This window comes from Schistocerca nitens, chromosome 8, assembly GCF_023898315.1.
Source record: "Schistocerca nitens isolate TAMUIC-IGC-003100 chromosome 8, iqSchNite1.1, whole genome shotgun sequence".
In the NCBI taxonomy this organism is placed as follows: Eukaryota; Metazoa; Arthropoda; class Insecta; order Orthoptera; family Acrididae; genus Schistocerca; species Schistocerca nitens.
Genome location: NC_064621.1, coordinates 185,985,517 through 186,057,605, shown reverse-complemented (window position 1 = coordinate 186,057,605; position 72,089 = coordinate 185,985,517).

The window sequence follows — 72,089 nt, the reverse complement described above, 5'->3', positions numbered from 1 at the left end:
TCTCTCGATTACGTGGTGGCACACGTTGAAAGCCCATTGACAAATGACGATTTGCAGCAACAGAATTGTAGTTTATAACATCAGTTTGAGAAGCTGTAAATGTTTTCCTGTGAGCTGACTGAATGACAGTATTACTTTCTTAATTCTCGTATTGCATGCAGTAATATTTTTGTTGTGTTTTTGTTTCTCAAATGTCAATATCTTCCATGTTTCATACGCACTGTGACAATAATATTTGTTTATATTCTTGTGTATTGTAATTATTAATGTATTTCCTACTGCATGCTCTGATATTAAATGTAGTTATAATAATTTTCATTGTTTTCTTATAATTTGCATTTTCATTTGGTTGTTTGTTCGATTGATGTTTTTCTTGTTAACTGACAGGACTCGTTTTAGAGCGGTAGGGTGTTGAGATCTGTAACCCATTTGGGCTGTCCTAGTGCCCTCTTGTGGTATGTAACAAAGTGGAGTGGTCCAGTATAATCTGCTTGCTTTCGGGAAATGTTGTAGCTTTGGGCGCACATAACAAGATCTCCAGACCCTTCGTACACTGCAGGCAGGAATAGCTCACATAGAGTGGACGCAGCTTTACCTTGGGCAATCAGATCCTTTGACATTCTGCTGCGAGCAGATGTGTGTCTCACCGACGCTAGCCCCATAGTGAGCGTTATGTATTGCACCTTGGTAAGCGTTAAAGTTTGCCTGTGGACCCCGTAGCGAACGGATGCGTTCTCAGACAACCTAGCGCTGCTGTGAGCAGACTGTAACACTCTGTAAAACCTTACGTGAATATGTGTATTGTTCAAATAACAAGTAGCGTTATACCTCATCATTAGAGTGGAAATGTAGTTGCGGCTGTAAGTCCTCTCTTACTGTACACTGAAAACTCAAACGTATCATTGTAACACGGAGACCTGCAAGTGAGCGCATGTACAGTGTGGAAAGATATGGGATGTAATAAATTGAGATCCTACAGTACTATTTCTCCTTTCATGGAGAAAACATCTGCACTTCAAGCACTTCAGTAGGATGGGGTCTGAAGTCCAACCCTAAAACATATTTTCGTTTATTTCCTGAGACAGAATCTGTGCTTTAGGAATTGTGCCGTTCAGTGGTAATCAAAAAATCCTGAGTCGGGGGTTCAAAACCAACAACTATTAAAATTGTTTAAAACATGTCATCAGATATGGTGACAGAAGACTTTCTGTATGAAGAGTCACCCTGGATCTGCCAGCGCACCCGTGAAAGAGAATGGAAGGAGTCAGAGTGTCAGGGCAACGGCTTGCCTTTCGGGTGGTAATCAGCCCTAAAAGGGGATCCAGTATTACAGTCAAAGTTTGACAGAGCTCTAGAAGACATATGACTAAACAAGGGAGCAACGAAATGGCGCCCGAACGACTGTTCATGTTGGTGTGTAGTATATGAGACAGGAAGCATAGCAACAAACCTTCGGGAAAAATTAGAAATAGACCTCTAAGATAGAAAAGCTGGTAAGTCTGAAAAATATCGCCCAATCAAGTTTATGCATCCAAACTCTTATTAAGAACAACGTAGGGAAGAATGGAAAAACATTGAGAATGTGTTAGATGATCACTTTGGCTTTCGGAACGGTAAAGGCACAAGAGATGCAGTCATCTTGTTGTACTTGGTAATGGAAACAATAAATAAGAAAAATCAAGGCACTTCCATACAATTTTCCAACCTCTAAAATCGTTAGACATTTTAAACTGGTGCAAGTTATTATAAATACTGAGGATAACAGGAATAAATTTCTGAGAATGTACATAGGGAACACAGCATTGTTGGGAGCGAATAAGGGATGATGGAAAACTGGAAAACAAGAAAATCGAAGCGTTTGAGATGTGGTGCTGCAGAAGGAGACGGAAAATTGGGTAGACTGATAAAATGAAGAATGAGGATGTTCTCAACCTATTCTGTGAAGAAAATAACATCAGGAAAACAGTGCCAAGAAGAAGAGACTGGACGTAAGGATAGCTGTTAAACGTCAGGAAATAATTCGCATGGCAGTAGAGGAAGATTTGTAGGATACAATTTGTAGGTGAAGACCGAGATTGGAATACATCCTACAAATAACTAAGGATGTGGGATGAGAGTGCTATTCTGAAATAAGGAAGTTATCACAGGAGAGGAAATCCTGGAGATCGTGACGTTTTATGAGTGAAAACCAAATTTATTTGTCAATTATGTGTACCATGACGCGTTGCTATGCCCTTACTTGAGTCAAAAGAGTTGCGCATCTCGTATTATTTCAAGTTTCCCCAGTTTTTCCGGTGTCCAAATATGCACCTCCCTCGATGTGTTTGCTTCAGCTAAATGGGCGCTTCTTTGAAGTTGTTTCACTTGTTTTAAGAATTCACCACCACCTCTGAGCCCTTATGGATGTATGGAAGTGGGAGGGGGGACGTATAGTTTTGATAGCGCTCCATCCATCCTTTTGTATTGATAAGGAAAACATTTTTCGCTCAAGAGTTAAGTCCAATTACTATTTTTATTCACACCATCTGGAGGACTAGTCTTTCTCAGTTTCTTGTAATTGGTCTGAGATAATCCGTACAGGTCGTCTGTTTACGACTGGTGTGAAATCCATCGTCAGCTGACCTATATATAGTGAGAAATTGATACACGGAGTCTCTCTTAACTCGGTAAGTGTTATCGAACTGGAGTGCTGCTGGTGTCTCAGAGTTTGACCGCTGACATATGTTAGGCCTCGACAACTATTCAACAGACAAGGTGTTTCCTTCAAAGTTCCCACTCATCCACCCCATTCGAAACACAGTTGTGGACTGTGCTGTCCCACCGTGACCAATAAAGCTCTCTCAGAAGGTCGTGCGAAGCCCACCTGGAGAGAGCTTCCTCATGTCGTCACCATCTGTGACGACGCAGGATCAGTGGGCGTCTTCTGAGGTACCACAGATATGGAGAACATTTCCCACTAAACTATCAGACAAACTGATGAAATCCATTTTATGTCAATATTCTCCTCGGGTGTGCAGCCGGATCACAACATCACGTTGACACAATATTTCAGAGGTCCAACTGGCCGCCATCTTCAGGTGAGAGTGCTGGTACACGATCTCCCCGGCGAGATCGTGTACCAGCACTCTCACCTGAAGATGGCGGCCAGTTGGACCTCTGAAATACTGTGTCAAGATGACATTATGATCCGGCTGCACAGCCGAGAAGAATATTATCAATTATCACGCCGGGAAAGCCTTCGTAATCACATTTTATGCTATCTGATACATTACCCTTTGACAGACAAATTTTACGAAAGAAAAGAATCAAAGGCGTAAGCGTCTGCCGTGTCAAAGAAGTGAAGAAAGGAACAAGATACTAAAATTGTTAAATCGAAACTTAAGTACAATGCAAGTCATTTCTCTGAGACGCTGAAGGGATAATTTTCCTGAAAACGAATAATTTCCAGGATGCAGAACTGTGAAACAACCACCACCCCTCGTGCTACATTTCTTGACTTACAACACGAAGAAAATTAATGTACGGGATTGATGATATCAGTGATACGTAAAAAATACCCTTTAGAAGATAGAATACTAGTTCATGTTAAAAAAAAGCCATACACAACGAAACTTTCAACTTTACCTAGCAATCAGAAGAATCTAACAAAGAGAATGGTAGAAAAGTAGGGTGTAACATGAATGTACGACACAAATCGCACGACGTATTCTTCAAAAATAGAAGAAGATATTATTTTGTAGAAATGTGGATCTAGAAATGCTTTGTTCCCATGTTACAAGATATTTTATCCAACTCATTAATCATGGGATATACACACGAAGAGAATGCACCAGCATTCAAAATGAAGCTGTTTCTCACAGAAGGTGTTCAATACGCCCTCTGTGAGTATTGAACCATGCATCAACTCGCCCTCGTAGTGAATTTCGCATGCGCTGATGTACCCCTGGAGTACTGCGTATGGCTTCTCAACCTTCCACAATACGGGCAAGGAGATTTTGATCGCCTTATCATGGGGTTCGGTACACAAGAGCTTTCAGACGCCCCTCCAATTAAGACTCCACTGAAACAACGTCTAGACAAATTAGTTACGCAATAAAAGGAATTAATAGTCTCACCTACAGTACTTGTTGAACATTATAAAAAGTAATATATGGTATCGTTTACATACAACTGCGATGCTTAGTTGCACACTGTAAATAACTGTACATTATTTATATGGCGAGGAACTACTGGTGGGCGATACATTTAGATAGTGGAGTGGTAAGTGCGGAATAATTTACTTTTGTTTGTGTTATGCTGCGATAAGAATGTATAAAAAACGCAAAACTGCTGCAGCTGTTTTCTTCGCATGCTTTTCATTCAAAGTGTCTTTTTCTATACTAAAATACGAGAACATAAAAAGGCGTTGTAGGAGACTACAGACGTGTTATGCTGGCTCGTGTGCGCTGTGTTCCACGTGTATTTTGTTGTATTCTGGTATCTGGTCAAAAGCAAGCATTCAACATAAGGGCCCCGCGCTATCGCGGAACGCGGATTACTGGGTCGATGGCTTCACCTCCATTATCTCCTCTCGTGCACCAGGCTGAGCTGCCACTGACGGGTAGCCACGCTAGATAATGCTCGCGTCAACAATATACCGGACACTTCCCCCTGGTAACCTCTTCCAGCGGCGGCGTCGAAGCGTTATCAATGCGCTTGGCATCTATATTACTAAGAGACTGTACAGGAACACGGAACCCATTTTCAGTTGCACGCTGCGTATCTAATGGTTTCCAGGGCAACAGAAACTTGAGTTTCTTTGTTTCAGGTAATGATTGACCTTATTTAAAAAAATAGATGCTATCATATATACTCATTAACATATCTAACACCTTATTAGAAGTTTAACATAATAGACTATTGAAGTTAGAAAGCGTGTTCTGCTCTTCAGAAAGTACGCCTGTCTGCGTGAAAATACCTGGACTTTGTTCATCCATTATCTCAGAATCAGAGCACTTACCAACGTCCAACAAACATTACACATAATTCTAGACGTGTAAGAAACATTTTCTCGCTGACTCAAATTGATAAAAGGAAAAATACCTCGTCGCCTACTACATTGTCGTTGTTCATGCAGTAAAACTTGAGCAGGAAAGCTGAAGTTTTAATTTATTGCTTCTTTACTACTACTCCCATACGCAACTCATTTTGCAGATAATATTCAAATATGTCACTGAACCTGCCTGCATAATTATATTATTGTACAACAGAGAGTACAGGAGATATGCGTGAGAAACTACCTTCTGCTAACATCAGGTAACATAATTTAATTTATTGCTTCTTTACTACCAACTCTCTTCACAATACACGTTGTAGACGGAACCTCCATATATCACTGTGTGTATTTCCAGAATTGTGTCATTCTACGACACAGTTCAGGAGACATTAAATTGTAATCATTAAGATGAGTGAAACTCGCTTCTGCTTAAAAGAAGCACCCTGTGTTTCATAATGAGAGCATTTAGAGACTTGCAACAAACATTAAGGACAGTTTCAAACATTTTGAGCACCTTTTACGCTTACATGTTTAACGTCAAATATTTAACACATTAAGTCTTTTATAAAATAATAATCAGACGTTTGAAGCTGTTTTATACGTGTGAGTTCAGTTCTTTAAAGAATGGAAGTTTTACTTGTGTATACTAATAACTAATAAGTAGGCATATTTGTTGTAGTATACCGGTAGCAAGGGAATCAGGTGCTGATTGGTGTGAGCATTACCGAACAATCAGTTTAATAAGTCGTGTTTGCAAAAGACTCACTACAGTTCTATACACAAGGATGGAACGACCGATAGAACCCGACGTGAACGAAGATCATTTTTGGTTCCTTAGAACTGTACGAACAGATGATACACTTCGACCACATTTCTTATGTTAGAAGGCGAGATGAAAACATGCAAACATACATCTAAAAGGTATGTATAGTCATAAAAAGCTTTTCAAATTATTGAGTGGGCTACACTTTATGGAATTTTAACAGATTATGAGACAAACGGTAGAAAAAGAGATGTTATGAACAACAGTGCTTTCATGATACAGGAAGAACACAAAAGGAAAGAAATGTGTGATACAGTGTTGCATCCTGCCCACTATGCTGATCAATCTGAGCATAGAGCACACAGTGCAGTAAATCAGGCAAAATTTGAGAGGCGAATTATTGTTCAGGGAGAAAAAATAGCAGACTTTGAGGTCTACAAGTGACGTTGTATTCTCATAGAATTAGTGTTCAGGGAGAAGAAATAATAAACTTTCAGATCTACAGTTGACATTGTATTCTCACAGGGGCGGTAAGAGACTAGGATGATCATTTGAACAGAACGGATGGAAACTCGAAATGTGACTGCACGATTAACATCAACAAAGCTACATCGAGGGTAATTCAGTGAAGTCGAATTAAATCAGTTGATGCTGACTCCTTCGTGTCAGGAAAACAAACGCTACATGTATGAGACGTGTTTTACTGTCTGGGTGCAGAGTAAATGCCAAAGGGAAAGATAAAAATAACATAAATTTCAGACTGGTAATGGATGGAAAACGTTTCTGACAGATAGGAAAGTATTAATATTTATCGCTTATTCAGGCGCTAGGAAGTCGTTTCTTACAGTATTACTTTGTAATAAATTTTTAAGTGGAATTGAAACGTGGACGATAAATAAACAACATAAGAAGAGAACAGAAGTTTTTAGATGAGGTACGGTGAAGATTAGACGAGTACATCGTACTTCAAAGGGAGAGCTGATGAATGGAGTCAGAAAGTAAAGAAATTTATGGCATAGCTTCATTTAAAAGGCAGAGTTACACGACACATTTTGTGACATTTTGTGCCTTTGATTGTGGCACCATACACAATCATTAACCTGGTTCCAGGGAGGTAGGGTCCCCTTCCCTATCCCTCCACTGGGGTAATTGCTGTCTGGCGCGTCCATGTCGCGGGGGTGGGCATCCTGCACTTCAGTAGGCCGGAGTGCTAGGATGGCTGAGTTCAGGCAGGGACCCAATCCCGTGGGGTATAACACGGAACCCATGCCCAGGGTTGCGGGTGAAGACCTTAATGGCAGCGACGGCGGAGAAGGAAGACTTCGGAACGGCGTAGCTGGTAGATGAGGCAACCCTCCTTTCTGGGGATTAAATAAGAAGGGAAACACTGCCTTGTGGTGGAGGAGAAACTCCAAAGGCTAAGGGAGACAACCCCAACAGAAAATCCTTCCTTGCGTTAGGCCTAGCAAGCCAGTAGGAAAGTCTTCATATATTGCTTTCAAAACACAGACGAGCCTCGGAACGAACCACTCAGGATTTGACCCCACTGCTTCTTCAAGTACTGGTACAAATGATGGGAGACCTAATGATATTCATCCGTACAAGAAGATGAAACCAACTGGACTAAAAAATAACCTAAATATTGGCACCCTTAATATATTAACCCCCAATGAAAAAATGGAAGAAATGACAGATGTACTAACAGAGAGGAAGTTAGATATATTGGGATTAAGCGAAACAAAGTGGAAGGGAAAAGGTGAGAAGAATTTGAGAGGAAGAGGAAAACTGTACTGGAGTGGGAATAACAGGTCTGGTAGAAATGGTGCGGCAGTGATGGTGAATAAGAATGTACAAAGCTGTATTGAAAATGTGAGATATATATCAGACAGAATCATAATCTTAAACCTGAGATTCCAAAAAGAAACACTAAAAGTAATCCAGATCTATGCACCTCAAGTGGGATGTAGCGAAGAAGAGAAGATCGACTATGAAATTGTGTTAGAAAACCATATCGAGAATGCTAATATAGTGATGGGTGATTTTAATGCACAGGTAGGCAAAGACAGAAAGGGATTTGAGCAAGTATTGGGATGTTTTGGATATGGAGGCAGAAATGAAGAAGGGGAAAGACTCCTGGATTTGTGCCAGAGGAATGGAATGAAAATAGCAAACAGCTGGTTTATGAAGAGAGAAAGTCATGTTATCACCAGATACAGTTGGGATGGAAGAACGAAGAGTGTAATTGATTATATTCTAGTAGATAGTAAATGGGGAGAGACAGTAACAAATGTGAAGGTAATTCCAAGTGTGAGTGCAGATGGAGACCATAGATTACTGGTGGGACAATGGAAAATGAATCAGTGTGTGAAAAATAGAAAACAGAAGAAAGTTATGAGGATACGGGATTGGAAATTGAAGGAGAGTGAATGTGCCGAGAATTACAGAGAATTAATAACACAAAAATTTCCAAAAGAAGTTTTCTGCGATGTAGAAAAAGAATGGAGTTTATTCAAAAACACTTTAGTCGAAGCAGCACCAAAAGTATGTGGCAGAACATCTGTAAAGGAAAAAATAAGGCAGAGAAGTTGGTGGGATGATACAACAATCCAAGCACTTAGAAGAAAAAATGGAGCATGGAGAAAATGGTGGAAAACTAAAAATGACGAAGACCATAAAAGATATATAGAGGAAAAGAAGAAGTGCAAAGAAATAGTGGAAACAGCAGAGGAAAAGGCATGGGACGAGTTTACAAAAAAACTTGAAGAAGATGTGAAGAGCAATAAGAAAATGTTCTATAAAATGATGAAAAATAAAAGGAAGGCTTCTGTAGTACCAGTTAAGATGGAAACAGAGGACGGTACCATTATTGAAGATCCCGGGAATATAAAAGATCTCTGGAAAGAACATTTTAAGAAGCTGTTAAATGCTGAGGAGCAGGTACATGAGGAAACAACAAATAATGGAGAAATTGAGAGAAGCTGGAAGCAGAATTAGGACAAATTACACGGGAAGAAATGGAAAAAGCTGTGAAGAAGATGAATGGGGGGGAAGCCCCAGGACCTGATGAAGTATCAGTGGACATGATAAGAGCAGCAGGTCCAGTGGGAATGCAGTGGCTATATAGAGTACTATCAAGCATGTGGAGATATAGTAAAATACCTGACGACTGGAGAACAGGACACATTGTTCCCATCTTCAAGAAAGGCAATAAAAGACTTTGTAAAAACTACAGATGAATAACCCTCATGAGTCATACAGCCAAGATTTTTGAAAGAATTTTACTAAATCGAATAAGTGAAAAGATAGAAAAGGAGCTGAGTGAAGAACAGCATGGATTTAGGAAAGGAAGGAGCACGATCGACCTGATATTCTCTATCCGTCAACTGATGGAAAAAAGTTGGGAGTATAACAAAAGGGTGATAATGGTTTTTATAGAGATAGAACAGGTATATCACTCAGATGACAGGGAAATACTCTGGGACGAACTGAAGAAGATAGATATACAAGATGGATACATTCATGTTATAAAGACAATGTACTTGGCCACAATTGTAGAATCAGAACACCATTGGGGAACTCTGAATACTTCGAAATAAGACAAGGACTTAAGCAAGGAAGTATTCTATCTCCTGCGCTTTTTAATGTTGTGATGGAGGGAATGAATAGCGCAGTTAAAGATATACTAAAAGAAAAAGACAAAAAGATGATTTTTGCAGATGATATGGTATTATGGGGTGATAAAGAGGTATATGTACAGTTACAGCTTGATGCGTGGAAGGAAATAATGAAAAGGTATGAATTAAAAATAAATAAAGATAAGAGTGAAGTAATGGTATTTGGAAGAGAGAATGGAATCAACGGAAATATTACCTTGAATGGAGAACCCCTCAAAGAGGTAGAAAGTTTCACTTATTTAGGGAGTGAAATATCTAGGGATGGAAAAATAACTAACGAAATAAATAGGAGGTTACAGAAGGGAGGCAATTTCTACCAAATAATAAAACATCTGATTTGGAATAATGAAGTTTCAGAAAGAGCAAAACTCCTTATGTATAAGAATTATTACATCCCTATTGTCACCTATGGTGGAGAAACATGGACAATGACAGAAAGGGACTGGAGCAGACTGCAAGCAGGCGAAATGAAATTTCTCAGAGCAGTTAAGGGAAAAACAAGAATGGACAGAGGAAGGAATGTAGAGATTAGAAAGACCTCAAACAAGAAAGAAGAAATTGAAAGAAAGAGATTAAGATGGTATGGGCATGTTAAGAGGATGCATGGGCAGAGACTCCCCAAAATTATGGAAGAACTAAAGATGGATGGGAAAAGACCTAGAGGGCGCCCAAGAACACGGTGGAAAATGGGAGAGAGAATATCTGTTGAAAGGAGAGGTGTGACCTGGCAGCAAGTGGAGGAAGAAAAGTGGTGGGAGGACCGAGCCAAATGGAGAGGACTCGCCAGCACCCAGATCCGGCAGTAGCTGGAGCGGGATTCGGATGTAGATAGACATATAGATAGGAGGATAGCTGATCTGATAATGAAGGGAAGTGCGAAGGGTGAAGACTGTAGAGGGAGCTAGAAGCCCGGCTACAGTAACCACGTTCAAGTGGTTGTAGGTTGCATTGGCTGCCCACGGAAGAGACCTGAACAGATCGGACTTGTGTCCAGAGCTGCATCAAATCAGTACAGTCTGCAATACTGGAAACCTCTGTTTTTCCAAAAAACTCACACCTTTTCACTTAGTTATAGGTCACAAATGTTACCAAAGCTTTCAGACATCAAGTTATGCTGCCTGTCAGAAAACAGTAATAAAATAGTAAATTAATGTACATATAGTTTCGTTCCCTGTTTCTGTGGTTTTTCATTGGGAATCACGATTTCTGAAGTGGCTGGTTTGTATTACAAGTATTTTTTATGCAGATACCGAAAGTGTAAAGTCATGTGTTTGTATTATAATTATTATTAGTATTTATTTATTATAATATTTTGTATTCAGTCCATTGTTGTAAGCATAATTTTCTACCCATCATGCCATGTTGTATAGCGGAAGCATCGTCGGCCAATATGGAACAGGAACAGGAAGAGGAACAAGTATCATCTATCAGGAGGCCTGCAATGCCTTAAGACAGTAACCCAGAACTCAAAACGAAATGTAGTATCACGCTGTTAAACGTTTCCACAGCTGTTTATTGAGCATTTGCCCACTCAGTCACTAATCGTACAGGACAATTTTGTATTGGTCTTCGAGGAAGTAGTAGACACATTCAGAGAATACGAAAATGTTATCAATGAAATACTCTTAACTTTTTATATACATCCCAAATATTACAAATTGAAACACACGAAGATAACGGACCCAAATGCAAAAGTCTTTATCCGAATTGAAGGAACTCCAAAACTCGTCCATCTATGTACGCTAACGTTCAACATTAAAAAATAAATTCAAATTGTTGCTAACCGATCCGGTGAAATCCCCACACTAAAGTATTAGAGAATGACAGACACATCTGGAGGTCTTGCTAAGAGAGTATTGCCGCTACTTTTTATCAACCAGGTACGTACGTGTGTTGAACAGAACTTAATTAAATATTATATGAATGTGTAATATCTGTTTTGTTGTGTCTAGGAATTCTGCCTACTCGGATCGCTAGACAAACAGTTAAACAACACGTATTAGTGAGTTTTATTACAACAAAACAATACAATACTTTTGATGTCTGTGTCGCTAGCAAGGGGCGACATACAAAATAGTCAGTCATCTTCAGAATTGACAAATAGACGTCTGTCCTACATAGAGATTCCTTATGAAGTGACTATCGTTGATGCTGCAATTGAAGTAGGGCGCGTCGCTGATGTCCTCTTCACCGAGGGGCCGCTGCTGTCGCGTTGTCGTCTTGGAAGGGAAGTCGATCAGCGTGTGATTGGCTGACCTCTTCTCACAGCCTTATCTTCTCTGGTGTTCCTGACTGGCTTGCCTTCGCTGACTGTACGCCGTCACATTTCTTTGAGACATTTGAGAAAGACGAGACTACATGGATTCATATAACTGATTCACGTAGATGAGCAATGGATCCACCTTATTTAGTGCAGACGCAGAAGTACGTTCGAACGCCTGTGGGAATCAAAGAATAGCGAGCACGGAAGAAATGCACAGGGACTGCTGATAGGTGGCGCTTGGTGGGAATGTGAGTCGCCCGTGAGGAGTTCCGAGATATTTCGCGCAGTTGCGGTAACAATTTGTGCCGGATGGTACAGCGGTTAACGCACTTGCGTAGCAAGCTGAGGATCCCGGCTTCGAATACCGGTCCGGTGCCCATGGTCATTCGTCACCCCGATTACGTGCAATGTTCCGATGGTGCTGACATCAGGAATCTCTTTCCTGCCTCCGCATTCATTTTAGATACAATTTGTTAAATATATTTTGAATTAACCGCAGAAAATGTATAACCATCAGCTTCCTTTCTGTTATTCTCACATTCGCGAAGGGTTATAGGTAGATTGCCGCCATAGACTGTTCTGTTGGAAAACCAGACACACAATGCCCTTAAGAATTTCCATTAGACGTCACTGCTGACACCTTTCGAAGCACAATTTCTCTATCCTCCTTCGAACTTCTGTTCGAGCCCGTGTCTGTAAGAAAATTAACGACTTCGACTCTGAATAGGAGGAAATGGGTTCGACTTGCAGCTGACAATGGGACACAGAGCCTTGGGTTGAGTGGATGCAAACAGTACGATTCACGCCTATTATCAATGTAGCAACTGATAAGATAAATGTCCACACCATTATTTTCATCCGGCTTTCTATTCCGTCAATATGAATGTACAGAAATGTGCAGTAACCTGCATTATAATATCTGTAGTGTGATGATATTAATTCCTATGTGGTCTAGTAGTGACAATCTTCTTTTTTTAGATGTATCCTGATAGTAACATCATAATGGATGAATGAGCTCAGGGGTAAACACGAAGCCTCAAATAAAACTCTTTCTAGCGTGCATTTCCTATGCTTGTGCAATAATAACTTCCGTCGCAGCTCTTTTAACATTGTGGTGAATCACATCGTATTATGATTATCGTTTGTTCCTTCGATGTCACAAGTCGTAATGGTCCCGCAACACAAGTTTTATCTATTTCGCGCTAAAATACACACTGTTGATTAGTGATGCGAAAAAGCCGACCAGTGGGAAAAGCGTTTTATTAATACTTTTGGAATAAAATTTTTTCACGATCACGCACAAGGCTGGTTGCAATTATAACTAATACTTTTGAAGACTACTGATAAGTTCAACACAATGAAGCGCAGTGCCTATAAACATATTTGAAAAACTTGCATTGTATCTTTAATTCAGAAGAACAGGTTAATTTTAAGTAGTGAACCGAAATGAAAGTATTCTCGACTGCAAAAATATTTTTTTGAGCCCAACCTACATATGTAGGAATGATCATTAAAATAAAATAAGAGAAATCAGAGTTCGAAAAGATGGGTTTAGGTGTTCGTTTTTCCCGCGCGCTGTTCGGGAGTGGAGTGGTAAGGAGATGGTATGATTGTGGTTCGATGAACCCTCTGCCAAGCACTTAAATGTGAATTGCAGAGTAATCATGTAGATGTAGATGTAGATGTAGATTTTTTGAATAATTTTGCGCACTATGCAGTTTTCTTCCGATTGCTGCATGAAGATGTGACGAACATTTAGTTTTCATTTACCACTCGGTATTCTGTTGTTTCGTGGGAGGGACTTGTGGGGGCGGAGCTTCTTTAATGAAGTCCGCTGAGAATTATTAGGCCACATTTATGATTTTTGTGATGGAAAATTAGTATGCACTGGGGATTTTTTCATTTAGGCTCCTAACGGTGGTGGTCCGCACGAGTGAAATTATGAACTCCAGCGCTCGGGAGTGGAGACATCTTTAATGACATTTAATTAAATTCAAAACCTCTATTTAAGGAAGTAACCCTTCATAATGGTTAAATATGATCATGAAACGAAAGCATTTATTCCGAAACGTGATTTTTGAATATTTACAGAACTAGTTAATTCATGACTAGACTTGCGTACGAGTACAAAGGTCTATATATAAGGAGGTAATCAGTTTTCTTGGCACCCCTGTACTTGAGTGATCCGTATTCTTTGGCTATCAGAAATTATATTATTGAGTAGAGCTCGGAAGAGCAACGGAGTCGTTTACCGTGAATGACAGAGTGCTGTGTCGTCGGTGACTGAGGAACTTTGATGGTGGACATACCGCATAGAGAACAAGTATCGTCTGAGATTCTTCCTGACTGATGAAAGAGAATGACTCTGAGATGACTTCATAGAGAGACGATATATTTGGAAAAAGGCAACTCGAAAATCTGTTTTAATTACTAGAAGCCTTTACTGTGACGTATTATAACCACAGCATAATGTTGAATAACATCTACTTTTTAATATCCAGAGAACATTATCGACCATGTACTCAGAATTCTAATTGTCTTCACCCTCGACTTTCAGTTACAAGTATTTCATTAGAAAGAGGAGAGTAAATATTCCGTAATATTGTTTGTATAATTTTCATACTTTATGAAAATTCAAAGTATGGTTATAGTTTTTCTTAGAACGAATCCCTTCTGTTTCCTTAAAAGGATTTAATTTGAATGCAAAATACCCACTTTATTTGTTGAAAAATATTTTACCGAAGCTAATCCTCACTGCTAAATGCAGAGCAAATCTCTTAAAATTGCAGTATCATCACATCACTGTTGCGAAGACAGTGAACTGCATTTTTGAAAGATAGTTAAAGTCGAATTTACACATTACAAAATAAGGCAAGGAAAGGCAGTTTGCTGTTCAGTGATTTATTTCAGGTATATGCAGTTGAATACTTCATAGTTTTGCATTGTTCGGACACTATAGAGCCGAATTACCCACTGCAAAGGTAAAAATCTATTATAGGGCCTAAGCCATCTCTTCGAGACAAAATCAGAAACGGTGTTCATGTCTAAATTTTTAGACAGATTTAGTAGACGTGTTTTTCTGACACGGCATATTTTAGATTGGTAACGGTTAGACACTGAGTGTGATTGTTTCATGACAAAACCTTTCTGAGTGCTATTCATAAACTTTCCTAATATTCAATCTCATTTACAGAGAGTCACATGCAGTTTAGATTAATTGCTAACATACAAATTACAAGTAATTTACACAGTCAATGTTCTTATTCAAAAGAGTGGTTAAGGTGGTTCCGGATCAGGATACTAGGTGATAGCGTAATCTGAATTTAAAGCACACGTTTTCAGATTCTTAGCGAGAGGTTTTGTGACACACTGCTTGCAATTAATAAGCAAAAGGTTACTAAAGGTTTCAAATTTTAGAAATCGCCGGGTGGCATCAAAAACACAGCATGAGTCATTATCGTATACAAGAACGGAACACACAGTGAAGAAACTGGTTTTCCCTAGGTGTCAGCGCTCATAAATGTGAGTTAATATGTGCACTACGAGCAAGTTATGACTTCTTAGATTGAACAGAGACAGGAATCGTAGATAATGAATGATTACTTCTTTCAAAAATTATCACCCATTCAAAGTGATCTGGATGCACAAATAATTTCTTCTCCATTATCTAGGTTTCCATGGTAATTACAATTAATTATAATTATCAGACTATAAAACAGTAGCGATTAGCTAAATAATTTATAATGTTCGATGCCTTAGGCCTTACATGGACTGACGTTAATTATTAAACAGATATTATTCCATTAAATATGAGTTTATATCAGGACGACCATTCGAGGTAGGGAACATAGGCTTGTCACGTGCTAGCTGTTAATGAAACACCAACGATGTGTTCCACCGAAAACTTGAGTTTTTACCCAAACTCATATTCCACCGCCACGCCATTGAATTACTGAAATGCTTTTGAGTTCTTTTGTCCCATATCTATCATTAATCAGACGCCATTCTTCTTAGCGGATATTCACTAATCAGCACAACGCTGGGTTTCGGGTGCGAAATACTCTCGCGACCACCGCCAGAAACAAGGCACTCTTGACACAGTGTTGTGTGGGTGACAGGTTACGCCACATATTGCTTCGCAGGCCCTCGCCAAACCCTTTGTTGGCCGAGCCGGATAAATTCTATGCAGCATTGCTCACATACTACGGAACTACGTAATGGTCGCAAATCCAGCACTGAATTGCAACACAGGGCTAAAACAGTCACATCATCTATATCACGATTAAATGCATGTAGCAGTTTGTCCCAGAAGACCCCCATATGTGACCACTATATGGAAAACAACAGCTGTAGTCACGAAATCATCTGCAACTAGTATGTAGTTACTGTTTCAGAAACAAGGCATGATAACAGTCTAAAGCTAAACATAGGACGCAAACACAGAAACACCACTGGAGCAAATGGAACTTGTTCTGTTCTAAAGTCCTTAAGAAAAGTGTCATAAAAATCTCAGAGTAAGAGAATATGAAACCAAATTTGTACATGATGTTCTTTTATGGATGACAAATGAAGGTACATTACGAGAGGTGATAGACGTTTCCCCTGCCACCCTCTACCCTGCCTACACCTGTGCACATAACTCTGCACAGCACAGTATGTTCATGAATTGCTGCCAGACTATACGGTGTGATGGTCTGGATTTCACGGCCGACGTAACTCATTAATGGTGCGTGGTCTATTGATGTAGACATTATTCCTGTACGCAATATCATTGAGGTAATCCCATAAAAAAATGTCAGGGGGTCGAGTCATGTGACCTTGGGCGCAGTAACCCTTCGGAAATCACTCTGTCTGGGGAAAGTGCTTCCATCTCAGCTATACTTGTTTCAGACATGTGGTACGTTGCTGGTAGTCATCTAGCTGGCTCACAAATTAATGAAACAATAGATGGTAGACTTTAGTGATAGCAGTAACGATACGCCACTGTGATAATGCACAAACACGGCCACCTTCCGTGAATTATTGGGTTCCTCATCGGCTTCGTTATGGTTGCACTATTCCATAATCATGCTTTTTGTGAGGCCACGTATTCTGAGAAGTGAAACCGCGATTCTTCAATGCACCAATTGTTCTGCAACATTAAAGGCATTACGTTGCACGTTAATCAAGATCAGTCTGTGTCAACTCACGACTAACCGTAAACTTGTAGGGCTACAGTCTTCCTTACTAAGCAGCTCGGTAATACCTGCTATGCAGTAGTCCTGCCTCTTGAGATAAATGAGAAAGAGACTTTGTAGGTGACGCCAGCAATAATGTCTTCAACTCACCCACATTTTCTTCTCCCTTTCTCTGCAGCTTCATCAGCAAGGCTTGTATGCAGTGTTTAGATGGTTTGCGCTGACCACCAGTATATTATAAAAATTGTCTGTGCAATGTCTTAAACCATTGGTTCCCAACCTATCTGAGACCATTAGACGTGAGTGCAATCAGACATTAAGTAATACCGCTCACCCTCTTCAATCCCAGTCATCAGGATTACTTACATTTTCAATATGACGAAAGGTACGTGATAGTTTCTGAAGGCGTTTTATGAACCAACGAACTAATTAGTCAGTGACACAAGTGGTACAGAGTACTTCTAGCAACAATTTTTTATAGAATGATAAAGCGATTCCCAGTGAATTGTGAGTGGTACGTATATATTTCCATCTCAGAAAAGTAACCACATTGAAGGTAGACACTCGTTACAAGACATGATTCCTCCACAACATTTCTCTCCCTAATGACACTTGTTTCACACAGATTCTGACCCCATTTAAAATCAACCAAATATGCTGAGTATTTGTAAATCAACCGGCTGCTGGGCTGCCTATTCTGAAATGGTAGAAACTGAAATACTTCAAACATGCAGTGCCTTGTTGCTGACTGTTGCCACTAATAATAATCTCATAAAAACAACAATAATAATAGTACGTAGAACCAACGGCAGCGTAGTTACCGTTATATAGTTAGTAATGGGTTGAACGGTCGGTTACTTTATTTATTGATGCGAAGTTAATAACGAAGCAGTTTTATTTCTACTGCTGGAATATTCCATGAGATACTGAAGTATATGTGAGGTACGTGTCACAATTCAGTATCATAGGTACAAGGTACGGAGTGCCAAGTATGTGTGCATAACCTCTGGGAGGAAGATGATCGTCTTGACACCGATGTCGCTAGTAATTCCCAAAACAACCTCACTAAATTACTGTATCATGCCGACCATTCGACCAATCAGCTTCCACGGCAGAATGCAGGCACATTAAGCGGCCGGTTCTTGCCAACATTCATATTCCACTACGTGTTAAGAAATACTGACAATTCTGTAAAAATTAGTCTCTCTTGGAAAACAGCACTTTCGGTCCGGACCACTAGCCGATCATCCTGCCCATTATATCCACGCTGAAAATCAGCCCCCATCCCTGAAAACCTGAAAAACGGCTCTGGTATTCGCAATAACGACCAGAACTAGCCGAGTGTTATGATACTTCATAAATATTGAGTAATGTGTGTGTCAGGAGAAGTGGCAGTAGTTTTTGAAAACTTTATCACAGAGAGTTCTGATCCTGAACAAATGTCTGGAGGAGATCGCTTTGGCAACCAGGCCTCATGTTTCCAGAATGAAATTGTCACTCTGTAGCAGAGTGTGCTCTGATGATGAAACTACCTGGCAGACAAAAACACAGTGCGGGACCGAGATTCGAACATAGGATCCCTGGAATTTACGTGTAAGTGCTCCGTTAAGTGAGCTATCAAAGAATGACTCACGACTCATTCTCACAGCTTTACTTCCCGCAGTACCACGTCCCCTTCCTTCCAGGAGAACTTCTGTGAGATTTGGACACATCCGAAAGAACAGGCGCCATATTTATAATTAAAGCGAGACCAGCCTATGATCTGATGCACGCCAGGCTCGAACTCTTACTGAATATGCTGCGAGTCTTAAGGATAATGGGCCGCGGGCACGGCATTAATAGCGTGGGGCTAAGTTGAGAATTTGGGCTTCACGAGACGCGTGCTAGGGTAACCAGTGCAGCCACAAGGACCACAGTGTCCACATGGAGCAGGAGACAGACCTACGTTCGATTCTCTGACAAACACATGTTTTAAATATTCCCCAGTGATTTAAATCAGTGCCCACTAGCAACCATTAACTGTAATCCCTTTGTGTCTTAATTCATAGAGGCAGCTGGATCTAAAATCTGTCTCTTCCTTTTTGGATAATGTTCTGAAGGAACTCATCTTTAAGAAAGAGAGTCTTCCTTGCTCGAAAACGATCTACAAGGATAATATGAGGTGCTCACCCACGATCATGTTGTAGACATCTGTTTCAGGAGTTGGGCCTTCTGACTATTGTTTCACAGTACGTTTATTCCCTAATGATGTTTGTTGTTGACAATCTACAGCAGTTCAAAATGAACCATCATGTACATCATTACAAATCCAGAAGATAAAATTACATTCATTACCCAACCTTAATGTTCTCTTTAGCACAAAAAGCGGTATACAGTGAACAAACTAAAAATTTTTGTGACATCCAGTGACACGCAATGTCTGACAGGTAGCAAAGAAAAATTTTAAAAAACACTAAGGAAGTTTCTCCTTACCTTCTCGTCAAATATCTGTTATTGCAATGTGTAAGATGATGTGAATAAAATTACTGACTCAAATCTGTCAATATTAAAAAGAACTTTATAAAAGTTCAATATGTAGTCGTATTCACAAAACAATTTTCGATAAGAATGTACAATGACTTGTTCCACATCATTACGATTTATAGTGCAAATCATTCACGGTACATGAAACTAGCTAACTAGCTAACAGGCAGTAGGTCACACCTCCCATGATACCGGAATTTAGAATATTGATGTTAGATAATTATGTTTAATTCCATGTTCATAGAGTTGCTCAGACACATTCTTTGTTAGGAGGTTAGCACGGTGGTTACGCAAGAAAATTACCCAGTAAAGCATGAAAGTTATAGATTAGAATTTCGAGCATAATAATTGCAACTGACTGAAGAACATATAAATATTCATGTGCGTTACTGTATTGACAATAATACTGCAGTATAAATCACTGCCTATAGCACCTTTCACAAGATTGATTGATGATCCTATGGTTATTGGAATATGGAGTTGATGATGTTCATAATTGTTCAAAATGCAGTGAGTGAAACAGGCAAACGAGAAACAGGCAGACGAGAAACGCAAGGATGTAGAATAGTAGCATTCACATCTACGGAAAAACAGATGTTGCTTGTAGGAAATAGAAATAGGCCTTCGGCGGCAACAAAAGCTACAGTATCAGTATTAAGACCTCAGAAAACAGTCCAGTACTAAACAGAAAATGCAAAACAAAAATGTAGAAAGAATAAATTGTTTGGATATACAAGAGAAATGTGTTTAATAGCAATATTACACAAAGGGAAGGAGACGTAGGTGAAGATAATTTGGGAAATAAGGTACTATAGTGGAAAAGAGTTTTACAGAGCATTGATAACCTAAGCCAAGAAAGAGACATGGAATAAAAGATATTCACTCAGACTTATTGCGTTCTTTGTGATAGTCTGCCATGAAAAAACTAGTTCACCTGATTTGCAAGATATATGAGACAGACGAAATACTCTCAGAGATCAAGAAGATCGTAATAAATAAAGATGGCAGGTGCTGACAGGTGTAAACCTAAACAAGATATCACTTCAATAAATTACGCTTGGAAAATATTTACACGGATTATGTACAAAAGAATGAAAAAAGTAGTAAAAGCCAAACTCTTGAAAGAAGAGTTCGGCTTTACGGACAAATGTAGCAAAGCGAGAGGCCTCTATGACTTATCTTGGAGGACAAGTTAAAGAATGACAAACCTACGTCAATAGCATTTGCAAATTTTAAGAAAACTTTGAACGGTGTTGACTGCACAACAAAGTTTGAAATTGAAAATCAAACATAGATAAAACACAGGAAACGGAAGGTAGCAAAATACGATATTGACATTCGCCCATATTCTCGTTACTCGAGTGCGTGATTGTAAGAAAGAATTGTTCAGTTATAGGCTCTGTCGTGCCAGGGACTGCTGCTATACGTATTCAGTGTCTTCATTGACTTTAGTTTAGGAAAGCCACTTCAATTCTAAAGTTCTCAATAAAAAAATTAAAGTGCAGTTCACTTGTTCTTCTTTCTCATTAATCTGACTGTCAGTTTATAATTTACAAGCCCAATATTCACTATGATAGATAACATCACGCTCTAATCACACGTTTGGGACAAGAAGTGACGAATAGTGGAAGGATCATTTTATGTCTGAATTACCAAACATATTTGCCAAAAACGGACTGTTTTTATTATCCTGCATGAATAATGGTAACGTGCAGATATCATTTCGGCTAACAGCCTGAATAGCTGCAATATATATGCGGTCTCAAATACGGAAGCCAGTGAAATAGCGTCGAAGTCATTCACGAATTTGTCAACGGTAACATAAGGTTGCTACAACGATACACCATAGACAACAGCAAAAATAAGTGACCTTTTAGAAGGACGAATCTGTTTGATGAAGGAAAAAGACATTAACTGAATAAACTGTGTAGAAGTGCGTATGGATGGAGGCCGTTGTGTGTCTTGTTTTTACGCCAGACTGCAAGCTCTGATCCATTAAGAGGCTCCTCATGCAATACAGAGAAACTGTTTTATTCACCGAGAGATCCTGGCTTCACAAAGAATGAGCCCTGTCTTTCATGAGGATCTTCAATCAGCGATATGATGGTTAAACTTCATTAAAAGTGGGCTAATTCAATTGAAACGTTTTCAGCAGGTCGACATTGATATGGAAGTTGAGCACATGTCCCCAATTTATTACAGTTGCACTCGCTGGCTTTGACGTGGAAATGTCTCGATAAGGGCATGAACTCGGAAATGAACTTTACTCTTACCCTGTTCAACACTACCGTTTGACTTCAAAGTAGTTTGTAGACAGTGACTTTTTTTAAACTGGAGTAACTTCCTGGCATCTTTGAAAAAATATTCCCTCAATGAAGTGCGACCCACATTCTGTCGGTATCTAACAAAACTTCAATCTTCAGAATGATATTACTATTCTATGGGAATAATTTGGGGTGATAAACATATAAAAACCGTTTTCCTTGCTCTTCACAGTTTTGGCTTTTAGTTGAGAGAAGAATTTAAGTCTGTGTTTCGGGATCATGCACCACCACTAATTGATTGTGTCCTGAAGTACTTTTCCAGAAGAAGATGATCAATGTAACTAGATCAAAGATCCTTTCAGTACAGAACTTCTCTCAACAATTACCACTAAAAAATGTGAGCGGCTTATTGATGTTTCTTCAGACTGCATATAAATCGAAGTACTAGTTCACAGGTCTCTAAAGATTTTGTTACCTTCTGTGGAAACCCCCTGATCTGAGAGCAGATTTTTAGCATTGGCAGTCATGAAAACGAAGTATAGTTTGCGAATGAATGTAGAGAAAGAAATGTGAGTAGTAGTTTCTAATCTTGTGTCCACATTTGAAGAACAGATGAAGAAGATGCAGGCTAACATTCCTGTCAGTTTCGTTGCAAGAATAAGATGTGTTATGTCAAGAATTAATAAGGAAATAAATATTCTTCTTAATTTTATCGAAATTTATCTGTATTTAAATCCTATTTCAGGTCGAATATGTGTGAAAGGAATTGCGAGTGTTTATGTTCACCTCAAGGGAGCTGTGGAGCGAAGAAATCTGAAAACCCCTGAAGTAGACTACTGACAATCTATAAGAAATGTGCGAACTGAGATCAGAAAAATGATTTTAATTTAAAATTGCTATTAAGAAATCTTGTTCTTAGAAGATGTTTGAAAATTGTTTTATCACCATCTTAGAGCTACTACAGTGTGTGACAGTCAGTATACAGATGTTCTCAAAAGTGACGGACCATCTGTTATCGAAAACACTTGCTTGCAGTTAGAGAATCCTTCAATATTTTATAATACAGCTGGAGTATGCAGTTAGGTTTCAAAAACGAATCTGAAACGTTAACACACCAATTTCAAGATTTCACAAATGGACATTACTTTTGATAGAATGTCGATTAAAAATATCAGTATTTTTGTTTCATTACACACACCTGATACAAGTTCTCAACAGTAAGTCACAGGACAGTGACAATAAGCAGATGAACCATAAATTTAATTTCAACATGTTCAATAACATTTATGAAAAATTGATTTGCTTTTTCCGGAGGCGCTTTGCTTTTCATTGTTACCAGCACTTAAATAATGAAAATTTGTCTTGCAAATGGAATACAAACACAAACATTAAAAAAGGAAGAGAAGGACTTACGTGAATGGTGCGATAACAAATATCTTGGAACGTAAAAACAGGTTTTACTCTAATTATCCTGTTACCTTGTTTATGTTAATAACACTGACCAAGTATTCAAAACGCACTGCCGAAACTACTAGGACAAAATAATTAAGACATTACAATGTCCTCAAAATTCCTGTTTCATGTGTATGGGAAAGATGTTTGGCCTCGATTGTCATGAAAATCAACAAGTGCCCCGGTTACCCAATGTTCTTGTTTACAAAATAGGTGACATAGAGGTAATTACAACTTTAGAAAGCTTCCTTCCTCAAGATGTCGTTTCCTGTGCGACATTATGTTAGCCAGGATTGTGTGGTCATATTCTGCCTCAGCCAGTGCATTCTTTGCTATTCAATGTATCGGATCACGAAAGCAGCATGGTAGAACTGTTGGCTGCTAAACTCTCACATAGTAATACTCGTGACATGTAGAAGTCCCTTACTATGCTTCCAGTCGAATCACTGTCCTCTAGGCACTGAAAGACGGTAACAGCTCCACCTGGTCGTGTTGTCAACATAGTGGGCATGCCACTGACCATTGGTGATATCAGGGTGGACAGCACTGCAGCATATCCACTAGTCGAGACTTTTGTTCTTGGCTCTGTCAAAACTGCCTCGTTCCACTCCATGCAGGCACCGATCGCCATTCCATCATAGCATCACTTCCAGCTCGTGTAACAGCCGGAAAAAGACTCTGACTACACTGCCCGTCTCCAAGTGCAGCCTGAGCCACCAAAATCTTAAGCTGTCTTCAGGTCTCCAGAACTACTGCTTAATGCTTTCAGACCACGGTGCCTCCACTTTTAAATTTACATTACAAAGTGTTTATGGAAATCTGTGTTAGAGCGCTCGCTGAATTAAAAGTATGGTGATGTCAATTGAACCTGTAATCACAGATCAGCTTATTATTACTTCAACAAATTAACGCGAATGCGAGAAATATAATTCCCACAGTAGTTATGGTACCTTTGATGATGAAAAGCGGTGGAGCAAAGGGAGAACGAGTGCACATTTCATATCAAATTTACACTAAATTAATTAATTAATTAAATTCATCAATGTATTTCCCAATCCCACTCTGGGATTTCTCCAGCCTAGTAGGTGGTCCCTCCCCATCATCCTCTGGGATCTCCCCCCACTTCTCCTGGAAGAACTGGTGGCAAAAATCGATTAGTCTGTGTTGGGCTGCTGGAATGAATGGAAGAAACTCATGACACAAAATTGAAATCAATCTCCATTATGCTGCAGAAGATATTTTATTTATTTGTAAAATTCTATTTGACCACTCTCTCTTTAATCCGTTTGAGGAAGACAGGGTTTGTAACTCTTTATTTGGTAGCAAAAGGTAGGAAAATTCAAAATTAGCAAGAAATTCAAATTTTCATTGTAAATTAGAATGCTAATTGCATTTCATGGCAGACGACATGATAACAATAACAATAACATTAATATACTCATTATTTACAAAAATCCAGTTTGCTTACATCACAGGTGTGGAAGGATGTTAGGTAGTCTCCTTATTTTATTATCTTTGGAACACTGGTGCAATATAACTATGTCATCACAATCCTAGACAGCGAGCCCAAAATACTAGAGCAGTTGAACTCCTGTCCACCTACTGTCAGAAAATTTATAAATTGAGGAGATTTCAGAAATCATGGGGAAAATTGAACTGTTTTTCTCTGGCTGTGAAGCATATGAGCTCTCAAGGGGTAGCTTCCCTTGATAGAGTTACTCTAGCGAGTTGCGACAGTAATTTTTGTATGTAGAGAGTATATTTTCGCTTTTAGTCTACCACTAGAGAGGTATTCCAGCCAATCTACCCAATAGCCATATGTGGGAAAGATGGGTAATAACAAAATGAAATGAGGTCCCATACTTCTTTACAGAGCGTAGGGGAACGATGCGGGAGACCCGCACCGCCTTACTAGGCAAGGTCCTAATGGAGGTGGTTTGCCGTTGCCTTCCTCCGACCGTAATGGGGATGAATGATCATGATGAAGACGACACAACAACACCCAGTCATCTCGAGGCAGGAAAAATCCGTGACCCCGCCGGGAATCGAACCCGGGACCCTGTGCTCGGGAAGCGAGAACGCTACCGCGAGACCACGAGGGGCGGACGGGTAATAATAATGGGACACCAAATTGTCACTGTACTGCATGGAAGTAGCCTCCTCCTGATCTACAAGTGAATAGTTGCTGGGAAGGACATAATAGTGCATGAAAATATCACAGCACACTATCGCTGAAGTACTGGTGTAGCCTTTTACCAATTTACAAATGAACAACTGCTGCAAGAGACATGAGAGGCGAAATAACATTACGACAGCGACCCAGATCCGGTACTGATCGCTATTCCAATATACATGTGTCATGTAGCAACAAAACTTGGGAATGACACATACTTACCTCAATTTACAAGTCGCAAGCCACTTCCCAACCAAAAGAAGCTAGGGAAGTACATCATACGATACTTTTTACGAAAGTAGTGGGTAGTATCTGACTTAATAATCGGACTTCTCAATGAAATCCGTATGCGCTACCTTGGTACGACCGCTAGCGCATCTAGTAGTCATCGCGCGAATAACTGCTTCAAACAAGTGCATCATGCGCCCCCACATACGTACAGTGTAGCCTCGACTGATGGAATTGTCGACAGTAGCGTGTTTCGTGACTTTGTGTCTTCGCGAACGCATTGTCTCTCGTCCGTTGCGCCTAGCGCTTCCGGATCATGTCACAGCCACCGCATCGGCCCACACGCTACTCTGACGTCTCAGTAATATCTAACGCAAGTGTTTAGTTGAGTTTATCCGTCCGATTTCGAGTCGCAGACAACATTTCTGAGATCAGTGGTCAGTCAGTTGTAGGATTTTGTACAATGACTCCAAGGTAGCACTGTGTTTTAAGTGACTTCCCACATAGGACCATGTGACCATAACAGAGTTGTTCTGAGAACTGTGGATACACTTCATTTTGAATCTAACTCTGTCTCCAGATATAGCATTACAATTTTAACTGAACAAAAGTAGTAAAATGCATGGTCACTTTCGATCTCTTTTGTTGTGTGTTGTACGTAATCTGGCCTGTGATGTGTGTAGAGTGTGTGGTGATTGGGTGTTTACATTGGCAAAAGCTGGAAGTGATTCCCTGATCACCTGGATGAGAAGTGCTTCCTGTGAACAATAGAACCCCATCCCGAATATGTTAGAGCCATCACAACTGCGCCATATGCATGAAAAGCGTCCCTTCCCTAAACACCTAGTCGCTACGACAAAACGTACTGAATTTGAACATGACCACACATGCAGAAGCATTCATGCAAAATGCAGATCTGCAGTTTAAGCATTGGTATTGGTTTCAACCAAAAATAATCCAGGTTGGTTGCAAACTTCCTATCGGTTCGAGCAAAATTAATCGCTTCAGGGTCATCGCTATTGGTTCCCGCCAAATTAGAGTGTGGATGCTGACCTGGGGAACAATACTGCACCATCCTAAACTTTGCAGGGGATTTGCTTTGTGTGTGAGACACAGACGATAAATTAGATTTGGATATGGGAGGAGGAGAATTGCAGTTTAAGATGGAGTGTAACAGTGTTCAATTCGTGTATACTGTCCCACACTTGAAATACTTGGACAGGGTCTATGACATCAAAATCGAAGTTTTGCGATACTGGCATTTTACAGGAAAATGTGCTATGACAGCTCTTATGGTTACAAAAATGAAGGGCAGTGAAGATATCTTCACCACAGATACCCAGTCTTTCCATAGCAATCCATGTATCACAGTACAGGTCACACGCGTTCGCCACAACTGAATACTTTAAGTACTCGTCTGAGGCATACATTGCTTCTTCTGTTGCTTCATATTCCAATAGAATAGAAAAAGGTATCAACTAGCAGTGATACGAATTACTTCGAAGTTATAGGGAAAACAGAGTATGTCCAGTGAGGTTCAAAGGCAAAGTTCATTGATATGGAGTGGGATCATCTATGCAACAAACTGAATTACATCGAAGATTGCATGACAGCTGAGAACAACCCAGTCCCTTGAGGCAGTGATACTTTCGGCAGCTAATGTGTACCCACTGTCATTTTTATTTATTTATTTTTTTTGTGTGTGGGGCTATATGATGAATTAACATCTCGACACCGACGCAGTGTGTATAAATACAGCGCCCAAGTGTCACAACCTGTGTGGTCTGTACAGTCCCGTATCGTTCATCATGGAGAGACACAATCTATGGTGAAGGTCTGTTAAATTACTATTTGGTGATATTGTCAAATATCTGTTGGAACATGAAGCTCAAAATGAAGAGGATGCATAAATATGTGCGTAGATGTGTATATGTGTTCTGTACCTAAGTCTGCTAGTATTACTCTTATAAAAAGAAATTCCAATATATGCGTAGTTTACAGGTGGCACTACTAATTCTATTACAGTACCACTTGGATTGTGTCAAATGCGTGCTGAATTTACAGCACATAAAAACAGTTATTTGGAAAATACTGCAGAGCGATGAATACAGCTGATGCAGAAAAAAGACAGTTATTTATCTTCCTCAGATCAAAAAATACCAAATGTGTATTGACAATGTGTAAAAGCTATAGACAGTAGATAGTATTTGGCTACAAGTTCCAATCCAGCATACATGTTTGCCATGAGACTAAACAGTTCAGATGATGGTGAAAGAGAACCTTAGTAGTTCATATATTATCAATATCACTGGGTGGCTTTGGAGAGCAGTTGCTGCTATGTCCAAGAGAAATAGCACATTTTACATGAGGTGTAATTTATTACTTCAGCTGTTGCAGAGGCTGACAGAATTACCAATTTTTGTAGTTTTCTATTCACTTTCGACATTCCAACCATTTATATGAAAGCCACTATTTCTGGCGTGTATCAGCACCTATACCGCTACCCCTGAAAGGTATAAGAGTTATATTTTCTGGTACAGATTCTCTGAGTTTTTTCCAACATATGACCAATACCAGTTATCATCCTATCGCATTCCTACAGAAGTGAGAAGAGTCTGTGACACAGTCACTGCCAGGAAAGTAGATTTCTGATGTGGTCGTGAACAGATGTTTGAATTCTAAGAAAATAAGCATAGGCTTATTTTAAAAACTGGCAGTTACCGCAATATCACAGGCAGCTACCCTATCTTAAAAGCAACTTTTAGAGTCAGCCATTTTCGGTGTATATGGCCTAATCATAGGTCTTCCTCCTTGTTTTTACCTAGTATTCACATTGCCATCACATTGTCATTCCCATATAGGTGACGTTGCAGATCAGCCATTACAGAGATGAATGTGAGAAATTTTATCACGTACATACCTGGTAAAGCCACGACAAACATTTGAAAGGGTTCATCTGTTGAACTTCCCCTTCTACCAAGAAGCTGAAGTCTGCTGGATAGTTTAGAACAGAATAACTAGACAAGATGAATCGCAGACATGCATATGTACTGAGCAAGTGAACCACACACACACACATATATATATATATATATATATATATATATATATATATATATATATATATATATATATATATAGGGTGAATCACCTAACGTTACCGCTGGATATATTTCGTAAACCACATCAAATACTGACAAAACGATTCCACACACCGAACGTGAGGAGACGGGCTAGTGTAATTGGTTAATACAAACAATAAAAAAATGTACGGAAGTATGTTTTTTAACACAAACCTACGTTTTTTTAAATGGAACCCCGTTAGTTTTGTTAGCACGACTGAACATATAAACAAATACGTAATCAGTTCCGTTTGTTGCATTGTAAAATGTTAATTACATCCGGAGATATGGTAACCTAAAGTTGACGCTTGAGTACCACTCCTCCGCTGTTTGATCGTGTGCATCGGAGAGCACCGAATTACGTAGGGATCCGAAGGGAACGGTGATGGACCTTAGGTACAGAAGAGACTGGAACAGCACATTACGTCCACATGCTAACACCTTTTTATTGGTCTTTTTCCCTGACGCACATGTACATTACCATGAGGGGTGAGGTACACGTACATACGTGGTTTCCGTTTTCAATTACGGAGTGGAATAGAGTGTGTCCCGACCTTTCAGGCCAATAGATGTTCATTGTGGTGGCCATCATTTGCTGCACACAATTGCAATCTCTGGCGTAATGAATGTCGTACACGCCGCAGTACATCAGGTGTAATGTCGCCGCAGGCTGCCACAATACGTTGTTTCATATCGTCTGGGGTTGTAGGCACATCACGGTACACATTCTCCTTTAACGTACCCCACAGAAAGAAGTCCAGAGGTGTAAGATCAGGAGAACGGGATGCCCAATTTATGCGTCCTCCACGTCCTATGAAACGCCTGTCGAACGTGTATCTCACCCCTCATGGTAATGTACATGTGCGTCAGTGGGAAAGACCAATAAAAAGGTGTTAGCATGTGGACGTAATGTGCTGTTCCAGCCACTTCTGTACCTAAGGTCCATCACCGTTCCCTTTGGATCCCTACGTAATTTGGTGCTCTCCGAGACACACGATCAAACAGCGGAGGAGTGGTACTCAAGCGTCAACTTTAGGTTGCAATATCTCCGGATGTAATTAACATTTTACAATGAAACAAACGGCACTGATTACGTATTTGTTTATATGTTCAGATGTGCTAACAAAACTAACGGGGTTCCATTTAAAAAAACGTAGGTTTGTGTTAAAAAACATACTTCCGTGCATTTTTTTATGGTTTGTATTAACCAATTACACTAGCCCCTCTCCTCACGTTCGGTCTGTGGAATCGATTCGTCAGTATTTGATGTGGTTAACGAAATATATCCAGCGGTAACGTTAGGTGACTCACCCTATATATATATATATATATATATATATATATATATATATATATGTGTGTGTGTGTGTGTGTGTGTGTGTGTGTGTGTGTGTGTGTGTGTGTGTGTGTGTGTGTGTGTGTGGTGTCTATGGTGTCTACATACATCACAACAAAAATATGTGGTTTCAGATTCATTTATTCAGTTCTATTAGACAGAGATGTGTATAAATGACAGATACATTTCAGGTCATTAAAAAAGAATTCACAATAAAATCCACTGGATCATTTTTCACATCAAGACAGTATTTGGGAAATAAGCATTGTATGCATTAAATTCTGCTTGTATTTCCCTCAGGCTGATAGTTGCACTCTATTATAAAATCTCTGAATTTCGTGTTTATGGATTCCATACCTATTGGAGCAATATTAGCCAACTTTGGCATTGTATGGTACATGAACTGAAGCAGTGTTTTAAACTGTTCATATGTATGCTATGCACATGAAAATGATTCACATTGCCACTGTATACAGCTTCAGTACATGGTAGCCAGCGACACAGTCTCTCTAACGCTAGAGCAAGTGCCAATTCATAACAGTACAGTATTGTTAATAAACGAACAGGTCTCTAGATTTCACCGTGAGTGCTACATCACCCATCATAGATTGTGTGATCAATAGCGTCAGATTGGCATTGTAAATGTCCGGGGGAGAATGAGATGGGTTATACTCGACATTGATGTATTGCGTAGCGTGGCATACGTCGTCCCAGTCCATCTCAGTAAACTGCACTCTTTCATCCTTCACCACATTCTCAGTCACTATCCCAGCAAGCCAGTCACTGTCTGCTGCTTCTATTCCTATATGAAATGCTTTGACCCAGCAGCAGTTAAAATATACACGAAAGTGATCAGGAGGAGCGCAGTGGGAGGAAATGGTACCTCCACATCCACTACATCTACAATTTATCCTTTTACTACCATTGGAATGATCCACAGTTCAGTTGATAATGTGTATGATGGAGTCTAGTAGTAACCTGCGTGTTTGAGAGCCCCCAGAGCACTTATATGAGTTGAGGACAGGCTGGGTCCTTCATCAATAATCAATAGACTCAAAAGGAGCTCTTTGTCCTGCTCCAACACGCCGACTTGTTCTGCTACAGGATCGAACATGCCTGAGGTCGCTGCCACTGTTGCAGGTCCCAGAAAACTGGAAGTAATTGCTGCATGTTCCGACAGATACAGCTGTTGTGCTGCTCCTGTACGAAAAGAAAGAGGAACAATTACGTGTTATTATGGTAATAATTATCAAAAAATAATAATAGTTATAACAATAGCAATATGGGCACATATAAATAAAGAAACTTACTCTTCCACTTTCTCCTATTCTGCTGAGGTACACTGTATGATCTCAGCCACCACTGCTGTTGATGATTCATGCTCTTCCGCTGACTGCAGCTGGGACCAGTAAAATATTGCACCCATATAATATCCCTGGGTTGACAGACAGCAAAATGTATCCTCGCACAGGAATCCGTCGGTCTGGAGATGCTGATAAGGACATATAGTGGCAAACCCATCTGTTTGACTGCAGGAGGAACCACTAGGACCTCAGCAAAAAAAAAAAAAATGGCTCTGAGCACTATGGGACTCAACATCTGAGGTCATTAGTCCCCTAGAACTTAGAACTAGTTAAACCTAACTAACCTAAGGACATCACAAACATCCATGCCCGAGGCAGGATTCGAACCTGCGACCGTAGCGGTCTTGCGGTTCCAGACTGCAGCGCCTTTAACCGCACGGCCACTTCGGCCGGACCTCAGCATATAAAGAAGAAGGTTGTAGTCCAATCACTAGAAACCACCTACATCATTTTCGAAATGTATCTTCAAGCTGTCCTGCTGCATCATAATTATATGGTGAGAAGTATTCTTTTTATGCTCCTCCATTAACATTTCTTCCAGCACTCAAGTAGATAGCTATAGATACAAGAGTCAGCAGGATGCTTACAGGTAACACAGTTATTAAACTCCTCTCTGTTTGACACAGATGTCTTATCAATTGAACACACTGTGCACACCAACTGCTTCCATACCAGCTGCTCAGCACAGACTGAGTTTCTCCTAACAATATCGTGGTAAAAATGGGTGGGGATTTGTGGTTGGGGCAAGTGGTGGGGAGGGCTAGGTATTTCCTCAATCTGGAGACTGGTGACAAATTTAGCAGGAACCTTTAGGAACATTACTGCAGGGGCAGAACCCAGGTCTGTAGGTTCAGACATGTCTGGTATTGTTCACATCCTTCAGCACCATGCAAATGTGAATGCAGGAATCATATTCCTATGCAGCTAGTCCTTCCAGGAATATCTTTGCTTCCCTCGATACAACCAGATGCCCCTTTTTAAAGCAAGCTACCAGTTGCCCAAACGCCCTAGAATGTTTCTGATGGGGTAGTATTGTTCCCAAGGTCATAATCAGATTGGGGCGTGCCAATACGGATGGTCCTCCAGACAGTAATTTTTTTGGAAAGCATTTGGAAGCTTCCAGCATGGGTTTCTATTTTTGGCAGAAATCAATAGGACAGCTTAAAACTGCAGATTTGCGTTTGGCTGGAACGTTGCTGTAGGTTGAGATATGTTCAACTCAAAGAGTTTTTGTTTAACTACCAGGTGTTTAGCGAAGGAATGTTTTTCAGGTATACACCAAAGTTCTACAGGTCCCTACATGTGTAGGATGGGGTGCTATTGTTCACAGGCAGCTCTTTCCATGTGGCTGTTCTGGGAATCTATTCCTGCTTTTGTGGGTGTAAATCCACATCACTACACACTACACACAACACAAACAAGAGCCACATACACAGCACACAGCACAGGACAAGTGCCTGATCACACATTAAATACAATTTTCCATGGAAGAGATTCAAAGTGTTGAAGCATTTGATTACCTTTGTGATGCTAAAGGCGTAAGACTGACTACATTTGGAGAGTGTCAGATACAAAGTAAATTGCCATCAGTAGTTTCAAGACATACCCACAGTTCTCAGAGCATTGCTGTTACGGTCGCATTACCATACGTGAGGATGCACTTAAAATTCAGAGCTAGCTTGTAGTTGTAAGAAATGGTACAAAATCCTACAACTTACTGCCCACAAATCACAGAAATGTAGCCTGTGACGTAGAAATGAACATGATAAATTCAACTAAAGACTTGTGTTATATCCTGTAGAGAGACAGATGAGTGTGTGGTCAGCTGTAGATCGCGCCCATGTGTGGCCACACAATATGCTAGCACGATGCAGTGGTTCGTGCGTTGACCCCTAGGTTCGCCAGCTACTGCTTCGAGTTATGACATACAGTTTTTCGTCTTTAAGTTACGTTATTAAATCAGACACCTCCCACCATTTTCATAAAAAATATTGTATCATATATTTCCCACATTTCTTTTGCCTAGGAAGAGGCTTGCGACTTGTAAATTGTTATAAGTATTTATCATTCCCCAGTGCTGTTGCTACATGACTCCTGTATATTGGGGCATGGATTTATTACAGCTCTGGGATACTGGTTCGTTGTCCTAATATTGTTACCCATCTGTTTGTCTATTACAGTAGCTATTCCTTTGTAGATATGCTGGAGCCTTCTTCGTTGTACTTCAGTGATACTCTGGTGTCTTATTATCACGTACCCTTACGTCTATCCCAGCAGCTATTCACCTGTGTATCAGCAGGAGGCTACCCCCTTGCACTTTAGTGATAGTTTGCTATCCTACTATTATTATCCCTCCTTCGCACAGTGGGCTATTGGCTAGAGTGGCTGGAATAAATCTCTAGTGCTAGATTAATAACGAAAATATCCTCTCTACGTCCGACAGCTATTGATGGAACTGACTAGAGCTACTCACTGACACTCAGTCAATGGCAACTACCTCGCCCCAACTCCAATGCTTCACAGTTAGAGGAAAACATTTTAATTTTCATATGATTTTAGGATTTCCTGACAATAGGAGGTGGGGAGTTCGGCTGCACCAGTAATATGACTCGAATACTTCCGATTGTGATTTGTGATGTCATAGTTAGACTGCACCAATTTTCCAATGATGATGAAATGAAGAGAGTACCCTACATCGTTCCATACGAGCGATAAGCAAATTGAAAATCTAAAAATAATAAATATATTATTATTATCATTATTATTATTTTTATGTCCTCTCCAATGTAATGTATTTGCATTTGACTTTACTACGAAAATTGGAATTTCATTTCCTGCGGATTTTGCATTTCCTGCGCTTTACCCAGTAAATAAAGAGATTCACAGCCCTGTCTCCTATAAAAGTCATTGAGTGTTGCATATGGAAATTGCATCTTATAAGTAAACAATATATCATATCCCACATAATTGACATTGATTTCAATTTTGTGTGATGAGTTCCTTCCTGTCTAACAGCCCAGAAAAGAGTGAGTGGATATTCCTGGCAATTTTTTTCTGGGAGGGAGAGGTGGAGGGGACCCAGAAAGGGGCGTGGAATTTCCAGAAGGGAAGGGGGTGAATATTGACCATCTTAAGTAATTAACTGATTAATCTGCTACGAAAATGCGCTCATTCTCTCTGTGCTCCACTAATATGAACACGCGACTGTTCGCGTTTTTGTAGGCTACGCCTCAAACAGCCCGAAATGAAGCCTCACACATGGCTCATAGCCTACCACCGTCCTCGATGTCGAAACAGGCAGTTATAGATATTACACTATTCTTACGAATTGTTGTATCAAGAAGCTGTCCTCACCTGTAATTTTGCATTCTCTATAAGCAGGTATAAGTGATTATTGTGGATAGTATCGGCACCCAATTTTGATCAAGTCCGTGTGCAGAACTGATCGTCGTATTCCACCATATTTCCCAAGCCGGAGTGGGAGCCATTATCGACCTCTGAACTCATGGTTCCAGCCACATTTTTCCCTCACGTTAGTGCCATTGTGTCACTTAGTACAAAACTTCAACGGTCCCCGCCATCTGGAGGTCGGATGCGGTCTTGCGCAGCGCACTTTCGCTAGTTGCAAAAATTTACCAGCTTAGTGCCTATTCGGATCCGACGAGGGCCTCACCACATCGCACCTGTCGTCCTCCAGACTGGGTTGTGGCTCGTGCAAGGAGCCAGTCACGCTGGAAATTTTAGTAGCTCTATTGGCAGCAGATATTACGTGTGTAGCTGATACGTCAGGAAGACTGCTTGATGACAGCTGATAAGCTACGTATCGATTCCACTTCAGTCGTCAGTGGCCAACCGATAATGAGACTGCCTTCTCCCACCAAAGAGGCTCTATGTATAAAGGTGTTATTACTAAAGAAAAAGTCTGTGAAAATTACAAGTACGAAAAGTCAAACATGTAGCTCATCTCAATTCCACCACTATTGTGGTAGCCATTGTCATGTGTCAGGAATACAGACCAACTGTCCGAGCTTGTGAAAACAGTTTATTGCGTAATTATCAGCTCCGCGACAGTTACGTACATGTCCACTTCATTGAATCCTAGTCAGGACCTTTAAAGACATGTTTATCTAAACGGAGCTCTTTAAAGTATAAGAAGGAATCTAAAACATTTCTTATGTACAGTATATTCTGTGTGAGAAAATACGAGGGGGAGTGCCAAGATCAGAACGCCAGATCATTAGACAGAGTGGCCATGGAAGAATGTTGTTTTTTACGTATGGTCAAAGTCCGTAGGAGGGAAATCCGAAACAATCGGGAGAGAGAGAGACAGGAGGTGATGGACGTCTTGTCGAGCTGCAGACTATAACTACGCCCTAGGTCAGACAGACGCCTGGCTTCCTCCTGCCCTCAACACGTGACCTCTCTCCCACGCTCCTCATTTGTCATTCAGAAGCGGCGCGTAGGAACTTGTCGGTCTGCGCAATTACTGGGACGTCTTGCCTCTGCTGATACGACACTCTTACTCGCCATGTGGGCGCCAAGGATTTGTTCTTGAACAATACAGACGAAATTGAAGTGGAAAATAATTCTGCAATAACTGAAATTCGTGACACCAACTAGACTGGTTAGGACGATCGCATAGTTGTTGGCACCGCTAACAATAGGTTTGTAGATATCGTTGGATTTAATCTTGTGGTTAATGAGTGGTTGCTTTCCTTCTACATCGATACTCGCTTCGGACGATTATTTATTACATGGGGTCGTAGTCGAAACTTTGACACAAACCTCTGTGACACATCCAGCTGCTGTTTCTGATTTTCGTGTGTGACTTACTTCATCGTGCCACATGATAATACTTGAAACATACAGCTAATGGGGCTAAACTAAGATGAAGAAATCAAATGTCAGGGGAAGTTATACGAGAACAATAGAGGTGGAAAAAAGTAAGTAAACTGTTTATTATTTCAACAGTAATCGCCGTAGCCGTTAATCCATTTATGCCACTGGGGGACACGACGGTCAGTGCCTCCATGGAAAAATTTTTATGCTTGTTAGCAAAACCGTTATTGTATCTAGACGTGCACCTCTTACTCCTAAGCAAAGCGACAGGCAGGAATATCTTACCTCGGTGCTCCAAAAATACGGAAATCACGTGGAGAGAGATCGGAATTGTATAGGTTGGGAGAGGGCGCCCACACATTGTCGAATTTTCTTCTACTTCGCTGCAGAAATTTCGCCCCAAACACTCACGATCATACTCCATATTTGAAGAATCCTGACGAAAGACATTCGGATGAAGAGGTGCATGACTAATTTTTTTATGAAGGCACTAAACCGTCTTGTCTCACAGTGGGATAAATGTATTAAGAGTTACGACAATCACTTTTGAAACAATAACCAGTTTATCTACTTTTTACCATTTGTCTCATTTTCATTTGACTGCCCATTACAGCCTACAAATAAGGAACAATTCAAACGTGGAAGAGATGTTTCCTGTCTTTGAATTAAGTGCAAAACCCAAATGGAGAGCATAATGAGATATCAATCACAGGCTGGGCGACAATCTCAGCGGCTCGATACATTGGAAAGCGCTTTAAATGTTTTTCTTTTCCACGCTATGCGCTAACATAGATTACAAGTTATCTACTATTTGAGGCACATACTGCTGCTGGAACACACAGAAGAGAAATCATATTTTACTGATCAATATTCTCCGTTATTTAGAGTCGTGTTTTCAACAGTGCCACCAGTAGCTGTGTGTAGGTGTATAGCAAATGAGTTGGTTAGTGAGAAAAGCGGTGTGATTGATTGTAAATTCACCTTGTTGATACAATAACTATTTTACTTACTTAATTTATGGTAGTATGTCCCCCAGAGTGCCACCATATGGCACAAGTGAGTGACATGTAAAGCTAACCATCTCCGTGTGCAAGGAATAGCATTTACGTTTACTCCGTTGAATGTGATGTGAGAACAGACTTACTTCATACTATATTCTAATGAATGATACGAGAAAGAATGATTAGAGTGAGGTGATATAAATTTCATTAAACTTCTATAATATTTGCAACAGATTGCTAGTTAGATGTGCCGATGCTTTGTTGTACACTGATGAGGACATTCAGGGTCTGTGAGTGCCGTGGTCCAAATCGGATGTGTGGTTAAATGGACCGTGAACTGCGGTGTGACGAGATGTTCAGAACCGTTTTATCCTTTTTCATAGAGGAAATTGCTTTGGTCTAGATAGATTGGGCGGTTCGAGTATTGACTTAAGTAGAGTCACTGCGTTTTCAACCAAATGCAGGTAGACTTGCTAGTGAGCCAGGGGGAGGCAAAACTGCGAAAATTGGGGATCGGTTTTCGGAACTGCTCTGTGGATGTTAGATTGTATATAATTCTGAAGAGATATGTCCAGGACAGGAAATGAAAGACTAATATACGCGAAAGTGAATTTCTGTTCGAGTAGGTATAATCGTAGGCTTGAAACTTCCTGACAGATTAAAACTGTGTGCCGACCGAGACTCGAACATAGGACCTTTGCCTTCCGCGGGCAAGTGCTCTACCAACTGAGCTACCCAAACACGACTCACGACCCCTCTTCGTCCAGTACTTCGTCTCCTGCTTTTCAAACATCACAGAAGTTCTCCTGCGAAACTTGAAGGACTAGCACTACTGGAAGAAACGATATTGTGGAGACACGGTTTAGATACAGCCTGGAGGATGCTTCCAGAATGAAATTTTCACTCTGCAGCGGAGTGTGCGCTCTGGTGTTCCATAGCAAACGTCATTGTTAACATCCAGGACGCATTGACGTGTTACGACTACAGTGTGCATCACTTCATACCACCAGCTCTGACCCTTGATGTAGCTAGAAAGAATAAAAATTATGTGATATTGACAACTTTTTTCAAAAAATGATTCATTCCTGTTTCAATCCATAACTTTATATATAAAGGGAGAATGTCCAATGTTTGCCATGATAAGAAAAATATTGCTACAGGATGAAATATTATGAATGACCTCGTTCCAGACATACAGCTAAAATATTGTTAGTAAATAAATCATAATTTTCATCAAAGATGGCTAAAAGAGATCGTAGTTGTCATTCAAGTGAATTGCAGTGCACTTAGTTGAAATATCTGTGATTAGCGTGTGAGAACATAAATTCCGAATGTCATGAATAAATTTAAAAGATATTCTACAAAGGAATTAATAAGAATTTCGAGTAGATAGTATTGTGTTTATTTCTAAATTACAACTGTTGTTGTTGTTGTGGTCTTCAGTCCAGAGACTGGTTTGATGCAGCTCTCCATGCTACTTTATCCTGTGCAAGCTTCTTCATCTCCCAGTACCTACACCAACCTACATACTTCTGAATCTGTTTAGTGTATTAATCTCTTGGTCTCCCTCTACGATTTTTACCCTCCACGCTGCCCTCCAATGCTAAATTGGTGACCCCTTGATGCCTCAGAATATGTCCTACCAACCGATCCCTTCTTCTACTCAAGTTGTGTCACAAATTTCTCTTCTCCCCAATTCTATTCAATACCTCCTCATTAGGTATGTGATCTATCTATCTAATCTTTGCGTTCTTCAGTAGCACCGCATCTCGAAAGCTTCTATTCTCTTTTTTTCTAAACTATTTATCGTCCACGTTCACTTTCATACATGGCTACACTCCATTTGCAACTGTACGGCAACAAAAATTCCATTTAAAGGTCACGATTTTAATACCACATAACTTTCAATCCGAAGGTCGCCACAGTAATCTGTTAGCACAACACGTACCCCAAAGTACTTCATTATCACTTTCACTACAAATTTTAAATATTTCAATTTTTGTGTATGCTTGATGTAGTGGGCATGTGTGGGATTGAAGCTACATAACACTACATTAATGTGTTATGAAATGTATTCTTAATATGTGCAGTGGTGACAGGCCTCAATGCAAGTCTCTGATCAGATCTCCTTTGCACTCGATAATATAATATTTACTAATTTCAATTCTTTCTCTTCGTACACAACATGGTAAACCACACTAAACATACAAGGTGAGTTCATATTTTGACACTTGTAACATAGCACTGAGTGTCTGATTTACCTGCAGTCAACGAACCATACTAGGAATATTATTTATATAATAAAACAGAACTGCCATATTACTGTTTGCAGTTACAAAAGCTGATTATGACTATTAATTTGCTTTACGAAGGCCACTACAGACTTACATTATTGGGGTGCAGTACCTATACTATTGGCCATTAACATTGCTACACCACGAAGATGATGTGCTACAGACGCGAAATTTAACCGACAGGAAGAAGATGCTGTGATATGCAAATGATTAGCTTCTCAGAGCATTCACACAAGGTTGGCGCCGATGGCAACACCTACAACGTGCTGACATGAGGAAAGTTTGCAACTGATTTCTCATAAACAAACAGCAGTTGATCGGCGTTGCCTGGTGAAACGTTGTTGTGATGCCTCGTGTAAGGAGGAGAAATGCGTACCATCACGTATCCGACTTTGATAAAAGTCGGATTGTAGCCTATCGCTATTGCGGTTTATCGTATCGCGACATTGCTGCTCGCGTTGGTCGAGATCCAATGACTTTAGCAGAATCGGTGGGTTCAGGAAGTGTAATACGGAACGCCGTGCTGGATCCCAACGGCCTCGTATCACTAGCAGTCGAGATGACAGGCATCTTATCCGAATGGCTGAACGGATCGTGCAGCCACGTCTCGATCCGTGAGTCAACAGATGGGGACGTTTGCAAGACAACAACAATTTGCACGAACAGTTCGACGACGTTTGCAGCAGCATGGACTATCAGCTCGGAGACCATGACTGCGGTTACCCTTGACGCTGCATCACAGAGAGGAGCGCCTGCGTTTGTGTACTCAACGACGAACCTGGGTGTAAAGGTAACGTCAGTTTTCGGATGAATCCAGGTTCTGTTTACAGCATCATGATGGTCGCATCCGTGTTTGGCGACATCGCGGTGAACGCACATTGAAAGCTTGTATTCGTAATCGCCATACTGGCGTATCACCCGGAGTGATGGTGTGGGGTGCCATTGGATACACGTCTCGGTCACCTCTTGTTCGCATTGACGGCAAATTGAACAGTGGACATTACATTTCAGATGTGTTAGGACCCGTGGCTCTACCCTTCATTCGATCCCTGCGAAGCCCTACATTTCAGCAAGATAATGCACGACCACATGTTGCAGGTCCTGTACGTGCCTTTGTGGATACAGAAAATGTTCGACTGCTGCCTGGCCAGCACATTCTCCAGATCTCTCACCAATTGAAAACGTCTGGCCAATGGTGGCTGAGGAACTGGCTCGTCACAATACGCCAGTCACTCTTCTTAATGAACTGTGGTATCGTGTTGAAGCTACATGGGCAGCTATACCTGTAGACGCCATCCAAGCTCTGTTTGACACAATGCCCAGGCATAACAAGGCCGTTGTTACGGCCAGAGGTGGTAGTTTGGGTACTGATTTCTCAGGATCTATGCACCCAAATTGCGTGAAAAAGTAATCACATGTCAGTTCTAGTATAATATATTTGTCCAATGAATATCCGTTTATCATCTGCATTTCTTCTTGATGTTGCAATTCTAATGGCTAGTAGTGTATTAATCCGATTGATACGGTATATTCATACCTGTGAAACCACTTCTGAAACTTTTTGTGAACCGAACATAAAGAACAATTCATGGTTGTATTGCAGAAATTGTATATTAATGTGAAAGAATTATGGAAACCTGTAACTAGAGAAGGCTACATTTGCTTATCAATCAGCAAACACAGACAGTGAATCAGGAAAGAACTGCTAATAAGAGTCAAAGTATACATCAGAAACTGAGGAAATATTAAAATTATAATGCCGAAACATTATCAGTCGTTGAGTTATGTAGAGACCCATGGTTTAGATTGTAATAAACCGTTATGAATGTAGTCTAATTAATGAATTTGAGGTTGATGATACAAAAAGAACAATGACAACCCTAACAATGGGAAATATTCTTATTAGAGACTGGTGTGTGAAAAGGAAAGACCAGGCCGACGTATGAAAAAGACGAGAAAAATACATGAAGGGGAAGTCAGAGATCTAAATTGTCATTAGGACTGCCTAGTGTTATTGAACTCAATATCTCCTTGTGGTCTTTTCCAAAAATGAAAGAGAATATTTTAAGAATGAAGCGGTTATGCAAGACAGATATCTCGAATGAGAGCTACTACTATCTTGCTCGCCTGTTAGTACCTGTTAGCACAGACAGACGAGCAGGACGGTGGTAGGTATCGGGCTCTCCTGTTTCCTATTCTACAACGTAGGATACGGAACTTTTGCTCCGGAGTCAACGTAGGGTGGAAGAGAACCTTAGTTCTTTTATGCTTTACTGTATGTCAGAAGATGGGCTTACGTTATATCGAAACGTTTCGCAAACAATAAAATATTATTGGTTCAGCAAATGCTGGAGTTTTCTTCATTCTGTGAACGTCTACTCTTACAGTTGTGGTTTCTCTACGAAAAGAACTCTTATATATAAGAGCACTTCTTAAAAAATTCCTGCCACCACATGCTATGAAGTTGGAAAAAGATATTTAAATGTCAGTGATTCGCGGAAAATGAATAGAATAGAAATGCACAGAATAATCAAATAATGAATTTAAAAGGTGAGATTTTTGTTCGTTACTATTCTCAGAATCTCGACCTGTGTTTCAAATACTCAAATATCAGTGTAAGGCCATACACACAGCTTGCTACCATCCTAAATTGAATGTCAAGAGATAGGTGATCGTCAACACACCCACAGTAATTTATCATTTAAGAAGGTGTTTCCGTTAACGTCAGGCTTACAATAGAACAAACTGAGAACCTAATTCCGTAAACCCTCTATTGAAGCTTCGTAGCTGAAAACATTCGCAAATCCTGGGATTCGTTTTATTGTTATTCGATATATTTGCAAAATGATACCATGCATAGATGTGAGTGAACGTAAAATTACACGAAATCAAACATCTTTAATGTATCCATTTGGAGCCATGTCAGTGTAACATATCAAGCTGAGCTATAGGTATAAGGTAGGACTTATCTAACGGGAAAATTGAATGTCAGATATTTATGGCTAATTTCCAATACATATTTAATACATATGGCAGTAAGTTCAGAGTAAACCAAAGAATCACCTCTTTTGGGTTGCTAAAAACTCCCAGATAATGCGAAGTTCCTATATTCTCTATAGAAAGATAACAATAGTGTTAAACAAAATTAATTAATTTAACTTTTTTAAGTCTACCTGAAAAGTAAAATTTACTGTTGTCTCAGCTTAACATGCCATTCACTAGAGTTCAAATGCCATAACCACAGTCATCAGTCGGCATAACAATTAGAAAAAAATGCGGATTCGATATCAGCATCGTTTTCTCGTGTCTCCCATATGTCGATGATGGCTATTCCTTTTTACTGATCACATGGTACCAACTGCTAAATGAATAGTGGAACGTCAGATTACTTGCAGATTACTGCTGGACAGTAGCAACGAGTCACCAGTCTTATCGTCTAGAACCACTTTTCTGCTAGCCACCACGCACTAGTGTACTAATGGCATGGCACAGAGATATGCGAACGCCCAGGAATAGCGTCATGAGACACTCTAAGAAAGTAAGGAAGGAAGATTACTTACTGTTTAACGTCCCGCGTTGAAGACGAGGTCATTACAGACGACGCACCAGGTCAGATTTGTGGAAGAAAATGAGTAGCGACTTTTTGAACTGGGCCTTCTCGAAACTTGCCTTAAGTGATTGAGGTAAGTCGCGTAAAACCGAATTGTGGATTTTCCAGTACCATCCGCCCGAATTCAAATCATGCAACAGCATCATCTCGCTCGGTGTGGATGCTAGAAGCGTAGTCAAAGTGGACCGATGAATCACGGCATACATCCTATAGTGAAAGTTCACCGAAATCTTGGTGAGGTGATCCAATCGGATTCTGATATTGGGCATCAGTCACCGAAAGGGTGCCGCTATACGTAAGTGAAGGATATTTGATAATTATCAAATGGGTTCTCTGATTCGCTTGCCAAAGTTTTTTCTTTAAGGAACGACACAGGAATGCTATCTCCGAAGTTGTATGTCCCTTGGCTCGCATAGAACATCCCACGAGAGACTTCTACTTCAAGAGGCAACATTCCACCGCTGTGCTCCCCAAAATTTTTGCGTTGGTTTGAAGACGATTTCACAGGCCTAAGGATACACGTGTGCCACCGTGTAGGTCAATAAACTTCAATCCCATTCAGAAAATTCGAGATGCCGTCAAGTAAGATGTTCCTGCCTCGGGCCAAATCTCTTCAAGGACAGCACATTGAGCAACCAGCTTGAATTGGTGCAGCTTTCTAATTCTTGAAGACGTCTGTTAGTGTCCAATCTTCAACGTATCTCGACTGACTGTGGAAGCTGATACACGACACAAAATACTTGTGTCTGAATAAATATCTTAAAAATCACAAACTAGCAAAATTTTATGTTTTGCTTCAGTATACTGGGCGATATTATTCCTAGCGTAATACGGGTCTGCACTCGTACTTAGGTTGGTATTATTAGTCAGTTTGCCTTCCAATTAGTATTATATGGGACCGTTCTAATAACTACGTACCAGAACCTTGTCTGCGAAAAATTACTACTCCTGAAGTTAAAGAAGAAGTTCTTGTTAGCAACTGACATCTTTTGAAGGAATAGAAGAACTGTTAAAGTAACCTTTTGCAGATTCTTCTTCGGAGATTACGTTGTCGAACTGATAACGATGCTTTTCATTTGATAGGACTGTCTTTCTCGGTGTTGGAAAAAAAAATTAATTGCATCAAGGGTTTATTTCGCCACTAGGTTTGTGTCTCTCAGTCCATTAACAAGCCAAACCTTTCTTTTCAGGTAAACTTAACAGTTTCGGACATACCCGATACTGAAAGGTTATTATCTCATTTCCTCGTTGTAGTTTCCTTCAAACTTGCGGTAATAGACGTTTTACTTTAGCGCCCACGTTTTTGAACAATGATAACAGAATGTATCCATGATTAATCGTACTTTTACTGTAATCAAGAGCAATAACATGGAAGTCAATGCACAAACAACCAACAATGGTATCAACCGCTGTACAAGTTCTCTGGTCTTTTATATCCCAGCAATTATATTTTAACACGTCTCACCTTAATACACTCTAAATCGTAAAATAGCTCTGAAAATATAAATCAGTATACGGAAGATTTTTATTGTACTTCGTTCTCACGTTAAGCAACTTGTTTCATTACCGTTTTCAACTTCTTAGCAAGTCATCACCGTCGTCACGTGATTTATTAAAAGCACAGAAAAACATAGGTACAAAAATAGACAGTATATTACCAAATCGTATTAACTATTATATGAACGCTTTTCTATGTGCACACATTAGCTCGACAAAATACAATTGAACATGCCAGTGCAGGCGGCCACAATGTACTGTAAACGTATCTATGCTATGACTACTTAAACTGATGGCTATTGTTAACAATATAATAGTACAAATTTTGTAACCCTTAATGGTGAATACAAGATTAAAAATATTCACAAAATGAAAGTGAGTTGTTAATGTTCTTTGTTAACATGAAAACCAAGAAGTCAGCCGCAGCGGGTAGCCGCGCTGTCTCAGGCGAATTGTCACGGTTCGCGTGGCTTCCCCCTCCCTCGGGCATGGGTGTCTGTGTGTTGTACTTAGCGTAAATTAGTTTGAATTAAATTAATTAATTTGTAAGCCTAGGGACCAATGATCTCAGCAGTTTGGTCCCTTCAACCCTTACCACAATTTTTTTTTTTCAAGAAGCCAGAAGTACGGTTCTTAACTACTTGTAACTTTTATTAGCCTTTATACCACGCAGTGCTTTCCTCATGAATTCCAATTACCATGTATCATGGCCCCCTTCTCTTAGCTGCACGCTTTGTGTGGTAAGTAGAGTGCATGTAAGTTTTTGTATGTCTCAGAACATATGTTTGCATAGAAGTAAGTAATCTGTGTTTTAAAAATCCTAAATAAAAGGTGAAGAGGCAAAACAAAATCTGTCTAGAAAATATTACGAAACACTAATTCCGCCTCAACGGTCCAGGGAGCTGTACAGCAAACTCTGCAGCATATGATAACAAGAATGAAGTTCTGTAAGAAAAAGATGACAATAGTGAAGGAATTTTTCATCAATTTAATATGGATATTTCCTTGTAAAAATTCAAAATTCATGAAAACTAGTTTTTCCTATTTTTTGCTCTACTAGTTGAAACTTTACTGCTGTCTATCAGTACTGGTATTATCACAAACAAAACGCATTGCCTCAGTACTCAAGGCACTTGAAACAAAAACATCTTTAATCGTACTTAAAATCTTTAAAATCCCTGGCGCTTTTAATAAACTATTTATTATCTCATTTCTCTCATTGATCTCTGCAGTAATTTGGTAACTAGAACAAGTCGCCCATTTAGGATCTAAGAAACACAATTCCCAAAACAATGTTTAAAGGTAATTCGATTTAAAGGCCTTGTCAAAAAAACTGAGTACTTTCTAATAGTCTTTTACAAACCCTTCTATGGTAAATAAAAAGTATACTTCATTGACTGTTGTTTTCTAATAGGTGTTACATATTCAAGTCACTCGGTGGACACTAACGAAATATTTAAAAATTATTCACGTAGTTACATTTGTCCGATCCTTAACTTAATGGCTACTGCTGTATAACATATGAATGTGAAAGAAATAATATGCACCTTTAAGCGATATTATCATATTAAAGATTTCTGCAGTTCTGTTAAGAATGTCTTTATAAATAAGGATTACACTAAGCAAGAGAACTGTTTTTCAGGAAGTTTACCAGTCTATGATGCAGACTATATAAAAGCCATTATTATTTTCACCTTGCGTCATTTGTCTGCAGTAATATTGAATCTACAATAAATAACTTACAGGTAACAGAAATAATATTCTTGTTTTTTAATCTTCTTGTAACAAACTTATGATAAATCATTTTAACGAAATACAGTGCTCACTCACACCTACTTTCCTGTTTGTGGAATAATGTTTCACATATAATGCAACACAGACGTTTAAACCCGCCAAAAGTGTTGGTTTACATGAAACAGCTAAGGTGATGAACTAGCAACAATAATAAAGGGGACAAAAACAGGAAATAACCGTGAAGTCTGTTCCTGTGATTTTTCCTCGTTTTCCTTTTCAAAAGCTCATTTTCTAAATCGCTAGCAACGTGCAGTCCTTCATACAATGTATGATACCGTTACTTAACCACAGAGGACCGTCATATGCTGGACATAAAGTATTGTCTTCAGGTCCTGAATTCGAAGAATTTCGTAAAACAGGTCTTTTCTTGGAGTGCTATACTTGAAAGTCACGATCATCGTAGGAATACTTGAAAAACATCAGGTCAGGCGGATCTTTGCTATATTGCATCCAAACAAATTTAAGCCATTTCACAGTTGCTCCATTCTCAGCAGCTTTCCTATTTTGAATTATTTTCTTCTGAAGCTAGTTGAAATCTAAAATTTGAGTGGTAACTATTTCTGTCACTCTGTACTTGTTGGAGGTTATTCTTACAATTGAATACAAGCCAGTGGGATCAAAAACATCGATATGTTTACATTTTCTTTCGATGCTCGCATGCACTTAGTCTACTTCCAGTTGTGAATGTCCAGGCTCAAAAAAGCATTGGTCGATAGTTGGAATGTCTAGTGTCTTCGCTCGAAGCAAGCACATAGTGATCTTGTTGGCATTCATATTCTGACCCCCACATGTATCAGAAAACAAGGTTATCGGTTTTCCTTGTGCATGGTTATTCAAAAAATCCCACTGACATGAAGCCACCTCTATGGATCCCCTTTCTGATGTTGTCTCGCCCCAAATGCAGCAATTTGTCATGTTTTCTCCTACACTAAGAACAGGGAGCGCCTTATTTTGTAGAATACTGCCTTTGAATTCACTTTAGGGAAATAAAGCACAGCTTGCAAGTCAAATTCAGCTATCAAAGATTCGCATCTTCTTGAACTTTCTTTCTTAATTATCTTAAATTCCCTTACCATTTCTTTCCTTTTCAAATGCTAGACCTGCTTCTTTTTCAAATCTCTGTCTTCCTTTTCCTCAGCCGAAAGAAGTGAAATCTATAAACATTTATCATACATATCTTTTCGTGGCCTGTGGAATTTCAGATGAAATTCCTTTGTGAATATCTCCCTATGCAGCCATAATTTCGCGTCTGTCTTTCCTTCCTCATAGCTTTGTTCCCGATATAACTCATATAATCTTTAAACTGATATCAGCAGGTAAAGAATCTGCTGTACATTCTTTCCTTTTGTAGTGAGAAGGAAGGTTAGGAAAACTCTTAATATGTTTCCTTGTAGCCTCTTTACTTTCTTAGGGTCTCTCTTTCTTAGGGTCACTCTTTCTCAGACGTTCAGATGACGTTCATCTCTTTTTTCGTAGTATGTCTTACAAAGGTTTCAGAAATGTCAAATGTCTTGAGGAAAAAATGCATACACATTTTAATCTTATCAGTTACCTTTATTAGACAGAACTTCTTGGTCCTCTTCCTTCGTTTCTCTTCTTCTTCCACTAACTTATTTATGTACTGCCTTTGTAGCCCAACTGATCAAGATCCTAGTAAGCTCTATGGATATTTTGTCTGTCTTGCTCAGTAAACTTACTCGTGCATTGTCGTGGGCATTTAGAGCAATATTTTGGCTTCATATTTCTTGTAGGAACTTCGGAATTCTTCGTAGAAATATGTGACCCACCATACTATTGATTGATTTCTTTTTGAATTCTTTTCAATTCGTATCATGTTTCGTTTTCTTGTTTCGTTATTATTCTCAATACCAGCATTGTCATCTGCAATTTCTCCATCCTGATTGTGATGATTTACTTGTGCACTAGTTGTATCCACAACAGTTTTTGTGACATTCTTTACAAGGGATGTCCCATCTTCAACACAGCTGTCTGTAACAATAATGTGACAGGTATTCAGAGGAATGGAAAATAAAATTGACTAGAACAGCTGTAGTGTCTAGTAACTGTTTGGCTACTCACCAGAATCAGTAGTGTTGTCCAGTTCTTAGGAAGGATCATCTATATCTGAACCGATGAATGTCCTGAGCATCTCCACATCACTTTCTTCCTCAGCTGCGAAATAAATAATAATAATAATAACAGCTGTAATAACAATAATAATAAAAATTGTTATTATAGTACTTACTACCGAAATATATACACTAAGAAACAGGCTCTAATACTTACAAGATTCTTTTAATTTTTTGCTCCTTCTCCAGGCACATTTTCTCCATCCTTCTTCCTCTGGACTCCATAGCACTACTACTTGCTTGTAAATCCATTCACAACTGAAACAGTATTTACCGTCCTTGCCTGGAAGTCGCATTTCATTGTTGTCACAGAGCGACGGCGACAATGCCTGTAAAGCGAATTAGGGGGGAAAGCAACTTCTACCAGCTCTGTTAGGATCAGAGAAACGTAAGCGCTGTTCCGTTTCACAAATTAACACTGTGTCCAGTGGTCTAAAAACGAATCAGCCTTTCCGTCTGTCCGATCCTCACTATTTTTCGCAAATGTAGATACGTTGACAACTAAAACGAAAACCACATAAGATAGAGTTACGCTTGTTTGATAGTAACGCAGGTCTTGATTCTGTGTACCTTATGATACTAACTATTCAAAAGTGGCAAAAATGTATTTACGTCTGTCTGTTCCGAAATGGGCGAATTATGAGGTATCAGAAAACCTTCTCAATTTTTTTGTTATGAGATTTGTCACTTAGAACGTTTGACATTTGCTATCCTCATACGTTTCTGATGAAACCATATTGGCGATGAGCTGAAATTAATATGGAACATGATTATTGATTCCGTTATAAGGCGATGTGAAGGCTTTCTACATTGGCTATAAGCAAGACGAGATCTATGACGGCTTGTTACAGTGTGCCACTGCTTAAAACATCCTATGCAGAACTGATTTTGAATAATAGAGTATCTAAAAACAACTTAGTGACTCTAAAGAGAACTGCGCACAGTCAGCTTCCATATATAACTCTTAAGCCACAAATTATGTTGACTGTCTCGTATTTCACGTTCCAGACCCAGTCGGAATGTCGGAGACCCCAGCTGGGTGTTTACACACGGTCTCAGCTATTAATAACGCGTAGCGACGCACCAGTGCTAGTGAACTTCACCTTGTCCTTGTGGTGTTCCAAATATATGGCCTGTACATATAGAGTAAGGAGTGAAGTAACGGCATTACGAGACCGCATATAAGTCAAGAGAACACAACAGAACGCCTTTTATGTCTAGTTTATTCCATGTAAAGGGAATATGAACCATTCGGAACCAGAAATCTTTCTGAAAACTGGAATTCAAGTCCATACTTCAGCGATTGAATTTTGGTCTTTCTAACTACAGCATCAAAAGATCTGAAATTCTCTAGGACAAAGGAAATCGAAATCAGTAAAGAAATTAAATGGATGTCTTATGACAAATCTTCTACTGCCATTCACGCACCCCACGACAGTCCAACTTTTCTGACTGCAATACTAAATTCTGCCAAACTAATTAGTTACAAACAAACTGAAAACGTAGCAGGATAGGGGAAATTTACCGTAGTACTTACAGATTAGGAGAAATGCTTGTGAGGTGACTACTCACTAGCGCGTTACGAGCAGAACTCCGAAATGATTATTAATTATGTAACCTAGAACCTTGTAACTTTTAACAATCTGTACTTCACTTGCTTCCGCATGGAGTGCATTTCAAGTATCCTGCATAACATCTCTAATTCGATGTCTAAGGAGTTAAAACAACTTCCGTTACATTACGCTGATCGTAAAAGTTCACTTTTCTATACATCTACGGTTTATGTAGTCTTGATGTCGTGACATTCATGTATATCTGCGAAGTAACGTAAAGATTATTCACTTGTGATGCTGTGAATTTCCAATATTTCTTGATTTAACATAATTTATGTTGGATATGTGTAAGTGTTACCTGTTCTAGCACTTAATAACTTTTTTACACATATGTGGCTCAATAGGGGGAGTTCCTGTGTTATAATCTGTCCTCAGCCGTTTATTCATTAACAAGGTATTGAATACTTTCAGCCCTTTTCACTTTTCGATATTGTTCTAATGTTTACAACATTTACTATTATATTTCCTATTTAGAAGAGTACAAGTCAGTTTCGGTGACAAATAAGATTTCAGTTGGATATAGTGTGTAAACAGAAGGGAAATGTATTCACTGCAACTGAAAAAAAAGGAATACTATACCAGGTAAAATCTAAACATACATCCCCTGTAAAGATTCTTTCTATAATTATGGTGCTTACATACTGTCACCAGACAAGGTTTATTTAGAAAATCCATGTAGATATAAATGTTAGCAGTGTAGAGATTCTTTTATCAAGCATACTTTGTAAATAAGCCACACAGGTCCTTACCTTAAATGTATAATTCAAATATTTAATTTGTGGTAGCTGAATCCTAAGCTGTAAGGCATGTCAATCCATTCTCTGCTGAGAAACAGTGTAGATCCACGGAAATATATGGTATCTAACAAAACCCTAGGATATTAGGCCCAACTACTATAAATGAAAGGAATTTCAAACAATTGCTTTTATTCTGTACAAGTTTTAAGTGCATGGAATTTCCTTAAGTACAAAGTAGGTAAGTTTGTTGCAGACAACGTTGCAGAGAATTTGATTTGTGAAACACAGGTTTACTCGTGAGACCTGAGTTTCCCCCTGTGTAAACAGTGTTGCAATAACTTACGGGAATTCAGATGTGTTACGCCGTCAACAACCGCCCATTTGCGCATTCTCTTATTATCGAGAAAAACTGCAGCAAGTCAGCGCTGTGCAAGTTCATGTGAAAATTCAGTTCGGAGAGGTATTCCAGGAAGGTAACACTCTCACACACCGTAAACGCTGGCGCCACCACGTAACTAAAGATGAACGAAATCAGAAGTTGTCGTTAGTGAAAATTAATAAACTATAGGTAAGGTAGCATTAACTTTGCTCCTCTCCCGTCCTTTCTTTCTTTCTTCTTTTTTTTCACACAGGGCAGAGAGTGGGTTTCCATACAGGATAGAAGAGATACCTCCATCTCTGCTTATGTATGAGCTTACTTGTTATTGCTAGCTGCTTGCTTAATAACATTATCCTACTTGTTGTATTTCGCATGCACATTCAGTTCTGTAGTGATACATTGTATTACACAGTATTCATTTATTATTTAACTAGCGAAGCTGGCAATGTTCCACAATTGCTAAATATGTATTGGAATTGGATATACGTTCTCATCTCCTTTTCCTCCGCTCCCTTTATCCATTCTCTCCTCTCCACTTCCTTTGTCCGTCTCATCCACTTTACCCTATCTCTGTCCGTCTTCTTTCCCTTCTCCTTTATCTCTCACTCCATATCCTCTTTCCCCTACTTTACATTAACTTCCTTCCCCATTCTCTGTCCATTTCCTCATGTCGCTCCCTCTGACATTATTTATTTTAACTGCAAACGGAACCTCGATTTGGAAATAGAAGTAAAAATCAGTAGGTAGCTTGGATGGAATCGTTAGCAGACAGGGTGTGAGAGAGATGTTTCCATCTGCCGGATGTGTGAGGATAGGAGCTTTACTAACAAAATTTCGAAAGGTTTTAATCTATGTACTTGTAGATTTTTAAAGTTAGCCCTATATACAATTTTCCTGCCTTCCTTCAAAAATGACTTCGAAAAGGAAAACAAAGCCGCACATTTTCAGAGCACAGCTTAGCATATTCCTTGCAGCAGCCGATTTAAGAGAAACGGTTTATTGTATAACATTATATCTCCAGTGGTTTCAGCTGAGCGTTGTCAGTCAGGATTCATTCATCTTCCTTTGAATTTTTGTGAATTGAAACAAAACAATTTCAGTGAGATCATGAGTTCACTAAAATGAAATAAATCGGAATTCATTGTTCCGGAGTCATAAGCAATCGTGGTTCAGAAATTTTTATTCTATTTGACTCCAAACGATGTCTTGCTCGTCGTCAGTCTCATTCATTCTACGATCATGTAGTTGGCCCGCGTTGTTCGTGCGCCGACAGATATTTCCACGCCTCACCGGAGGCTTTTCTTTTCCAAATAAAATAAACCACGAACTGAAGTATTTTGAATGTTTGCAACACACCAGGTTACAACGGATTGACTCCAATTTAATCTTTGAAACACAACACAGGTATGATTATCGCCTCTAACAAACAGAAATACCGCATTCAGTAGTATACTTTTTCGAAAACTATTAATATTCAATGAGGAATTTGTTTTCGTTATGGAAACATGCTACAGCAGAGATGACAAACTGTACGTTACAATTTCTTTTGTTATGAAGACATGTGACAGCAGAACTGTCAAACCCTTGTCGCATTTCTTTCATTGAGATTCTCATTCAAAAATTCCATCCAGATTTCCGACTTCTCCCTTGGATTTTCCTAAAATTTTCTGTTGTACAACCCTTGTCCTGACAGTTACGACTACAAAACAAAAATAAATCAGCGAAATCAATCGAGCTGTTCTCAAGCGACAATCTTCCATACTATGTATGGAAGCATTTCATTTTTGTTTGTATAGATTAACGTGCATATGCTAAGGCACATGGCACTGATAAATTACATCATTCTCTGTGTTTCAGAATGTTTGATTTCCATTAGGTAGAGGTACAACGATTAGTTATTCATTCCAGGAGCAGACTGCGACGGCTTTCGTCTGACGCCAAGCACGTGTGAATACTATAGGAACAACTATTCTTCTCGGAATGATTTTAGAGTAAGTTTTGATGGAGGTGGTGAACATTTATTGTCAATAGCTTTCGAATGCTACAATAGCAAAGGCAAGCTGCTACTTGAATAAAGGCATTTAATGTCTATGGAAAGGTAAAGTAATAGGTATCAAATGCAAAGTGTGTATCCAATCTACAGAAATAGGCTTAAGCAATGGAAAACATGCGAATAATATTCAAGACCAGTTTACTATATGCCATATGTTTGCATACAGGGTGTTTCACGAGAGACACTGAATATTTTAAAAGGTTATAGTACAGACTACTTCGAGTAAAACATTTCATAATTGTCTCCAGTTCTTGATTCAAAAATACTAATAGAAGGTGTTAAGCAAAGTCAAATGATTAAGTTCAAAGTTGATTTTCATGAATTCCACCAACGACTTGTATGCACTTTCTAATTCGCTTGACAAAACTTCGACTAGCTCTTCTGAGGTCGTGTTGGGGTCCTTTTATGTGGATAGCACTATTCTTAATATGAACGCTTAATTAGCTTTTTTGTGTTTAGTTCGTCATTGTAGATTTCGTGTTTGAACCCCTGAGGTAAGAATCCGAAGGATTCATGTCTGTTGATCTTGTTGATCGAAGCTTGTTACCATTCCTGCGGATTCACCTTCCGGAGAATGTTAGGTTTAGATAACGTGTCTGCTCTTTCATGTGGAGTATGTATTACACAAAACATAAAAAGACATTCTTAATTCAGGATCCTATTCAGTCACTATTTCACTTTAATGTAACGATAATTGCAACAGTGGCGGTTACGCAGATGATTTATTAGGATTAAAGAGCAAAGCGTGTATAATTTGCCTGTTGCGTAACATTCCGATAAAAGAGTTGCAACAGTTCAGTTGATAGGATGTTGACCGAAAACTCTAAAAAACATCTTACTAAAATTTATTTTACAGAATATCATACCTGGAGTCACAAACGATGGCGGTCGATTTTATCCTTGTTCTGAGTATCTACGTCAACGTTTCTTCGGCAGGCAATGAGCGTTCAGTAGTTTTCTCAGCTGTGTGTTGTGAATGTCACAGCCAATGCGAGCGTAAAAAGTGACCGTAGCAAGCTATTCTGTGAAATTTTATTCCATTTGTTGCGAGATGTCACAGCAGATGGCGGAGGTAAGCCACAAATTCTTCACAAGCACATGAAAGACATAATTTGCAGTACACACGCTTTCTTCAATCCCACAGCACGTGTAAGCGGTTACCGCAACCGTCACTTGGAACCGGCAACAATGCGCGAACCGCCATTGTTTGTGATGGAACTATAATAGTGACACAGACAGTTCCCACACGGTTAGCATTATCTACTGTCACACAAGTTGTATGGTGTACCGTATTTTGTTTGTCGGCTAAATAATAGATAATAAATTTCAGTAAACAACGTTAAATAACTGAATATTAGCACTTTCATATAACTTAGGCGGTGTAAGTAATGTCTGACAGGAAAGTTTGAAGGAGGCATGAATTTTACGTGTTCCATATCTAATCTGCGATTGGGGCGATATATGGCAATAATGGGAGAAAATATGTTGATAATTAATGTAAACAGTGTACATGGGTCTGGGTGAATCGGTATGTATCGGAGGGTGACCGAGGTGACAGGAATCAAAGAAAAAAAAAGAGAAAACATATATCATGTCCATGTTTAGCTCATGTTACAAAGCTTCCTAAGCATTGTAAAGCATTGTTGGGATACACTGCTGCAATTCTATGTCGTGGACCGTCTATGGCAAACTTCTTCGCTGTGGTACGCAAAGAATCCTGTCCACATCTAGATTTCATTCAAGGAAGGCAGAATGCTCAAAACTGAATCGTTTGCATCGCTGCTGAAGAAACGTACTGTAGGTAAACGAAGAAAAGTTTATGAAGTTTGTGAAGCAGTTTTTTAGGAAATCGTTTTACTTGTAGCTTAAGGAAGCACGACATATTTTCGATTCGTACTTTTCTTCATTGTGCAGCGGTCCTCAAACGACAGAGTGGAAACTATTATTTAAAAATATTTATATCAAACTGTGAGTTTCATATCACAGCCTGGTGCTGAGGTTGTTGTAATTTCGTTATTGCTCACATTTATAACGATACTTAAAATTTGACGAACTCACTATCCACAGTTTGAAGAATTTGCAGTGAACTATGGGTGTGAATTACAGTTCCTGACCTGAGAAAAGCAGGAATTGGTAGTCTGAAACATTCTTCATATTTCAAAACCTGTTTCCAAATCACTGACAGCTGAATGATGGGTTAAAATGCCGACTGAAAGAATGACTCAACCCGTACTCGATCCCACAATATATCGTTATTCAGTCACACACTCTACCGCTATGCGACTAAACCATATGCTGCGTTGTACTGACAAGGGAACCTCCTCATCGCACCCACCTCAGATTTAGTTATAAGTTGGCACAGTGGATAGGTCTTGAAAAACTGAACACACATCAATCGTGAAAACAGGAAGAAGTTGTGTGGAACTATGAAAAAAATAAGCAAAATACACAAACTGAGGAGTCCATGCGCAAGATAGACAACATCAAGGACAGTGTCAACTCAGGAGCGCCGTGGTCCCGTGGTTAGCGTGAGCAGCTGCAGATGGAGAGGTCCTTGGTTCAAGTCTTCCCTCGAGTGTAAATTTTACTTTCTTTATTTTCTCAAAGTTATGATCCGTCCGTTCGTTCATTGACGTCTCTGTTCACTGTAATAAGTTTAGTGTATGTGTTTTGCGACCGCACCGCAAAACCGTGCGATTAGTAAACAAAAAGACGTGCCTCTCCAATGGGAACCGAAAACATTTGATCGCAAGGTCATAGGCCAACCGATTCCTCCACACGAAAACACGTCTGATATATTCTATACGACACTGATGACGGCATGTGCGTCACGTGACAGGAATAAGTTGTCGACTCACGTGACTTGTACACTTGGCGAATGAGTAAAAAGATTCTTCTAGCTTGCCCGATTTAGGTTTTCTCGTGGATGTGATAACCACTCCCAAAAAAGTGATGAAAACATAAGAGTTTGTCACATAAACTGCAACAAATGAGTGCAACAGTTTCGCAGTCGCACAGTTTTCTCTGTGCTCTGTCAAAACATGTTTTTAACGTTTTCAAATTTTCCCGTGTGTAGACCGTCAAATCCTGCGGATGTCCAAGCAAATCTGAACATGTCCTTGAATTTTGGAGAGCGAAGATGATTATGTGTGAGTGCTTGAACTTTGATAATTGTTTGAAAACAAAAAAAAACTTTTCACTCGAGGGAAGACTTCAACCAAGGACCTCTCGTTCCGCAGTTGCTCACGCTAACCAGGGGACCACGGTGGTCCTCAGCTCACATTCAACTTGATGTTGCCTATCTTGCGCATGGACTCCTGAGATTGTATATTTTGCCTATTTTTTCATTGTTCCACACAACTTCTTCCTACTTTCTCGACTGATCTGTGTTCAGTTTTTCAAGGCCTATCCACTCTGCCAACTTATAACTAAATCTGAGGGGGGTGCGATTGGGAGGTTCCCTTGTGAGACTGCTGTTCTCTCTAATTATTGCAGCTGTCACTAGGTGGCTACGTAATCGTTTCCGAAACCTAACTTCAATTCTTCATAATTGAAATAATTTGTACGAAGTATCTATGAAATATGTACAGAAGCTTTCCTCGTGAATAAGTGTATCTATTAGCCAAACCCGGGTCAAAATCCCTACAGCATTTCCGGAATTTGCCTGCGTGTACTGACGGACGCGAGCAAGCGACTTCAGTTTATCTTTACAGGGTAGCCAGAAATAGTTTGGAAAGCTTGTACGTGGCAGCGTAGGTTGTGTAGAGAAGTAAGTGATAAGAAAAATTTGGTACGTTGCGCTGTTTTCGAGGTAATTAGCTTTGAAGTTAGCCAAAGAGGCTGTTACGAGCCCTAGTTTAAATGGTCTGTGTGGTACTATTTGTGTCAGTTGATAGGTGATAGTGCACGTGACTTTTAGCCTTTGGTTTTGGTTCGATTCGTAGTACCGTCACACATCCATAGTTGTATGTCCCTCTCTTCCTCAGTTATAGGAAATCAAACGGAGAACACGTTTGACGACAATGTCTCTCTCTGGTGGGAAACTTGAATTTGCACGTGCAATGGCCAGATTGGCTAACTTCAATGCTAATTAACTCGACAACGGCGACACGAATGGAATTGTTTCTTAACAATTATTTCTCAACACAATCTTCCCAAGGCCGGCCGGAGTGGCCGTGCGGTTCTAGGGGCTACAGTCTGGAACCGAGCGACCGCTACGGTCGCAGGTTCGAATCCTGCCTCGGGCATGGATGAGTGTGATGTTCTTAGGTTAGTTAGGTTTAATTAGTTCTAAATTCTAGGCGACTGATGACCTCAGAAGTTAAGTCGCATAGTGCTCAGAGCCATTTGAACCAATCTTCCCTGAACCCCCCCCCCCCACATGTATTTGAGACGGCTTCTGACCAACCTATATGGAGATCATAGGCGCTGTCTTTTGAAACTCATGGGCTATGCTCATCACATTACACTTTTAAACTTATAATTTCTCCCCTGTATAATTTGAGTACGTGTAAACGCTAGAAAAGTAACGTAAAATACATAATCACTCCCCAAAATAGGGAGACACTGGAACGTTTTCCCCCTGACACTTGGTTTACTGATGAATTCGTTGATTAGCAATTATAGGTTCAGTTCAGTTCCCTTACGAGATCGGTATGGCTGTTCAATAATACTACGTGATTAAACCGATCTTCGTTTATGGTGGCTCTGGTGTAAGTTTTCTGTCTTCGATGTGCAGAAAACGAACGTTTTGCAGTACACATGGATATAGGAATCATTAAAAGAAGTAGCAACAATTTTACATATACTGATATCAAGTTCTTCAGAGGTACACAGTTATTCTCTGTCGTACTCTAGGATTGCACTACACTATCAAAGCTCTCTAGTGTAGCATTACGCTGTTTTACCGTATCCAAAAAGTATCTCTGAGAAGAGTCAGTCTTACACAATCGAAATCGTCCCCGTTAAAAAGAATTATCGTAGATATTATCTTCTTTGCCTCATAGAAACATTTCTATTTTGACAGGGTGTGATATTGTTGCAAAAGAACTTCGTAAATATTATGTGTGCACCACAGAGACACAACACGCATGCACCATCTCGTTGGACAGAATGGTTTTAAATCTTGACCTGCTTTAATGTCATGAGAATCTGAAAAGAATTGTTCAAGATTTCCGAATTTTTGTAGCCTCTTGGGTGAACCACGAATAATGATATCAAATCTTTGAGAATTGACAGAATATCTCTTAATATTGATTTGTTACTTCAGGAGCCTGGAACAGCTAAATTTAGCGTAATAAGCCAAACAGTGAATGTAAATAGCCCTCGGTTCAACGTCTTTTATCCGTGACTGTAATCCTTGCAGACAAGTGCTAACGTTTGTTGCGCCTTCATAGCATTATCCACAACAGTTGCTCACAGGAATAGAATGTCTTAATCATACATCCTGCGCAGATTTAAACAGGGTATGTGAAGCATTTAATGCGAGCTCATCAAAACGACAGAGCAAAATTCTAGTCAACAGTATGTAAACAAACAGACATCTGCTCTCTAATTGATATATCGGCTGTCTCGTTCAACATGAAAGCATATAAATCATGTTCTCCTACTCGTTGAATCAAAATTCTTTTGCAAATACATGTTTATCAGTGTTCTAATTTCATTAATTATGTTATGAGACAGCCATCTGTAAGTAGTCTGATAAAGCTATAGTTTCAATCTGGGTACATCCCCAGATCGTAATTTCAGAAGATTCAAAAAATTAGAAGACTCATCTATATGACAACTTAAGGCCAATCCTTGGCAAACCAAGAACAATTTTTAAGTAAAATTTCCCTTAAACAAAAAGTAGCGGCTTACATTTCTTGTGCTTTAGAATGACTAACTGGTGACAGAATATTTGCTCTTTTTTTCATATAATTATTTGTACTAACTGAACTGATATTCAAATTACTTTTTTCATGAGATTTGAATCGCTTTAGAGCAACGGACTAGTTCTTAAAGTCGTACTGCACGAATGTATTATGGGAATCCTCATTTGCAGTAACAGTAGGTGGCAATCTCCTGTTATCACACAAGGACCTACACAGAAAACAATAAGCTCTGTCATCCTTTCCGTCATACTGAATGTATGTTTTTACCCAACGTTTTTGAACTGTTGTGCCCCTGCGGCTGCCACTTTCAGTACCAGTATGATGTTTTCGCGGAACTACCAGTGATAGTAACAGGGATTTCATCGTCACGAGCTACCGAAAATGGATCAGTTTTATTGTTATACGCTGTCGATTCGATATCACCATCACCATAATGAAATCAGTAGAAGTCCTTTCGTATTTCACATAACATAGCATAATTCCAAGCACAGGTGACACAGGTCAGACAGAACATAAACTAACGTCTAGTGGTCTACATGTTCCGACTTCTGACTACTTCGCTGTTCGTTCAGTTTTTGAAGTCAAGTATAAATTACACCATCTACAACATGACTTCACAAGATTAAATCTCTCGCTGGCTCTTGCGTTTCGCGACTGTTGCAGGGCTTTCAATTAAAGCAGGAAGAACTTACCCATGCTGTTATATATACTGTCCTTTTACTGAATGTCTTAGTAGGAGGGTTGGGGCACTCTTCGCAGCTCGCTGGTGGTTGTGTTAAAATATTATCTTAAGAGAAACCGCTTAGTAAATTCGTATTTCATAGTATAAAAGTTTTCTTCGTATGGTACCCAACCAACAACATTTCTAGTTATTTAATACACCAATAATAATGAAAGGTTACCGCCTCCAATTTACGTTATTGACTTAAAAAGTGGAATTCCTTTAATATTCGAATATTTTAGAAATCGGGTCAACGTTGATTTTATTCCTTAGCCGGTTGTTTAAAGATAACCTTTTTACAGCGGTATATTACAAAAGCCATCCGCCCATCGCCCATCGATGCAATGAATGAGTCGATTTTAAATACGACCAAGAAGCAAATCTATATACTGCCGTTTGCGTACGATGAAAACGAGAAAAAACAATATTACAATTTTCGCTGAAGTATCTGTGCATACTCACTCAATTTTTTTGATTTTATTGAGCGACTAAGCATGCCTATAGTCTGAGCCTACGATAGAGATGATGAAATAGCATATTCTATAGAAACGAAGGTGCTTAGAATTAGATGTAACAAATTCCAACCCGACAAACACGATTTCATGTTGGATATACATACACTGATTGTAAATTTGTCACAGAAAGAAGCGTGTGCAAATGTGAAAGGCAGGCGACTTGGTTTAAACACAAAAACCCAGTTGGCTCAAACGTAAGTAGACAGGAGACGAGTCGTGCATCTGCTATAACCTGACAAAAGAATCTGCAAAACTGTACAATATTGTCAGCAACCGATAACTACTTTTTTGCTTCGATGTTTAAATGGTAATTCAGAATAAATAACAGAGCATTCGCGGATGCTTGTCACAATGTAAGAACGGGGCACCAACTCGAAATGTAATCAATAAATTGAGCGGCTAACGCGATGACCAATATGGTGCTGAAAGATCACAACCTGATCAAAAGTATCCTCACACCTGTTAGTGAACAGATACTCTTGATGAAGCAGTTGTTCAGTTACGTTGATCTGTAACAGCAAATCTCAGTTTGAATCGCCTGTGGGTGTTTTCATTTCCATGTTTAGTCTCTTTACTTCTCCACTGCAGAATACCTACATCTACATACTCTGCAAGCCAACGTACGCTACGTGGCGGTGGGCACCCGCACCACTATTAGTCGTTTCCATTCCTGTTCCACTCACAGGCCTAACGTGGGAAAAACGACTAACTATATGCCTCCGTTCCGGCCCTAATGTGTCTCATCTTGTCTTCGTGAGCCTATCGCGAAATGTGTGTTGAGGCAGTAGGATCGTTCTGAAGTCTGCTCCAAATGCCGGTTCTCAAACTTTCTACATCTAAATCTACGGGATTACGCTGCTATTCACCATAAAGTGCCTGGCAGAGCGTTCATTGAACCACGTTCAAGCTGTCTGTTTACTGTTCCACTCTCGAACGGCGAGCAGGAAAAACGAGCACTTACATTTTTCTGTGGGAGCCCTGATTTCTCTTATTTTATCGTGATGATTATTTCTCCTTATGTAGGTGGTTGCCAACAGAATGTTTTCGCAAGTTGCCAACAGAATGTTTCGCAATCGGAGGGGAAAACCGGTGGTTGAAATTTTATTAGTAGAGCGCGGCGCAACGAAATATGCCTTTGTTTTAATGATTGCCATTCCAGTTCACGTATCATGTCTGTTCCACTATTTCCCCTATTTCGCGATAGTACAATTCGAGCTGTCCTTCTTTGGACTTTTTCGATGTCATCCATCAATTCCAGCTGATGCGGTTCCCACACCACACAGAAAAACTCCTGAGTAGGGGGGAGACATGCGTAGTGTAAGCAGTCTCTTTAGTAGACCTGTTGCACCATCTAAGTGTTCTGCCAATGTATCGCAGTCTTTGGTTTGCTCTACCGACAACATTTTCTATGGGATCATTCTAATTTAGGTTATTTGTAATTGTAATCCCTAAGTATTTAGTTGAATTTACAGCCTTAAGATTAGTGTGTATCGCGTAATCGGAATTTAGCGGATTTGTTTTTAGTACTCATGGAATAAATTCACATTTTTCGTTATTCAGGATCAATTGCCACTTTTCGCACCATAGAAATATCTTATCTGAATCATTTTGCAATCCGTTTTGATCATCTGATGACTTTGCAAGACCGTAAATGACAGCGTCATCAGCAAGCCATCCAAGACAGTTTCTGAGATTGTCTCCTATATAATTTTTTCGTAATGTGGGGCCACAGTCATAATATATTTCTTTAAAGTCAGTAACGCCATTAGACTGTTTTTTATTTGCAGTGTTGAAATTACACGATCATGATTTCGGCTTTAAAGGGCCTTTATCAAGTGTTTTAATGTTATACAGTGCCTAAGATGGCATACTGTCGTACTCAAAATACATTTTTAGATACAGTGATAAAACAAAGCCGTAGACTTTTACCGGAAATATTGCTCCTTAGACAAAGTGTCTAATAGTGTATTTTAAATCCGACAGTATGCCATATTTGGCACTGTATAACATTAAACACTTGATAATGGCACTTTAAAGCCGAAATCGTGATCGTGTAAATTCAACACTGAAAATAAAAGCAGTCTCATGTCGGTACTGACTTTAAATAAATTATCTCCTACGTCGTTAATATAGATCAGGAACAACAGAGGGCCAATAACACTTCCGTGGGGAACGCCGCATATTGCTTCCGTTTTACTCCATCACTTTCCGTCTATTACTACGAAGTGTGACCTTTGTGACAGGAAATCACAAATACAGTCGCGCAACTGAGGCGATATCCCATAGGCACGCAGTTTGATTAGAAGACGCTTGTGGGGAACGGTGTCGAAAACCTTCTGTAAATCTATAAATATGGAATCAATTTGACATCCCCTGTGGATAGCACTCATTACTTCATGAGTAGAAAGAGCTAGTTGTGTTTCACAAAACAAAGTCCCCTTTACTCGGTGGATCGCCATTCGAGTTCCCGGAGCCGCACTTTCGTGTTTTTCAAACGAACTGGTAACTAATCTAGCAGCCCGCCTCTTAATTGCTTCGATGGCTCCCTTTAATCAGTACCTGCATCGGATCATAATCACACGAGTGGTACTCAAGAACAGGCTGCACCAGCGTCCTGTATGCTGCCTCTTTCCAAAAATTCTCCGCTAAACCAAAATTGACCATTCGCCTTCCCTACCAAAATACGATGGATGTGTCCAAGAGCCTAGATTGTGGCTGGATAGCGAGAGATAAGGCCTTTTCTTGAGGGAACATGGTATTGTAAACTTGATATTACTAAGAGTGGGTTTCAGGAGGCGGCCAGTACTGCAGTACTGCGATCACCTGGCTTCTCCTAAGACCCACTCGACTGTGGATATCCGCAGTAGTGTGTCCAAAACACACAGAAAATGGAACCCCGTTTTCATGTCAGAAGAAACATGGGACTAAGATGATTGTATGAGAGTGAAGTCCTGGTACGTGGGGAAGTTATACCGCCGATCTGCAAGTCATTTCAGGTGACGCCACAACACAACACCGAATCCCCGCAGGGAGAGAATCTGGACCCGCTGCATGGCAGTCAGAAGCGCCGGCCACTCAACTAAGGGTGCGAACAGAAACATAGAATTCTTCGCAGAAGACGTTCAGCGAGATAAGAGATAACTATTTATGAGTTATTCCCCAGATGCCGAGTGAATTTTCTCTACGATGTCCTACAGTAACATTAGGTTTAAACTTTCTGAATCCAGCTTTCTGTTATGGTCATACTGTTATTTCTCAAATGCTCTCTATTTTCCGCTGCCTCTAAGTGCAGAGCATCCTATAGGGCGTTTTCAGAACAGTGAAAAGGAGTGGGAGAGATTTTCTACCTTTTACTCAACTAAGTGCACTATTAATTGAAATAGCAAAAACCCGCGAGTGTGGGAGGGTCTTTAACACCTCCACATGAGTGTTACTGCTCAGTGCTCGCAGTCCTTACCATCAGTGGCCAGCCAGTTCCCGCTCTGACGAAGAATAGGAAAGTTCCAGAGCAGCCAGAAAGAGAGACTTCTGTCTAGGTATCTGAAGAGTAAGGACTTTAGTTTAGGACAGGAGAGAAGAATGATGAAACGATCCTTGTTGGCACTAGAGGGATGTCTGTACTCCAGTCGCTACCGCCGCCGTCGGAATTATTCGCGCTCTGCTAAGATGAACTCCTTTGCTTGCGCGGTCGCCGATTAGAGGCGAAGTTAACTCGTTCCCTTCAGCAGCCAGGTAAACGATTTTAAAGCGCCACATCAGGCTTGTTGCTCTCAACGCGCATTTGGGCACCCTAATGGTGTTAGCCCATATATTTCCATCTACTTACTACTTTTAACTAACAATTTACGCAATCACTGGCCAGGTCCACGAACTGTTAACGGAACTGAGATTCAGGTTTCCCAACCACTGAAAAATCTCCTTCTGTGTGACTTGAGTTTACTGACGGGAGTAGAAAAATGGTGACTAAGAAGTGAGAGAAAAATCATTTAATAATTTGGTAAATCAGATATGCCTGCAATTTGAGGACGATTTACATTAGTGAGAGAGTTTATTTCCTAGTACCTTACTTCATGATTATTTCTACGATTCAAAAGAAATACTCGTCTCGCTTTAGATCGGTCTGCAGGAGGCAGAGGGCCTTTCTGGTGAGCTGATCTGAAGAGAACTGTTAACCTTTTTATGTTTTCGTTGTGAAATCAGTAAGTCAATGGCTGCAAGTTCTTGAAACGCCTGAGAATTACTCTCTTAATTTTTACGTGCCGCGCAAACGGCCATTATGACACGGGGTCAGCAAGCCAAGAATTAATCCGTTTTCACTTACCACCTTTTACAGCCTCCAAGAACGGCTAAACTCTTTCGCCTTCTCTGTACTAAAATGTGCCATGAGACAACAATAATTTTCTACACTGATATCTTCAATTAAATGGTTATTATTAAGTAATGAACTCCAATCTGCCCAAGCTCCATTCAACGCTGAAAAAGTAAAAATACCAGAGTGTGGTAACAACAAGATCAACCTTGGCATTATCTACTGCTTTTCTATAGAGATCATAATACTCTATATGGCTCTCGAAGTAATTGATCGTAATGTTTCATCACCTGTATTAAAATTATACGTCAGATTTATACTCACTGGTTTTTTTTTTTGTCGGTATTTCCTTTTTATGTATCAGAGCGCAACTTTATGTTTAAAGTTTATAAGTGTAGTCGTTATAACGACTATTTATTTCGATTCATAGATAGAAGATACTTTCATGTTTAATTGGAGCACCCCTATTAATAGGTCTTTCAGTGCCGTTGTTCTAAGTTACTGTGCATGATAATTTGGGGTCATACCTCACTCTGTTCGTCACCAGAATTTGATCCTGGGCATCGTAGGAAGATGCATCAAATCACAAAACACACCCCACAGTTGATATCGAAGACTTTATGACGGCTTGAACTCTACTGGGGACACTTCCAACGGCAGGCAAATTCATCATCAAAAGCAAAAAGCATAGATGGTTCTAACATTCCTCGTGGTGTCTCTTTGTTCTATATCGTGTCTCCCTACCACTTTCGCGCAACGACGCTCTTAGCGTGTTTCTTAGGGAATTGACTAGTTTGAAACTGGGACCTGTTGCTGGTAAGGAGACGCCAGGCCACACATTACATGTAGAATTCAGAAGAGTTCAGTGAGACTAGCGATGATATAACCTAATAATGATTTCAGCGTCAGCTCCACTGTACTCCCTGTAAAAGAATCTAAATACTAACTCAATTCGGTGGAAGGGGTTCAAGGCTTTCCTATTTTTAGTTAGCTGGTAAAATAACGTCGAAAAATCAGTTATGTTTACCATTGGAAATTTTATTCTACTCACAAAACATTGTTTATAAATTGCACTATTGATAAAAGGAAATGTTTTAATACAGAATGGTAAAAACCAACTGCGTTCAACAAAAATGTGAACGAATATTCCCTGAATGGGTTTCCAAGTTCTACAATGGATCGAAAGATGACCTATGCCATATCACATCTATAATCTAGTTTAAATTAAGTTTCACAAAAGAGAAAACTATCAAAATGTTCTACAGTGACCATCAATTATCTTTAATTACTTATCTAACTTGTCATAAATTACAGTGGCTGATGTGGCTTCTCAATAACTATATAACAGAAAAATCATCACGTTTCAGATTTTTACTTCAAGCGGCAAATGTGAACACCATGAGCTGTAATTGACGATCGACCCTAGTATTACACAAAAAGGGGGTGTAATAGATGAGACTTCTGCAGTTCTGAGTGAAGCTTTATGCGCTGTTATGTGGCATCGCGTGCGTTCATTACCCTGTCGGTGTTCGTCAGGGGGCGGTGGGCAGCACAGCCCCGCTCACCTCGCCGTCTCGGAAGCAACTCTATCTAACTTCTCCTTACTACAATTTACCGGAGTTGGCTCAAAAAAAACTATCTGGCTGCGTTTTCATCTGACCAATCAGGGTCTCAATGTTAACCTTAAGCTCCGCCTACCAAAAGTTCTGTCTATCCAATGAGAAACGTTACGCTTTTCGTGGTGGGGCAATGTTCTTAAGTTTGCAACGTAACAGAGACGCGAAAAAGTCTCACGCAAAAACTTGCAGCTGGTGTGGTCCTTTTAGTGTTATCGTAAGATCCATACTGTTCTTCTGGAGGGCTCTATCTTTTAACATGGGCTGGGGGGTGGTCCTGACGTAACAGAGACGCAAAAATGTCTCACGCTAAAACTTGCGGGTGGTGTGGCCCTTTTTGTGTTATCGTCAGATCTAAACTGTTCTTCTGGAGGGCTCTAGCTTTTAACATTGGCTGGGTGGTGGTCCTGACGTAACAGAGACGCGAAAAAGTCTCACGCTAAAACTTGCGGGTGGTGTGGTCCTAGCTGTTAGCTGGAGACGTGGGTGTGCGTCCGTCCCTTATCGTAGGGCCTTCCAGCTTAACACGGTTCTGCTCTCGGCTTCTGTTCTAGTTTCTCCCCTCGGAACTGCGTCTGTCTCACGGTGGGAAGGTATGACGTGCATTTAGGCATTCTTGTGTTAGTCTGTGGTATTCCATTTGCTCACTCGTTACTCGTATTAATTTGGTTAATTTAATGTCACGATTAATTCGGAGCTATGTGACATACTACTGGATTTGCTTATCATATCAGGGTTCTCATGGAAGGTGTTGGATTTGCCTGACACCTTACATATCACCTCCCTTCGAACTTAATTTTTGTACTGAAGTTACGCAATGATTGATTCGTTGTCTAAGCCAGTAAAAAATTATTCCGTTATCTAAATTTTGTTGCCTAGTGTTCAGCCACATTATTCTGGTTCTATGCTAGTTTGTATTACTAATTTATATTTTTATATTCTTCCACATTATTCTCAAAAATGACAAGAGAAGAATATTTTTATGCTATTATTAATTTTTTATTATTTTCTTTCCTTATATAAGTGTGAAGTTTGTTTTTTAAGAAGTTTGTTATCGAAACTGAGGAGTCTTTCACATCGATTTTCTTAGAAATATAATTTTTTATTAATGTAATAATTAAGTAAAATCTATTCCTAACACATTTTCTAAATATCATGAACAAGTAAAATGTTCTTGTTTTTAAACACCCATTTCAGCATAGTTACACTAACAAATAAGAATTATTTCCAAGAATTGCTTTGACAAAGAAATATACGTACACAAGTATTGAGATATTATCCTAACAAATGGTACAAATGTTAAAAAAAAAGGGAAAACATCCAACAAGTCAATTTTTTTATTCGTTGTGTTTATAAGGAGAAAATAAGTAAAATATAGATATTCTTCTATTTTTATGAGGAGAAAATAAGTGGCATATAGTTTTAGTGTTTATTATGCCTTACTTTTGTTCTTTATATACTGTCCATTTCAGAACTAATGACCTATTTTTATCGTTCGTCTATTTTTTACTTAAGTCCATAGTCAATGACTGTTATTTTGTAGTTTATTAGCTGTCTGGTGTGCATAACTTATTTAGTTTTCCACATGTTTCTTTTGCACAATTCCTACATCACATAATGTGATTTCACACATTCACACAATCCTATGAATGTTTAAGCATGAGGTTGGCGAATTTTTTTTGCACGAAGGTGATGGACTTGAGCGAGATTGATGTGGGCAAGTATTTGATGTACAGCTTCATTCATCGTTCCTTGTTGGCTTTGCAAGTGTGTGTTGCTGTTGTGGAGGTCCCATAATGGAATGGAGCTGTGAGTGCAGAATCTCGTGGTTTACTGGCTTTGTATGCGTGAAAGTCATCGTTATGTGTCGCTGAAAGCGGTCGTTTTTGGTTGTAATACTTCGCAGACGACTAGTTTAGAATAGGATAGGGGTTTGGGAAGGTATGTCGTCTATTCTTCACCCATCTTCTTTCTTGGTCTCAATCTTGCGAATCTTCAGCTTCTGTTCTTCCTGCTTTTTCTCTGCTTCTTACTTGCTTCTTGGTTCTTCTCTGGGCAGGATATGGGAATATTAATTGATAACTAGTTGCTTTGAAGTTCACCTCCTAGTAACAGTTTGATAAATGGTTTGGACATGTCGTTTCTACTTTGTGGACGTTTTCTTCAGTTTCGTGCATTAGCGTGCTGTTTAATAGCAGTAGTGTGACTTTTACACAATTTTTTTTCCAGTGGTGGCTTGCCCACGCCGTCTTCTCGTCGGGCCGTTTTTTGCTCGCTCCGCTGAGTGGGTCCATCCCGTGGTTTACGAGCGGTGAAAGTCCAGTGTTTGCTTGTCAGTCCCTGCTCCGGTCCCTTGTGATAAACCTTTTGCATTTCCTTTATGTTTTCGTCTTCTTTAAAGGCAAAGAGACAAGATGAAGCGGTAGCCCATCATAGAGCCTATGCCTACCGTCATGTATTTTTTGACTTTCAGTTGTTAATAAAGAGGATTTTTTTTTGTACCAGTAGGAGGATGGAGGGATTCGCGCTCAGCTAGTGAAAGAGTGAGAAGCACGCCAATTTTTTAGCGAGTAATTGTAGACCGCCATTTTGGGGTCGCTATGAATAAGTGAGGAGTGTGTATTTCATATGTGCACCGTTTAGAAAAATACAGTATTGTTTTATTAACAGAAAGGTCGTGTGAGTTGTTATTTCAAATAGTACAATAATTACAATAACTGAAGCCCACCTGTGTACTTTGGAAAATTACGAAGATCCGATAAGCTTAATAGGAACACGGTCAAGACTTCAAAGGTGAACGCGGCGACCAAACGTAGTATTATAAAGAATGGTAAGCACAAATCTACAGCGGAGAAAGAAACTACTCCGCCCTGCAAAATAATATGAACTAATACGGACTTATTTCCAGGCATAGCTCAGCTTATTGTGCTTGTCATTCACGCCGAAAATTAATCTCATTAATTCAATACATTTTAAAAAGCCACGCATTTTATTATCATCTATTCCATTATTTTATTATTCCAGTGGTGGCTTGCCCACGCCGTCTTCTCGTCGGGCCGTTTTTTGCTCGCTCCGCTGAGTGGGTCCGTCCCGGGGTTTACGAGCGGTGAAAGTCCAGTGTTTGCTTGTCAGTCCCTGCACCGGTCCCTTCAGCAGTAGATTTACAAGCGCCCTTTGTTGGTCTCACTGTCCTTTCCCTTCTCTCGACGCTTCTGCTTGCAGGAATCGTGTCTTGCTAATTACGTCCTTTTCTTTCTCGATACATCTCTCGTTGCAACTTGTGGGTCGTTGCATCTCGTCCTTGCTGGAATTTTTACAATGGTTCTTATAAAAAGTTTTACTTATAATCATCTAACATATGCCTAGTACCTACACTGTCTTACGACTTCTTAAAAAGCTTTACAAATTTCGGCGCCCTTTCCATGTTACAATTCTAAGATATTTTGAGTCTTAACTTCTACAAACATCCTCAAATTGTTTGTTTTTATTTTTTGTTTAGTGTCATGGTGTATAGCATTTTAGTATTTCATGCTGTTAGACTATCTACGCATTATCCCTTCACCTTAATCTATGGTACTATTGGTGTTACTTTTGTTTTTGTTTTTATTGAAACTACTTTCTTTTTTCCACCTTCCTCTCTCTTCATTCTTCTTTCTCCTGACGATCTTATCTGAAATATTGTGCTGATTATTTACCAGTAATAAAATTAATCTTCAAACTTGTACTGAAAGTGTTTAATACTGCCAGTCTTAGGTAAAAATAGCTCTGCTTTATCTCGTAAAATACCCTCTAATTCTCTTGTACTGTGTTCCGAAATACCTTGAACATCTTGCAATTTTTTGTCGATTTCTTTATGAACTTCTAACATGAGTTGAGGCGATTCCCCCTTTTGTGGATACCATTCTAATTCTTCGTCCTCTTTATCTCGCATCATTCTTAATTGTTTGTTCATAACTGGTATTTCTTTTAATTTTAGCTTTTGCTCAAAGAGAAGTGTGACATTCCCGAATGTTACGCTACCTTTCCCCATATCTCTTATCGCTTGTCTCTCATTTAAAAAATCTGCACCTAGAATCAAATCTACAGTTAGTTTAGGTATAATCACGAACTTGGCTTCGATCTTTTGACCTTGGCACGAAAGAGTTAACCTTGTTTGTCTCGTAAATTCCGCAGCATTGTTTCTAATAGGACCTCTTACTTTAATCTTACGTGTTTTCAGAACTGGCAATTCCTCATTGGCATTACACTGCATGAATAAATTTTCTGAGATCGCAGTCAGTCCACTTCCGCTATCAATTACAATATTAACTGGGATATGCTTTACCATGGCCTTCACAATTGGTTGCATTTGAAAGGGTTGGTTCTGTTCTTCTTCTTCTTGCATCAACGAATCCTCCACTGAATCATACATGAGTTATTTTAGGAATTTCCCTTGTGAATTCGAACTTTCTGTAGGATAAGCTTCGACTGCTACTTCTCTCTCTTTTATTTCCTCTTCTCTATTTCTCCCTTCATTTACGCTTTCTTCAACATCCTCTACTTTTTCCTCATCCCCATCTATCTTCTCCTTCGTCGCTACTTCCACATAATCGCATCTAAATTATCTAATTATCGCTTCATAACTTCCTTCATTACATACGTTGGTTTGTGTGCCCACTCGTATCTTATTTTCCACTTCTGTCGACTGCGCATTATCCTCATTGAATTCACTTTCCCTGGTTTCCATCTCAAATAGCTCTGCAATACTCATTACTTCGTCCTTTCCTCCTACATTCGTTGTGCATGCCTCTGGTAATTCATCTTACTCGTCAGTATTCTCCCAATTAATTTCGTCCCAACATGATATTGTTATTTTCTTGTCTTCGTTTTCATCTGGTCCCTGCAGATTTGTTTCTTCCTTCTTCTATTCTCGTGATAAGATTTTTACTTCTCTGTTCAAGGTGCTGCAATTGTCCTGGGTCGGTGCGTCATTCTCTTTGGCATGGGCGCTTAGCTGTCAATTCCAACGTTTATTGGGGTTTGGTGGTCTTACCTCCACCTCTTCTACCTGTATTTTCTTTTCTTGTTCAGCTTGTTGGTAGTGGTTCCTTTCTTGATAATTTGTCGGTCTATTGGTTCTCCAGTACCCGTTCCGGTTTTCGTTATTCCCTCTGTAATAGTTGTTGCCGTTCCTGGGTGAATTATAGTTATTGCCATATTCTCTTCTAAATCCATTACCGGTTCTTTGTTGAAATCTATTGTCGTTTCTCGGTGCGAAGTTATCATATGGTTCTTAATTATTGTTTCTTCGTACTGTGTCTTGTGGATTCCACTGCTTTTTGCTTTTGTTTTCACGTGCGCTTCGTCTTTTTCTTGCGTCATCTTCCGAAAATATGAACTCTAGTTCCCTTGGAATACCTTTAAATGCTTCGACGTCATTGCCTCCGCGACATACTAATGATTACTGGTATTTCAATGGTAGCTTCATCGCGCATAATTTAATGAACTCTCCGTCACTGTATGGTACATCTAAGCATTGATTTTTCTTTGCCATTAATTCGAAAAATTTCACGGGACTCTTCTCTCCTTTCTCTCCTTTATTTTCAAAATATGGGTTCTGTAATAATTCGTACTTCACTCTGTTCTGTGCTTCGCTGGACCAATATCGTGAGAGAAACTTCTCTCTGAAATCTTCGTACGATCGGCATGTCGCTACAACATTCTGCATGGTTTCTGCGACTGTTCCTGACATGTGT